Raw genomic sequence first — 72,089 nt, forward strand, 5'->3', positions numbered from 1 at the left:
GTGGATCACACATTCCCTGACTTGCCCAGCAGCATATCAGATGCTTTAGGGAAAGATAATTTGCCCGCTGGCATAAGGTGTTTCCCATTGTGTTAATGGCTCAATCAGTTATCCAACAAAATGTTATATCTTTGAAAGAGAAGGGGATTTGTTACCATGATAAACCCAGGAACTGAGTAATATTGGGACAACATCGGGCATTAGAAGGATGGCAGTCTTTGAAAAAACTAATAAAAGTCTGAATATATTTAATCCGTAGTAAAAACTATTACACAAAGCAGGGGTAGAACAGAGGGAAATAATGCCTGGTCCCAGACTCAATCAGAAGGGATGATCTACAAAGTAAATTGAGGTTTCAGTCAAGATAGGGGTCTTTTATTTGCAGTATTATCCAAGGTAAACCTTGACACATGATATAAGGACATCTTATTTAAAATGGCTGATAATCTTAAATTCCCACATTCTCCCTAAAGTAGGTTAGACTAAAGCAATAGGCCAAAACTGCAGATCACTGAACTGAAATTTCCTGATGGACACTTGTGTGTCCTTTACCTCAGAAGAGACCCAATGCAAACTCACAATTCTGCCTCTATGTCTAGTCAACAATTACAACTAGTGCTAAAGTTGCAGCATAACCAGCTGGAGAGATGCTTATGCTGTTCTTCGTATAGAAAGAATGAGAATATTTCCCAAATAACCATGGATTTAAGGCACCTGCAAAGCCAGTGACCATGGGGAGCCAAGGGCTTCATTAGAGGGGAGTTAAACATAAAATAAGAGAAGGGAGAGCTTATAGTTCTTCCAGCACTTTCCTTGGATGGAAATTGATGTTCCACTCAAATTGATCTGGAAATGGTAAAAATAATAATAATAACAGAATACAGTAAACAAAAGAATTTCAAGAACAGACCAAATGACAAGTTCTGGGAAATACACTATATGACATCAGAAAAGCCATCTAAAAACTATATTTCAGAGGAACCCCTAAAGGATACATCATCTACCAAAGCAATATGAAGCACATCCATGAGTTCCTCTTTTGTTTAGATTGTGGAAAACTGGCCTTCTTCCTAACAATCAGGAAAAGTTGAATAATTCACAAAATCATAATATTTTCTGAGCCCATTATAAGATAGACTAGAAGTGAATTTAATTTGAATTTCAAAAGTTGGCAATTCCCCCAAAGAAGACATGGTGCATGTATACTCATTAATCTTCAGCAAAGAATAAAAAGAGAAAGTTAGAGTCATAATAACAAGAAGATAGAAACACAATAGATGATAGATAGATAGATAGATAGATAGATAGATAGATAGATAGAGAAATAAACCAAAGACTTGCTCCTCACAAAGTATTTTCCTTTTATTTTTCAAGATGCTCACAAAAAAATTGGAAATGTGGTCCAAAGACAACATCCCACCATGTAGAAGTGTGCTGGAGGTAAATGAGTGCTGCCCCTGGAATGCGGACAGGAAGATATTTTGATCCTGAAATAAAAAAAAAAAAAAGCACGGATTTTTTTTTTCATCAAGTCATTGACAAAGAAAAATTGCTTAGTTGTGAGGAGAACAAAGAATATTATTATTAGTAGTAGTAGTGTTAGCATTGTTGTTATTTTTCTTCTGACTGAGATGCAGCAAAGTCAGCTGAGCTGAGAATAAAGCTTCTGGAGAACTGAGGTCTGTCTGTTGTAATGGTCAGGAGATGCTCTCAAGATCAAGATGAACCTCAAGAACAATGGCAATGGGTTTTTGATCCTACTGTACCTATTGGTTTCGTAGGAGCCTAGGCAGTTTCGTGGATGCTCACCTTACTAGACCTGGATGGAGGTGGGTGGCCCTTGGACTTCCCACAGGGCAGGGAACCCTGACTGCTCTTTGGGCTGACGAGGGAGGGAGACTTGATTGGGGGAGGGAAAGGGAAAGAGGAGGAGGAGAAGAGACAGAAATCTCTAATAAATAAATAAATAAATAAAAATTAAAAAAAAATAAAAAAAGAAATAATCATCAACATAACAACTTGAAAAAAAAAAGATCAAGATGAACACAGATATAAGACACAAGAGAGTTCGAAAGGCATTAGAAGGAGGACAGAGACATTAGAGAACCCCATCCATAAGACACAGGAGCATTGGACTGGCCGAAGACTGACTCTGAAATGGGAAAACAGAGAATATTGCCAACGGAAGCATGGCACTAGCTGGGCAATTGTGCAGGACCAGCGTGAAAGAGAGAGGGTGTTAAGTGCTGCACATATAGAAACAGAGCTGATAGATGAAACGGAAACAATTTGGTTTCATGGGATTCCCTGCCAGAATAAAGGGAATATAGTCTTTCACCACTGTCATGCATGGATGGTTATGATGGTTATAAAATTATAACTCCCTGTTATGTTAACCCAACTCCACCTACTACATAAAACTATAAATGGACCATTTCCATGCGTAAATATATTTTACCTCAGACACTAGTATTCTTTTACATACCATGCAAATCATTTCATATTAATAACTATAGATAGATAGATAGATAGATAGATAGATAGATAGATAGATAGATAGATAGATAGATATTACAAAAGGAAAAGGAATAAAACTAGAAAATAGACTGTCAAAAGAGAAAGGAGGTCTGTGGTTTTATCTTAGCTGAAACAGTACCTGCCTAAAGTGATTGAAGGCTAAGATTTGATGCTTCAGTGCATCATAAGCAGGATGTATTGGCATAAGTTTATAATCCCAGCATGCCAGAACTGGAGGACAGGAGATCAGAAATTGATGGTCATCATTTACCTAGGAAACTCTAGACAAGTTCATAGCAAGTTCTTGGCAGTCTAGAGACCTGTCATAAAAATAAAAAAAAAGAACAAATGAGAAAGCGAGAAAAATAATGCGCACGTGCGCACAAACACATGCACACACACACACACACACACACACACACACACGGGAGTATGGGAATGGCACCTACACACATAAATGTAAATATCACACACACACAAGCAAAATGAGTTATGCATTTCACTCCTTGAAGAGGTATCAACATGTATTAAAGGTACAATATCTCAGGAATTAGAAATTATAAAAATGAAAATGAAAATCCAAAGATTCTTTCATTATTGAGAAGACTGGATGTGTTTGGTGAAAGGATCCATTGGATTTGAAAATATATCAGTAAAAGTTCCCCAAACTAAAGCACAAGTGAATACAAATGAAAAGAATACTCAAAGCAGTGATATGGTATCAAATAGGCTAAGATATGCATGAATAAAGTTACAAAAATACTTATACAAAAGATATTTTAAGAAATAATGACCAGGAATGGAGAGATGGCTCAGTGGTCAAGAGCACTGGTTCCTCTTCCAGAGGACCTGAGTTTAATTTCCAGAACCGTGTGGTGACTCAGCACCCTCTGTAACTCCATTCTCAGGAGATTTGATGCCTCTTCTGGTTTCCACAGGTGGCACACACATGTGACAAGCAGACAAAGTACTCCTGACACTTACAAACATAAATATATTTTGAAAAGACCAACAGATTTTTTCAAAATTTAATAAAGAAGATTCTATAAAACCAATAATTTCAAAAGTTCACAAGAAAAAACACACACCTATATGCATGCACAGGCACACACACACACACACACACACACACACACACCACACACCACAATACTCTAATAAATGAAGACAAGAAATAGAAAAACAAATCACTAAATCAGTCCAAGAAATATACATAGAAATAGCAAAAGGTGTCAAGTTTTTACAATACATAGGCTCATGTCTTAAAAGTGGTAATCTTTTCAAACAAACAAGCAAACACTATGAACCCAGAATTTCTATGTGTGTATACATTTAATGACAAATAGAGCCCCAACACACACAAAAGTAAACCCAACATAATAGTTCAAGGGAGTTGAAATTCACAATTATGCCTGGAGGTTTGAATACCCTTTTCAGTAATTAGAGGATAATTAACAGAAAATCAAGAGAAATGTTGAAAACTCAAGTAACACTTTCAACTAGACAATGTTCAAAATATAAACAAACCTCACAAAAATTGTAGAATTTGTATTTTATGACTACATAGATAATAGTCAACAATAATAAACATATTCTGAATCAACTGACAAGTCCTGGTCATTAAAAAATAAAAACATATTTGCAATATATAATGTACATAATTATAACAATTATACTAGAAATTGATTAAAAGAAAGATGTGGGAAATCTCTAAATAGTGGGAAAATAAGATAGAACAAAAAACAATACAGTTTTAAGTAAAGTATGTGTTAAATGTCTTACGTGCTATTAGAAATCATCTGAAATGCAATGAAAATAAATCCATAACATAAGTTCCAGAAGATTCATCTCTGAAAGCAATTTCAGAAAACGTTACAGTGGCTAATGCTTAAATTACCATGTAAGAATATTTCACAACAGTAATATACACATCTATAAGAACCTGGAATATAAAAGAAAATGTGAATAAAAAATAGAAGAAAACATAGCCAGAGCAGAAAGTAATGAAATAAGAAAAAGACAGAGATGCAGAAAGGCAAAGACAAGAAAGAGACTCAAATTAACCCAAAGGCCATTCAACCTGATTAGGGAAGAAGAAGGAAGACATGAATTATTAATATCAAGAATGATAGGAAGACATCATTGAAAACTCTGCAAATCAAATGATAATAATGGAATATAATTGAAAGTTTTATGCTCATAAATTTAACAATTTAGATGAAATGAAAAGAGTTCTCAAAAGACACAGATAACTTCAATTTATTCAAGAAAGTGACATATCCTAAATCACCTTATACCTATTAAGGAAAATTAATGTATGCTATAAAGTAGTTTTCCTGGAACATTTCACTAGTGAATTCTCCTAAACATTTAAATAATAAATAATATCAACACTGTACAAGCTCTAGAAGGCAGCAGAAAAGCCCTCTGACACTGCGTAAAATCAGCATTCTATATTTCTGGAATCAGACAAACCCGTCAGAAGCAGTAACAATCCATGTTTCCCTAACAAGAGTAACCCCACAAAATGAAAGTGAAGAAAATTTTATAATAGAAAAGCCATAACCCAAGCATGGTATCATCCCAGTATTAAAAATATTTTCACATTTGAAAACACAAAACACAGGACTAAAAGTCCAAAAAGAAAAATAACAGACTATGTAGATACATGTAGGGAAGTCTGATAAGCATGTACACACATCACGAGGAAAGGTTTTTCTCTGCCTCCTACTTCATCATTATATTATATGTACATGCCCAGCATAGAGTAAAATGCTTCTCTGAGAGAACCATGGCTAATGTGGGCCCCTCCCTCTGAACTTCTATTTATTCTGTGAAGTTGGTCTTCGTGATCAAGCATAACACTCAAGTTTTATCTCCTCAGCACAGTGGCACTGTTCCAAGGTTCTGCATTCTGCTGTTGGTGGTTTGCTCCTTTGTATAGTTGCATTAGTTGAGGTTTGAGGTTCTCAAGAGAAAAACAGAACTGGTAGAATTAATCTCTCTCTCTCTCTTTCTCTCTCTCTCTCTCTCTCTCTCTCTCTATATANACAAACACAAATATGCACCATACACACCACACAAACATACACCACACACATACATAAATATAATCATATATTCCATACATACTATACATATGTCATAAACACCACACAATACACATATACTACACATACACTCTATACACACACACACATATATATATATAGAGCCATGTCAATCACATCTTGCATCATCACTACTAGCTCCCATATGACAATATTTGCTGAGCATCTTAAGTTTCTTTGAGGTAAAAACTAAAGATTGGTTCCTCCTAAAACAGCTGCCATGTGTCTATTCCACACAACTAGACCACTGTTGCTATAAAAAGTTAAGATTTAAATTTTCATGTCTTAATCCAGAAAAACAGCATAAGCTGTTTTTACCAACCTATTTAAGAGTTAGTTACAATTATACGTTCCCAGAAAAAAATTTTTTTCTACTACAAAAGTCATTTTTGAGCAAGGAGACTTCCTAGCTTTCTAGACTCAGAGGCACTGAGCTTTATTTCTAGATTGGCTCTAGTGGGGCTCTTGGAGGATTTAGCCCAATACGAAGGTCAAGCAAACTACTCGATGTCCTGAATCTGGTCCTGGGCCTTCTGTGCAGTGGTGAAAACCTGATATCAAATTCACTCATATTGGGCATTGCTAGGATTTGCATCTGAATCATCCCACAACAGGTTCATATTATGAACACATGTTCTAAAATCGGTGGTGTAATTTATAATGCTTTGGAATCTTTAGCATATTGGACAGAGCTGACAGAAATAGGTAATGGACTGTGAGCCTGTGAAGTTCGTCTAGGCATTTGGCTCACATCCCACTTTCTGAGTTCTGGTCCACCATGCGGCCCCATCATACTCTTTCTGCCATGAACTGGGTTCTAGCATGTTGTCCTTCTTACCATGATGGACTAGAACCCTCTGGAACTCTGAATCAGAATTCTTTTATGATTGTTTCTGATACACTTTCATACAAAAAATTAAAAATAATATGGATATAATATGAATTTTGATTTTTTGCTTTATCTACTAGTTTCATATTTTGTATTTTCTGTATTTCTATATCTGCCATATATTTTTAAAAATAGTTCAAAATAATTTATATTCTGTTGAGTTGTTTTAAGGGGAAATATAATAAGAATCTACATTTCTTGACTCTAAGAAACAAATGCAATGATCACTAAGCATGTTCCCTTCTGTTACTTCTCTGATTATTATGACTACCAGAGAGACAGATTGTATTACCACAATATGACATATATAAGGATATGTCATCTTTGCCTTAAGTCCACTAGCAAAAGAACAGAGCTTTGCCTCAAGTTGAATTATCTGACTTTACCTCCATTATTCAATTTCTCACACCTCACTGTTTATTCATGTGTCTGGAATAAAAACTTTGGTCTCCAAATATTACAACACTTGGTAAAGTAACAACAAAATCTACTCTGGGTCCCCCATAGCTGTCACATTGCTCTTGAATAATCAGAGAAAGCCAGTTTGAGGACAAGGCAGTGCTTGTGTGTGCTCAAACCTTGGTACCAGAAGATATGCTCATAAAAGAAGAGCTGAAAGGCAGTGCCCAGCAACAGAGCATCAGGCATGGCAGCCTCACAGAGAAAATTTGTTTCAGGACTGAAGGTACACAGATCATCTGCAGACCCTAGAAATACTGGTTTTACTACAAAATGCAGATATCACAGCTACACTGTTTATATAGTTTAATTAACAAATTTTAATCTGTGTAATACCAGGCCACAAGCAATCTCTACTGTTAAAGTCATCCCTGTTAGCAATAATAATAATAGTTAATAATATTAAGCTTGTCATTAAAACCCAAGGGAAAATATTATACTTTAAATGAAAAAAAATCTGGTGATAATTAGTAAAATATACTGTTTATACTGAAGAAACTTTTCTATGTGTTTATTTCTCCTTGGTACTGGAGATTGAACCCAGGGTGTCCCACACTCAGCATACAGTCCATCTGCAAGTTTTCTGCCCATCCTTTTTGAGATGTTAGAGAGTGCAGTTCCTAGGTAAATTATGTAAAATTTGAGCTAACCATTTTTCCTTTGCTCGTTGGGATTTATCTCTGAAAATAGGGTCATCCCTTTGAGAAAACTCACATCCACATTTGCCTACACAGAAACATATTGCTAGCCTAGACATTTTTTTAGTTTAGAAGTTCTTCAAATTACTTGTTGAGCTGTTTTTCTGGATTCTGTTGCTAAATATCACTTGCTAAATAAGTCGCGCGTGTACACACACACACACACACAAACACACACAATGTCAGCATGTAAAGCTACCTTATTTGTGTTTTCAAGATACTGAGATTTCATACAGGATCTGAACACAAGGAATTTTACACCCAAGAAGCACGTGAGTGAATGAATGCATTATTAGTATTAGCATTATTGATGTGGAATTTTATCAAATCCATGCAAGACTTGACATTCCATAACAGTTGTGTAGATAGTACTATGTAGGCTCTGTGTCTCTAAAATGAGGGTAGGAACACAGTAAGAATCTTTATCTATCTCCACCATTGCCATTCTCCCTACCTGCCTAGTGCACAGAGCTGTGCACAGGAGACATCATTGCTGTTGCCCTTTTTCTAAATCGTAATTTTAATAGGCACAAGCATAGCATATTGGTACAAGCCAAGCCTCCCACTGCACAGCTCTAGAGGAACTAATGTGTCCTTCATTGCAGCAGGGTGTGAGCTTGAAAATACCATGTGCACTGAGTGTAACTGTGTCTTATTTTCATAGTAGAATTGAGGAGGAAATGGTTCTGGAAAAAGCCTCCAGTCCCTAACCTCAAATGTCTTCCCATCTCCTTGCTGAGGGCTGTGGTTCTGTAGTGGAGTCCAGCACTTCATTATTTCATTGACTCATCATTAAACAAAACTTGCTGCAGGTCTGGTTCACATATTTCAGCCTATTTCCAAGTTTTGTAAATGATGTACTGTAATAAAAACTGTATAGATTTTGAATGGCTGGACTCCAGTCTCAGGTGTATGGATTTTAGGAATGTAACTTCAAATAAGCTACTAAACCCCTCTGAGAGCTAATTTCATTTGATTTTTTTTAATTACACAAAGGGAGGTTGATATGATGATCTAATAAAATAACGTATATTACAATGATTTGAACATAATCAATACTCAACAGTATTAGTTTTCCTTGTCCCTCAGAACCCTAGGCACAATATTGATTATGTATTCAAAAGTCAATTAAAATTAATTTATAATAGGTGTGGGCAAGAGAAGATGGTAAAAACCACAGAGACTCACAATAAGTAAAATTGTCATCACTCCTAGACCTGATGGGATAGAAGGACTCCCGTGCCCACACAGGTACAAATGCATAGGAGCCTTCTGGGTAGGCTCCACAACTTCAACAAACAGAACAGCAGCAGAAATATTTCTCCCTGCTCAGGGAGGGGGGTGTAGGCAGAAATCATAGTATGTTTCTTGGTATCTTGTTGGAGTCTTTTGCTGAATGGTTCTAAATGAAACCAGGAGGTCAAGTAAGCCCAAACAATAGCCACCTCACTGTCACTACCCTAGGCCCCAGAGTAGAAGTGAAAGGTAAGGATGCATCTTAGTGTATCCTTAAAGGATCCATCTAATGGCAAATGAGGACCCCTCAGCACCTTTCTTCTTTCTAAGTCCATTTCTATGGCTTTCAGATTTTTTTTTTGTTTGCATTGATCATGTTTCACTATACCAGCTGTCAATAGTGTGGGAATCTTTGAAATCAAGGAAAACACTTATCCATGTCACCTAAAGTGACATAAATTTTCCTAAAGTATGCACCACTAAACAAACTTCAAAGAAAATACAACATACCATATAACACCCATGGGAATGCACCATAGAAGATATATGTGCCTATACAGTCTCCTAATCGTTTTGTAGAAAATAAATAATGAGAAAACCACATTTTTCACCCCAGTTATTTTTCTGGGAATATACTAAATACACAATGCTAGTTCAGGAAATCCAGATTGGTAACTTGCTGCCTTTCTCTTGACCGGTACACCCAATACCCAGCACTGAGTACATATGAATTGAATCTCTGTAGCTGGCTCCTGAGTGGCTCTTGCTGAGACCTTTACTTTTGTCCTCCATAACTTTCAATTTTGTCTCCTAACTACAGACTGACCAGCATTAAAATCTTCTGCCACGTTGGTCCAAGTCATTTGATTTCAGTGGAGTGTGCTGTGAGCTTCATAGTCATTAGAAGCTCCATCTTGTCTTGATTGTCTCATAAATATAATACTTTATCTTCTTATGTTTGGGAATACTTTATCATTCTTTACAAGACTCCTGGAGACAACTAGTTCTGAATTTTAAAGAAAAAACCTTCCAGCTACCCACTTGGCTATATATATATATATATATATATATATATATATATATATATATATTTCCAAATTTCTACTTGACTGTGTTGCTCTGACCCATTGGAGAAAAACATTACTATTAAACTATGCATATACATGACCAGCCTGTGACTTGAAGGAGCTGTAGTTCAGAAGGACCTGCAAGAATTCCTGGCTCTTGTTACCCATCAAGTGAGAGGCCACCCTAGGGACAGCATGTGAGCATTAGTAGTGTCTACCACACCATACCCTTCAGATAATAACAATCACTACTTCCTCCCAGATGTTACACAAAGTTCTCCAGGGCTCAATTTTACTTCAGAGGAAATCTAGGAAAACACAATTCAAATTTAGAGATGCTTACATAGAATGGAACCACTGTAACCACATTTAAAACTCGAAAAAATTAGTTGAGATGGGCATTTGAATAGTGTGTGAATATAAAGTCTCTGGTGGTAGTGCTCAGAGAGGGTGTGTAAACAGGGAACCACATGGGAACTGATACCAAAAACCGGGTATCCCCTTACTCTCATTTTATGACAAGGTGTGGAAAATATCCACTTCCTGAATGAAATCCAGTTCTTCACTATCAGCAGTCTCCCCTAGGATCAGCTGCCATTTTTTTTCAATCTATACCTTAAATGACTTCCATTCAGTGATGCCAAAATCTTCCCCCACACTGAACATCCAATAATATTGGCTTGTTTCTTACCTACATTTTGTGAGAACTGAGAGATTTGTAATAAGAAAGTAGATGAACATTAAACCCCCAATTTCTGACAGTTGATGATGAATCTGTTAACACAGATTATCAGTCTGGAGGCGAGTGCTTTCCTGCATGTGAAGTAAGGAAATATGTGGATTTTTACCTAATTCATGGCCTGTGAACTTGTATTATGAATAATCAATGAAAATCATCATCAGAACAATGTCAGCTATGAAAACTACAGCACATAAAAAATTAAATCTTAATTGCTTAGCTCTTCATGAAATGCAAAAGGCACCATTTAATAATGTTAGAGTAGTAGCTCAAATTGACAAGGCCACACAGCAGCACAGTTGTGGTGACCATAAACTACTTTTGATGCGTTGATGCCATAGGGCAATCGTGCGTGAAAGATATGTACCTCAGCTTTACGACTCTCTACCAAGAACAGTAGGCACCTCTTCAAATCCTGCTTGCTACATTTTCATAGGAAAGTCTTCAACAGGGGTGACAATTCAGTTTACAACATTAGATCTAATGTGAAAAATACACCATATGGGACACACACATGTGTGTGTATGTGTTTATGTATATATGTGTGCATGTTTACTAATACTTCATCTTAGAATTAAATTTGAGGTTAAACATTTACAAAAATCACAGTTATAACTTGAAGGTATAGTGTACATCCATATACATGCACACACACACACACAAGCACAGTGTTTTATGTGTGCACATGGACAAATACATATTTCCTCTGTAGATTAGTGCTTTAAGGCTAACTGTTGAAAAACCAGCCTTCCATTTTATTGTTCAAATCATGGCAAGTGAAATCAAGAAGAAACACATCTTGTTGAAGGCAATACAAACATTAATAGCAACTGAAGGAAATTCTGGAGAAAACTCACGTGACACATTTTGTGTTGATCATCCATCCCTCAAGCCATTCAATTGCATCTTAAGAGCTGCTGGTGAAGGACAGCTGGAGACAGTGAGCTCAGTCCCTCCATCCCACTAAGCGCATGATGGTTCTCAGGGTATGTTGTAGCTCAGCAGGCTGTTCTTAAATCACTGTAAGACTTGGGATGGGGCGTTAACTTCCATTCTCTACAGCACTGAATGCCTCAGCATCTGAAAGCAGCAGCACATTCTTGCCTTCATTTCACTACTTCCGCTTTAAATCCAGGAGATACACCCTACTAAAATACATACTTACTGATATCCTTATTAATTTTTGAATGTTTTATGTAGAGAGTATCAGACAGTTTGGAAAAACACTGAGAAAACAGCCAGCGACCCTAATCCTCTGACCTATTTGATTCAAAGAATAAATTAAGTGTGTGAATCTAACAACTGCAGAGGAGCCCCTGGTAGTGAAACCACAGCCCTTTCCCTGGAATCTTTTCATCCCTAAAGCATCTTGTGCCTTAGAATTACCAGAGCCCTCTCTTACTTTGTGTATCTTAAATAAACTTTATTATTTGTTTAGTAGCCCTTCTGTAAGTCCCAGGAAATTACTTTTTCACCTTTCAGAATTTCTTGTGCACTTTTCTTTACTCAGAAAAAAAAAAAACAAAAACAAAAACAAATTTCTTCTGTTAAGCTTAAAAATCTTTCTACACATACATATTTATATTTCATTTTTGTTTTATATTTATCCAAACAAAGGTTTCATTTCAGTACCTCTATTTCAGAAACTTGACTTGCTAATTCAGTCAACATCTCTTAAGAGTGCTTAGGATTTCATGGTCATGCACTAAGACAACACTCTCTGTTTTATATTTTTAAAGGAAGATGATAAAATCCTATTTAAGTATCCTTAAACTGAAGACTTATAGAGAAAATGTTCCATGTAAAAATGTTTTTTATGTAAAATCCCACATATTTGAATGTTTTCACACACACACAAAAAAAAAAAAAAACAGAAAGCTTTTCATAGTCAACACTGTTACCTTCAAGCACACTGGCATAATAAACTCAACATTCACACCTTCCTTCCTGTCCACAGAAAGGTTCAGGGTCATCTTGGGAAACCACTGTGGGTTTGGCTGAGCTCGCTCTGACGTCCCTTGTCCTTAGTTGTGTCCTTGTACTTTAGTCTATCCTATCCCTGTGAAGACTCATTTTGTCATGTGTTCAACATGTTCTGTTTTGGCTTTCTAGGACTTCACTTTAGCCATAAATAAAGCTTTCCATTTTCATGGCACAGAGTAGGCCCTTACTGGCATCTACAGCTAGATTAGATTCCTAGGACCTACCCTATAAAACTGGACATGATAGTACAGATGACCTCACACAGCTAAAGGGGAATTTCTAGTCTGTCTTTCTCCTTCCTTCTTTCTCTCTTTCTGTCCTTTCTGATTTCTTGTTCACTTTCATATAGATGTACAGCCAACAAATAAACTGATACATACATGTATCCATATACCCATATTTTAGCCTATATTCTGTACCCTACATCTGTCAGGAAGAAACATGAGATAAAAGCCACCATCCTTAGCATTAAGGAAGCAAAAGAGTTAAAAGTTGCTCTAAGAAGCAGCAATATCTCAAGGACATCCAATTTAGAGCTCCAAATCTTTCATTTCCTGACTAACATCAACACTTAAGGTAGAGAAAGCTTCTTACATACTTTCCTACTGGGAACAATATGAGTAATTTATATTTAATGGCTGCTTTTACCCAAGGAACATGAAAAGAGATTCTAAGCTAAATCAATAATTTGGAACATTGAGATTTTTAAGAGTGATTGAAGAAGTACAAAAACAGAATTAAAACAACTTAAAATATCTATTCTGGTATCTAAGGATCAGTTTATTAAAACTAGTCTGCTGTAGGAATTCCTACAGCCAGTAGCGTTTAAGTTACAGAGCCCTTTTAGATGTAAAAAAAAAAAAATCCATTTTTGTTCTTCTGCCTGAAAGAATAGAAATTCTTGCCTATATTTTTCTGCAAGCACTGGCATGCTGAGGATGTAAAGTAGGCATGATAGAAAAGGCCCAGCATTTCACTCAGACCATGAGTGAGACACACTGACTTCAGCCACAGATGCTAATTCTTTCTCATTTACTTTTCACAGTTGGCAAATTGTCTCTATATAATTAATTTCAATTAACTTCCTTGAGCCAATCAACAGACCATAAACCAACTTGCAGCTATGAACAAAGATTTGTGATAAGAATTTGTTCCCCATTAATTGATAGTTCATTAGATGTCTGGGCCAAGAGAGTTATAGTAGTGATTTTTTTTTTGTTTCTCATTTATGGCTACATTAATGTATTTAAAATAAAACCTTCAATCAGTGTGCTCAGAATATTAAATGTTTTAAATCAACTCTACCAGAATTCTTAAAATGGCTCTAACAATATAATAAATGCATCCAGGAAGATTCTGAAATTTAAATAACGATTGAATAAACCCAGGCCTCCAGAGGCAAAGACTTTGTTCTTTTGTGTCCCTTGACCAAAATGAGAAAGACTAGATCCATACTTGTGCATTTATCTAGTTGCATTCCACTAAAACAATAATCTCAAAAAATATGATTATTTTGATACTGATCTATTTCTGGTAGATGCCAACTGGAAGAAAATGAAATTACAATAGAATAGAAAAAAAAATGAGTTCTTTCCAAGCTGAGGAAGGAGTTTAACACAGCGTGGAGAGCTGATAAAATAAGAGAGGAAAATCGAAGTGTACTAATGATGCAATTCTACTGATTGGTTAAAATCAAATGTTTCGTGAAGGCAGTATGTGAGGCTTGAACATACTTAGATGCCTAGGAAAGAAAGACCTTATAAGGCTCATATAAAGACAAAGAAGCACAGATAACAAGACGCTGAGATTTCAGAGGTAGACAGGATACAAGAAAGACAAGAAACCTACAAAAGGTAGCTATGGAGGACCCTGGTTTCCCTGGAACTAAGAGATGGCGTTCCCATTCCTTGGAAGACTGGGTGATTAAACCTCTGTAGGTGAGAGATTTAAACACTAGAGTAAGTGTTAGGCTTCTGTGTTACAACAGAGAAGAAAGGGAGAAAACAATACAGTCATCTGAAGGCTTTTGATTTTCACTTTGTGGTGCTTTGAATGAAAATGGCCCCCATAGACTCATAGGAAGTGGCATTGTTAGGGGATGTGGCCTTGTTGGGATTAGTGTGTTCTTGTTTGAGGAAGTGTGTCACTGGGGGTGCAGGTGCTCGTTGAGGTTCAAATACTCAAACCAGGCCCAGTTTCACTCTCTTATTGCTGCATCCTGATCTAGAAGTAGAACTCTCAGCTACCTCCCCAGTGCTATGTCTGCCTACATGCCACCATGCTTCTCCCCATGACGATAACAGACTACACCTCTGAATGTAAGTCATCCCCATTAAATATTTTCCTGTATGAGAGTTGCCATGATCATGGTGTCTCTTCATAGAAACGGCAACAGAAACTCTGCTAAGACACACCTGCACAGCTTGCTTCAGGCAGGAAATATAAGTTCAGCATCAATAGAGGAGAAATCGAGACCCCTATGGGTCTCTCGGCAGTTATTTGTAGAAATGGTGAAAATGGGTTATGGGAAACTGTTCTGAGGTATTTTAAAAGTTATTAAATGTCTGATGTTTTTGTTCTAACACTAGGATATTTATGCAAAAGTTGGTAAGGAAGTACAGTTTAAACCATGCTGGAAGCTCCAGGAATAGTGTCTTCTATGTGGTGGAACAGAAATGCAAGCTGGAAGGAGTTCTACTACCCTATAACCATACCTTAGCACTCACAATCCCTATCCCATGACCTCACCATTTAGTGCTTATAATCTTCTTAATTGATGAGGCTGGGAGGTAAATGGTGACAATTTCACACTAACAAACGATAGTTCAGCCAGGCAAAGACACACCTCATTTTACCTTTACACATCTATGGCTAAAATTTTTCTTGGGACTCCATCTCATAGGTCAGAGTGACATAGTCAGCAATCTCTGTGACAAGAAGTTAAAGATCAAATGCTCCTGAATACAATAACTGTTGCCCTGTTATATTGCAAAGTTAAAATGCTGCAAATGTTAAGTGGACATAGAAATATTTTAGTCTTTCATTTTGTAAGCAGGAAAATGAGACAGAGAAAGTAGAGCATATCCTGCACATCTATGCATTTGGCCAGAGCATCATGATTGCTACTTCTTGGCTTGCCTTTCTTTCTCTTTCAATTAGCTGGATGATCCTGCTTAATATAATGTTCAGTTTAGGAGTCTAGTTTCTTGGATTATATCATAATGGTCAGAATTTTCTCATATATTATATCCAAACCACTGTTTCCCCTCCCTCCTCTCCTCCCAGATCCTCACCCCCACACCTTCCCTCTATTCCAGATCCACACCTCCTCTTTTTTCTTCAGAAAAGGGCAGGATTCCCAGGGATATCAAGCAAACATACCATATCAAGTTATAATAAGACTAGGCACATACCCTCATACTAAGGTGACTGAGGCAATCGAGTAGAAAGAAAAGAGTCACAAAAGCAGGGGAAAAATTCAAAGACAAACTCTTATCCTACTGTTAGTCATCGATAAGGACATCAAGCTACACAGTTGTCACATATATGCAAAGGACCCAGGTCAGATCCGGACAGTCTCCTGACTGTCAGTTCAATCTTTATGAGCCCCTATGATCCCCTATGAGCCTTGGTAATTTGACCCTGTGGGCCATTTTCTTAGTGTCTTGACCCCTCTGTATAATCCTTCCTTGGCCTCTTCTGCAGTATTTGTTGAGCTCAGCCTAATGTTTGGTCATAGATCTCTGCATCTGCTCCTGTCAGTTGCTAGACGAAACTTCTTTTATGATGATGAGAGGGAACCCACACTTAATACTTTCTTTCTGCAGGGCTGGGAACCAAAATCTGTATACCTCAGAGGCATAGGATATAATCAAACATGACTGAGAAAAAAAAAAAGGTCAATTAAATGAGTTATAATGATACTGTACTATATTCATGAATTAGAGGCCTACCCTATACTGTTTTTAACTTCCAGGCTTAGCTCATATTCAGTTCCGTATTCAGTGTGCCAGTTCAATCTGGTGAATCCACTGGACCTAATTGTACCTAGTCCATATCCAGCCTTCAGATATGCATATTTGTATTCCCTGAGTCATTGGAATCTCACCTGACTACACCATCCCATCCCAAACTCTCAGGCCTAACCAGATGGCACAGCCTGTATGCTGACCCAAATCTGATGAGTGCTGAAGACCACAGCTTATCAACATCATTGTCACATTGCAAAGCATAGCTTAGGTGGCACAGCTTGCATACCAGTTCAAGGACATCGAGTCATTTGTCCCATTTGTATGCTTTCATCTTTGCCACTGAATTGGAATCACCCTCATTCCTCCAAGTGTTAATTCTGACTACCTGAAGGACTGATCTACCAACTTCTCATGTCTGATATGTGTAATCAATCAAATTTTAACAACAAAGACAAATTCAAATTTCTACTCAACATAGGTAGCCTAGAATCACATCAGACACGCAACCAAGGGCAGAGGTCTACATACCCACAAACAGTATGAAAAGCCAAGAAAATAATTTCATACCTCTTCTCAAATTCACCAGTCTGAAAAATTGTTTCCCAATAAGAATTATCCAGATAAACTATAGGATACAAAACTCAAAATAATTACTATAGAGTCATCAAAGACCTCAAGGAATTCAAATAAGACATACACAAGCAGTTCAATGAACTTAAAGAGAATAACAACTGCCTGGTTGACCTATGGGCAAGTCTGGGATGCATTTTCTTGATTGATGATTGATGTGAAAGCACCCAGTTGTGGTTGTAACGTTTTTATGGCCTGATAAGCCTCTTTGCAAAGGCAATAATTCAAATCAGACCAAATCAAACCAAATTAGAAAAAGTCCAGGTTTAATGGATGCCAGGGCTCCCGAATGGCCCTCAGGGAAAACACAGTGAAGGGAAAGGAGAACTAGGAAAACCTTGTGTTTGTTCTCTGGATGGGGAGGGTGGTTTAAATAGCCTGTGGAAGTGGTCTTGACCCTCTCTTGGGAGGAGTCACCTTTTGGTGGGGGTTCTCAAAAGCAGAATCTGGACTGAGGTAACTCCCAGGAGAGGGGGCTTAAAATGAAACTTTCCACCCACACATTCCAATATGGAAGCTAGGGGCTGGTGTGAAGCCCCCCAGTCCAAACATTCCAGATTCTTTGGATACAAAGGTGATAGTGGCTGGGGTGACACTTCAAACCAAACAGTGATCAGTACCAACCCTGAGACAGCAGCCCTGAGTAATGTAAGAAAGATGGTTGAATGAGCTGTATTAAACAGGCCAGTAAACAGCACCCCTCTATATCCTCTGCATCAGTTCCTGCCTTTGATTTCTGCCTGGATGATAGACTACAAACCGTAAGATGAAATAATAAGTAAGTTTTATATTCCTACAGCCACACAATGGTGTTATTCAATATTGCAGTATTTGGTTTCAGTTTTTTTTTTCAGTTAGCATGATACTTTTGAAAATCATCCCAGATGGTAGATATTCTGAAAGTCTACTCCTTCTAACCGCTAGGGGTATCTCAATGATAAACATAGCAAAATTTGATTATCTAGTATTAAACTAAAGGTGTGCCATAAAACATGAGCCATGTACATAAATTAATTGCCTGAGATGCACCACCTCCAAACTCCTTCACTTGTACTCCTTATGCAACCTGTGCCTTTTGTACAGCCCTGAGAGAGTCTTCTTCAAGGGCACATGGTGACTCACCATCTTTATATACTTACCATATTTATATACTAGGGGCATGCTTACACAGAATTTCTGGAGAATATGATGAAAGAGTATAGAGATATTCTCCCTTATCTTCTGTTGTGGGATAATATTTTGTAGACTGTGAAGATTTCTCACTCATATTAGTTTAATAAAACAATGATTGGCCAGCAGCCAGGGCATCCAGATGGGGCAACCAGACTAGGGGAATTCTGGGAAGAGGAAAGGCGGGGACGCAGTTGTCATCCAGAATCAGAGGAAGTAAGATGAGAATGCCATATTAAGAAAAAGTACCAAGGGGCTGGAGAGATGGCTCAGTGGTTAAGAGCACCGACTGCTCTTCCAGAGGACCCAGGTTCAACTCCCAGCACCCACATGGCAGCTCACAACTGTCTATAACTCCAGTTGCTCGGGACCTGACACCCATGGGAAAAACACCAATGTATATAAAATGAAAATAAGTAAATTTAAAAAAAAGAAAAAGTACAAAGCCACATGGCTAGACAGATAAGAACGATGGGTTAATTTAAGTAGTAAGAGCTAGTTAATGATAAGCCTGAACAATAGGCCAAACAGTTTATAATTAATATAAGCCTCTGTGTGTTTATTTGGGACTGAATAGTTGCAGGATTGGCTAGGACAAAAACTTCCATCTATAACCTTCTCTACTTTCTTTCAAAATCTGTATGAATAAGCTCCAATTCTCCCTTATTCCTCTCCTTTCTCAGAAGTACTCAGAGCACAGTTGGCTGGAAGATTTGGTGATACTTCATAGATGATAGTCAAAGGTGGCAAATACAGCAAAGTGAGACCATGGTAGACACTAAAACCTTGGTAGTTCTGCTATGCATTCATTGTGAATGGGTATGGGAAGAATAAATAACCAGAAAGGCAGTAAAAGCACCAATCTATGATCGCAGACCTGCATCATCTTCGCATTATTCACCTCTGCATTTTTTTCAGCTAGCACAATCCCTGGCAATTGGAATTTCAAACATTTATATCACGTGGTTGAAAATGAGAGAACCTATGAGTTAAATAAAGTACAACTTGTGATAATATATAACCTGTGATATTTCTATTTTTTATTTATCCTTCTGCATTTGCCTATCATTTATAATATCACCTATAAAATGATAAATATAAAAGATTCTTCATAAATCTAAATTTTAACTAAAAGGAAAGATAAATGACTTACCCCAAATATATATTTCAAAGGGAGAGAAGTGAAAAAAATGCAAGTTTTACTCATCTAATTATCTCTCTTTCTGGTGGAGTAATTCTTCACACAGGGCCATCGAGGGTCCCTTTATAGATAATGAGTTTTCCTATGTTTTTCGTCTTCTGTGACCTCACCCCACCTTCTGTATAGCACAGCACAACTATCACCACTTTCAAATGCAGCAATTCCCTTCATGGGTTTTAGGACACTCTGGTATGATATTGTATATAAAGTTTTATTGATGTAATATCGGTGCTGTCTATCAACTGTAAATTCCACAATAGCAATATATCTTTTTTAATCTCTGGTCTCCTTCATTCTAAAACTCACATGGGTGCTTGTCAAGCATTATGTTCTCAGTAAATAATTTTTGTGAAATTAAAACAATAAACATGGGCAAGGAGTCGAGCTCAGTTGTGGAGCTCTTTCTTAGCACACGGGAGATACTAGGTCAAATCCCCATCACCTTCCCTCAAAAAGGAAAAAAAAAGAAAAAAAATGTAAATACAAATAATTAACCCTTTGTCAAGAAGCTATCTATACACGAGTGAAATAGATTCTCTAAAATATACAAAAGTAGAAACTAACATTATAATAAGTCAATAAGCCTTCCTTTATTCTAGGATAAAAGATGGGAATGGCACAGAATTAATATGTGTAAGTTATAAAGAGGCCTGAGGATCAGTCCACAAGAAACATCATGCATAAACTTTAGAGGAAAGCCTGCTCCAGCAAGGAAGAACAGCATAGTGAGCAGCCTTGGCCAGGAGCCCTAACACTGCTCCTGGTAGACACTGCAAAGCTTGGGAATTGGATGGTGACTTCCATGTGTCTTGCTCGGATGTAGCAGTGGAAACCCTATGGTGAGTGAGCACTTAAGAGGGCATGAGTAAAAGGAATCATCCTTCATCTTGTCTGAGTCTTGGCTTCGCCCCACTGTTGCTATGTATGATTGAACCATAGTATTGTAGGCTCCTCCCCCTGTGAATGGAGATGATAAAGCACATCCCAATTGTCTCATAGGGTTATTAGAAGGACCGAAGGAGCACAATAGGCTGGCATCCTAAAATATCAAAATATAGCCTGGAGAATGTTCTTGTCAATAATCTTCAAATTTAAACATTAAGAAGAGCAAATGGAAAGTGCATGGGTGTAAATTTAGGACTCAACTTTCCCTATAATGTAGGCTTACCTGTACACTAAGTTTATCAAAAGGCTGTTAGCTTTTTCTTCCTGTCTTCACTACTCACTAGCTCTTGGCATAGTAGTATAGATGTAACACATACATTAGACAAGTCCTACAGGATATTTGATACCCAACCTAAAAACATTGGATGACAAAGCTTAAACCAAAGGAGCATTTTAAATCACCAAACCTCCACATTCAAGTCCTCTCAGGTTAAATCTCCAGCGGAGACTCTCTGCTATTCAGTGCAAACCTAAGGCCCACAATCTTCAGCACCTCTTCCTAAGCTGTGGATGAGCATATAAAAACACAGGTTTTCCTTAGTGAATCTGAAAAACACAGCAAATCACAGCAATATGGAGGAAATGATGGGTTTCGTCACTGTGTGCTTCAGCTTTGCAAAGGTCTGCAGCAAGGACGGAGAGAGAAAACAGAAGCCAGCGCTCTGGGAATGACTTTCTGGAGTCTGCTGGTTCTAACCTATGCAACTTCTGGATGGTGATGGGATTCTGTGAAAAGGCTCATAAATGGTATTCTACATTTTTATTTCTTCTGATGTCTGAGTAAACACATGATCAGGCAGAAAATTTTTCTCTGATCCTCATTTTCTCATCATAAGACGAGATCCATGGTATTAACTAAGAAAATCCATACGCAGTGACTAACTGGTCACTTTCAAGTCTTCTCCTCCCATATAAATGGAGACAGTGAAGCATGCCTCTTTCACCTCACTGTTCTCTGTTCTTCTCTTTGTTCTTCCACTGTCTACTATTATCCCCAGACATATACATTGAAGTAACAGTGATATCATACAGACTCAGCAGGTTGTGTTATAGATTTAGGAATGTACGTGTGTGTGTGTGTGTGTGTATGATAATATTTTTTCAGTGAAGCTATGAGTTTGGAAGAGATTGAGTCAGGATACGTGGGAGAAGTTATAGGGAGGAAAGGAAAGGGATGAGCAATGTAATTACTTATATAATTAATTAGTTTATTACAGAATTAATATTATATTGTAATTTTAATTTTTTATAAATTATAATAAAAATTACCTACTACAAATAAGTCCTTAATTGAAATAAGGTGCTGTCCTAGTTAGATTCTTCATTACCATAATTAACACAATGGAAAAAACGACTCAAGAGAGGTTTATGACACAGTACATCTTAGAATCCCTCACCAAAAGAAGTATGGGAAAGAGCTGAGGGAAGAAACCTGGAGGCAGCATCTGAAGCAGAGAACATGTAGGAGCACTATTGGCTGGATTTCTTACAGGCTCATGTTCAGTTACCCTTCTTATACCTCTCAGGACCACTTGTCCTGGGATGGCATCACTCAATGTTAGCTGGACCCTCCCCCATCAATCAACATTCAAGAAACTGCCACAAAGATAAACTTATAGGACAACCAATGGAGGCTTTCCCCAATTGAGTTTCCTTCCTCCTGGGTGACTCTAATTTGTGTCCAATTGAAAAACTAACAAACATAATCATATTTCTTATATAAATGTCACCTCACCTGAACAAAGGTTATACAAGGGTTTCTCCAATGAAAGACCAGGGTTAGAATGCATATACTATCACTTTACTGGATAAGAAAAGAGGTAGAATAAGTACTATCATCCATGAAGCTCCATGGAGTGTGTGTGTGTGTGTGTGTGTGTGTGTGTGTGTGTGTTGAGCATGCTTCTCCATAAGTTATAAGACACAATTCATCCTTCCTGGTATACAGAACTACAGTGTATTCTGTAGAAGGAACGAAGCCTGAGTCACGGATATAAATGCATTTGTTACTGAGGGAGGCCACAGCAGAGTGGTTCTTGTGGAACTTCATCTTAGTATCTCATGTTATGCACACACACAGCTTGAACAGATACAGGGATAATTCAGATGATAAAAGTTGATTGTAACGGGCATGTTGAGAATAATATAGAAAACCAGCATCTGAGGTTTTCCTAAACCACATGCAAATTCATCCTTTTTTTCTCCGAAGTATTCCCTCAGCCCTCTCTTAAGGCTGCTGCTGAGAAATAGGAAGATGCATGAATAGACATAATTATAGAGTATTCTATTTCATCCTCAAGCAGAGAAAAATGGTTTTCTATAACCAACCTTGGTAGTGTATAGAATTCAAAAGCATCCAAATATCTGAGGACATTTACTTTACTTCTGACCATAAGACATACTCGCATACACCAAAATAAGTCAGAAATTAGTTTATTAGTATTTTCATATTTTAACCCCCTTTCTCTTTTTTCTCATCTTCCCTCTCCTACTATTTCACACTAAACAAACAATGTAGCGAGCTGCGTGGAATCACACCTGATGGAGATGTATAATCAATTCCTGAGATGGCTAAGGCCTGACCTATGCTATGATCACACAATGATTATCAGCTGGCTGCATATGTGTGAACCTATGGGCAGGGCCCACATGGCAGTTCGGGGTTGGCAGCCCATGCCTACTTAAGAGAGGGAGAGAGAGAGAGGGAGAGGAAGAGAAGAGAGAGGGGAAAGAGAGGAGAGAGGGAGAGAGGAGAGAGAGAGAGAGAGAGAGAGAGAGAGAGAGAGAGAGAGAGAGAGAGAGGAAAAAGGGAGAGAAAAAGAGGGAGAGAGAAAGAGAAGGAGAAGGAGATAAATTGCTGTGAATAAAGTCCTGAAAACTGCTGCAAGAAGAGCTCCGGGTGTTGCATTTTTCCTTCCTGGTCGAGGCTGGTAAGTGACAAAACAATACTGCAGGGATCTCTGCAAACACCAGGGCCAACAGAACAATAATCTGCATGAAACTAAAAGGAAATATGGTTCCACAGAGCTCAGTAGCCAGTTTTGTTTTAAACCTTGAGAGTCTGACACCAGGTAGTTTTTTTTAGTTGTATTTATGTGCAATTTAGGAAAAAAAATGTTTCCAGGTATAACACAATGCCCTGTGCATAATGAGGCACAATTAAATCAAAACCCTCCTTAAAGTACATGTGACTTTTTCCATGAATATTCGTTTCATAGATAGGCTAAATGTGTTATCTTAAGGGCCTAGTGGAGAATCTGGTGTGGTCTCAATCATACTGATAGCTCAGAGATCACCGTTTCTAGTAGCCATTTCCAGTTCTGTATGAGAAAGATATGGAAGCCCCTGACTGTACAGATAATGCAGTGGTTATCTAGACTATTATCCTCCTTTGGTCCTGTTTGGGGGAACTTGGGAGAGACAGGTATGGTGTGGTCCTACAGACAGCATAGAGATCACCTCAATCCCCAACCTTTCGAAGGGAAAAAGGCCATACATCCCATCCTTTGAAGAATTCTGCATATTTAACATTCGTGGTTTCATTAGCACTTACCTGTAAGTGCAAGAACTTTTGTGCTCCCAACACAATAGGAATTTGAGAACAGACAAACCTAGACATACTTTGAAAGTAAACACTGCCACAGCTGTGTGGCCATGGAACCAAAAGAAAGTTCCAGAGTAAACCAAAGATGGTAGAGAAGGTCTTCATACATGAGCTTCTAGACTTGCCTTCACTGTGTACTTGCGCAACTCGCAAAGTATGAGAAGTGAATCAAAAGATAGATCCATGCTGGCCACAGGACCAAATGAAGAGGACACTGAAACCATACAGCACAGAAGGCACCGGTCTGTTCAGAGCTTGTGACCTGCACTGTAGAAAACCTGTTATAGAGAAAATTGTGGTGTATCAAAATCCCATAACACCACACTCAAATGTCAAAATGTAATAAATGTTTGACTAAGAATTTCTCCAACTTGGTAGAACATAACAGTCAAATAACTGAATAAATCTTCACAGCTAAAATCCAAGAATACTCTTGCCTTCACACTGTAATCAAACCTCTAGGGGTTCAGATGGAGGCATAGGAAAGCAGAGCCAGATCAGTTGAGAGCTGACATTAACACTAAAAGAAAAACAGTGATGTGACCGATGATTTCAATTCTGAAATCATGCAGCCATCTTTAAATTGCTGAGATTACAGCTTAGATCCATGTGTGTACTGAAACCCAGAGCCATTACAGTGAAGGATAATTTCACTGAACATTACTTTCAAAAGAAAATAAATGTATGAATAAAGGCAATGAACTTATCAAGGTTGGGTAGAGTGCTTTGCTTTGTTCTTCAAACGTTGCCTATTCTAGCTCTTTATTTTTAAAATCAACATCCTCTGAAAGAAGATCCAAAGTTGTGATCCATCCATCTTTTGGTTGTCATGTGGCGACACCATATAAATGTCTAAAACACAAGCGAATATACATGGACCAGGCGTCTGAAAAATGAATTTATAGTGATTTAATCAAAGTCGATTTTCATGAGAGTCATTTTCCTCATTTTCAACATCACATAGCTCCATGAATTAGATAGATTATAGATAAATGGGAAGGAATGAATGTTTATTTCCAATGACCAGTTTCTCAAAAGTACATTCAATATTAAATTGATTCTTTCGCTATTTGTTATAATATTATTTTCTGATTCGTCCCTTTAATTATCATTTCTTTCTGATTTTCCAGACACAAAATTATTCAGTCTCTTTTTTCCATATGAACATACAGAAGTTTTGCACAGACACCATCTCCCACATTCTCTCAAGATAGACTAAACATTGAAGATAGTCAGTGTTTGCCTTATTTTACACTATAAAAAGAATTATCAAAAAAGACACATACATATTACTATGGTAATTCTCTTTTTCCATTTTTTAAAACATTCTATATTGGAAACTGCCTTGACTAATTTGTATTTTTCTATACATGGAGCATAAGTTAAAATATGAATTTCTCGTGATATATATTGCTTCTCTTAATAATAATTTCTCCCATTTTCTATTTTTTGTTGATTTTTAAAAATTTTTGACAGTTCCACACGGTGAACTGTGATCATGTGCATCCCGTTGCCATCTCTTATTCAACCTGTAACTCTCTCCATCTAGCCAAATATCTATGTCCCTCCTGATTTCATGGTGTGTGTGTGTGTGTGTGTGTGTGTGTTTTATGTAGAAGGTCTCATTCTGTGTGTTCATTCTTGGAAGGTAACATCATATCCAGAAGGTGTTGTTTTATAGTTTCTTTCCTCACCCTCTAGTTCTTGCAGTAAGTAGGCCTTTCTTTTGCAATGTTCCCTGTGTCTTTAAGTAGTTAATATGGAAGCCTCACTTAAGTATGGGCATTCAAGGTCACTTACTCTCAACACTTTGGACATTTATGAGTCTTTGCTTTAACCATTGCCTTCTACAACAAGACGCTTTTCTGACCAAGGCTGAGAGGAGCAATAGTATAGACATTATATGTGTCTGTATAGACATTAGAGGTCTACATATAGACATTAGAAAGCAGTCTACTGCCATGACTGTTTAACAAAATAACAAGAATAGATTTCTTCCTAAGGCCTGTTACCACCTCAGTCATAAGTCTGGTCATTGTTGTCATTTGAAATAGGGTCTCACTATGTAGCCCTGGCTAGCCTGGAATTTACTATATGGAGAGGAGGCTGACCTTGAAACCACAGTAGTCTCTGCCTCTACAGTGCCAAGATTAAGGGTTTATGCCACCATGTTCAGCTAGCCTTAGTCTTTTGGCCATTGCCGGGCACCGAGCCCCCGAGTCTGTGCTCTGTGCGCTGGCACCCAGTTACCGAGCTTCGGGCAAGGGGCTGGAGATTAAAATACACACACACACACACACACACACACACACACACACACACACACACACAGGGAGAGAGAGAGACAGAGAGAGAGACAGAGAGAGAGAGAGAGAGAGACAGAGAGAGAGAGAGACAGAGAGACAGAGAGACAGAGAGACAGAGAGACAGAGAGACAGAGAGACAGAGAGAGAGACGGGTCATTCTTGAATTCCCCAAGAATGCCCCTTTATTGTGTTCAGGGGCAGATTATATAGAGATAGCCACGCCCCAGCCAAACCCACCAGAAACCACTCTCCTGCCATCAGGAACTGCTGAAGGTTTCATGCTCAGAGGAGCTGTATGCACTCAGATCAGGGGATTACAAGAAATTCAGGATCTGGGGTCTCACTGCTTCCAACAGGCCATTTTCTTTTTTTCATTTGATGAAGTCACATCCCAATTCTTCAGATCTACTCAGTTTTACCTAGTAGATCTGTAGGCCCATGGAGCCTTAGGCATTCTGAGTCTCTTAACATACTCTCATTCCAAAGGGTTTTTTTTTTCCTCTACCTCCAGTTAGATCCACCAGCTAGATTAAGTGTTTCCAAGTGTTCCCGTTTTGTGAGGCCCTCTGTCTCCCATTAATTTTTCATTTGGTATTCTAACAGAAAATATCTTAACTATAGATTCATTACATACGTCCTAACACTTTAGCAACAGTAGCAACTCAAGTGGTAACCAATGTCACACTGAGAGCCTTAGTGACTAAGATATTCCATGACATTGTTGTGATTTTCCATGGCACCTTGGCACAGTCTGAGAACTGTAGTCCAGCTCCTTCCTTCCTCTAAAACTCCTTTATTTGGATGGCATAAATAAATAGCCTTGCAGTTTCTGTAACAGTATATTTCAGGTTTGATTAATTTCTTAAGACCCTGATACTTTAAAAAGGCTTCTTATGACTCTAACGCTTGCCTGATGTTTCCTCGGCTGTATATTCGGGGAAATCTGCTAGACAGAGTGCATTGCAGAGCTTCATCTGTGTTATTTCCATATACCTAGAAGGCAAACAGTGAGGAGACAATAAATAAAAGGACCCTGGAAGGACGTAGATCAAGTTAATCAATGACAAACATAATTAGGTCTGTCTTTTTTTAATGACTGAAATATATGATTGATTTTCAAAAGAATGAAATCCAATTATCTGAGTCTACAATCGAAAAAAGCTGGAAATTATTATATTTTACCAAATAGAAGTAAAAATTGGAAGAAGTTTTACTGCCTTATTATAACATTGTCATCCATCTTTAATACTAATGAAATATTACTTCTACTTTTAATGATATTGTTGGTAATGTCATAGCTTGAGCTCAATAGGTATGCAAGTTTATCATTCCTTGAAAACCACCCTTTAATATATTGTTTAATCTATGAGACAATAATACTGAGGCTGGGATAATGTATCAATCCATAATGAGAGTTGCTTTAATTTAGCCGTTTTTTATAAAGTAAAGGATAGTTCAATATTCATCTTCTAAGAAGGCCATTTTGATAATGGCATGTTCGCCTTTTCTCTATAACAAAGTCTGTTCCTCAGGCAAACACACTTTGCTCTAATCCCAGTATAGAAATCCCCTTTTCTCAGTACTAATAGAGTTCTGCGCTTTGAGTCCTTTGAAAAGTTCATAAACAGAGAGTCTGCCCTGTTATTATATCACTGGATGGGGAGTGAGGCTTCCTGGTACAGTGCCTGTCTATGATCGAGAAAATTCTATGTTGAATCTCTAGCACCACACATGAACAAGTTTACATAGCTATAATTAGAGGAAGAAGGTATGTCCCTCAAAACTGTCCAGGTTGGTTGGAAAGGAAGGATAAAAGCATAGATGATGAGAACTTTCATCTTCCGGTGTTTATGTGCTCCTGTTTGCTTATTTTTAATTTAGGTTTTCATCCCTTTGTGTGGTGAAAGCTATGCTGTAAACTAAACCAGTCTGTCATAATCTGCATATTAGCAGCTCAGAAATTGATATGAAGCTTTTTGCTTTTAAGGAAATGGTTCTTAGTGAACATTGTTTATGGTTAGTATTGCTGAATAGTCATTGTACACATTAGAGAGTTTTATAATGACCTTTCTATCCAAAGTCTTCATAATTTTTGACCGCATTCACCCAAGCCCTCCCTCCTCTTCCCTCATTTGTCCTTTTCCCTCCCCCAGTCAGTTATTTTTCTTTCATGTCACACACACTCACACACACACACACACACACATACACGCATACACACACATAAGAATTTATATATATAACTAAATCCAGAATCAACAAATAAGAGAAAGCAATTATCTGTCTTTAATTATCTGTCTTATTTCCTTTAATATAATGTGATGATCTCCGGTTACATCTTTTTCCTTCAGATGATAGAATTTGTTTCTTTAGGGCTAAGTGAAATTCCATTCAGTGTATATGCCATGTCTTCATTATCTTTTCATCTGTTGATGGATGCATAGACTGACTGCATGCCTTCACATCATGAATAGTGTAGCAAACATTGACAAGCAAGCCTCTATGCAATATGTTTGAAACTATACCCAGAAGTGGTACAGTTGACCCATATGGTTATAGTTTCACATGTTAAGGAACTACTATACTAATTTCTACAATAGCCAAAATAATTTACATTCTAACAAGCAGTGGCATTGTGTAAGTTTACCCTTTTCCTGGCACCTTCCCCAACATTTATTATTATTTGTTTTCTTGATGAAAATCATTCTGATTAGGTTAGATGGAGTCTCAATTAACTTTGATTTGTATTTTTCTGATATCTAAAGATACTGACTATTTTAACATTGATTGGCAATAGATACCTAGCCTTTGAGAACTGTCTGTTTAGTTCACTGGAGCCTAATTATTGATTTGATTGTTTGGGATTTTGATATATAGTTCATTACATATTCTAGATATCAATCCTCTTTGCTTTGGTATCACCATAGCTGTATGGCTATTTAAAAATAAAGTCAAAGCACAGTGAAATGGTGTCCAAAACTGAGGAATAACCATAGATATATTTAACACAAGCACATATATATGTATGTATACTAAGACATAGATGCATTTCTCCATCCATCCCCAATCCCCAATTCTATATTATTGAGTATAGGCCTCAAAAGAGAGAAAAATGGTGGTGAGCAGTCTTTCTGTGAGATAGAATCACAGGAGTAGGATGCACACATAGTAGTATGGGTGATATCTTATAGTCTAGAAAATCAGGATCAGAAGAGTTTTGAACCAGATATCACCTGTCTTTCTCTTGGGGCTTGGCACTATGTCACATGCCAACCACCTCTCTTCAGCTAAACATGTACTCTACCAGAATATGTGTGTCTTTAGTGGCAATTTTATGTCTATGAATCAATCCAGTTATTGCCTCTAAAAAGAAAATCTGTATGTCCCTGAACTTTATGACAATGGGGAGCTCTTTTGTTTACTGACAAACAGATAATTAGTTCACTGTTGAAAGAATTATCACAAGCAGATATGGAGTGGTGAATAGTCATCAAGAAGCAGAGCAAAGGCATTAAGAGATCAATATATAAGAAATAGAAAGCTTTCTATTCTGTATGCTTCTAGAAGCTCTATAGCAGTGGTTCTCAAACTTCCTAATATTTCAACCCTTTAATATATAGTGGTAATCTAACCATAAAATTATTTTTATTATTTCATAACTGTAATGAATAATATTGATATCTGATATGCAGGAGATCTGATATGTTAATCCTGTGAAAATGTTGTTTGACCCCCAAAGGGGTGGCAACCCACAGGTTGAGATCCTCTGCTCTAGATAAACTGAAAAGGGCAAGTCTGAGCTCATTGAAAAAAATCAAGTAGCTTCCTCCAAATACACAGATACAGTCTAAAGACGTCTAAGCGTGCTCCACCCAAAGACAGTCTTCTCATTAGCAGCCATAGAGATCCAGTTGTGGAAAATCAAATCCAATCCCCAAATTGGCTGACCTACAGCAAAAATTCATGTTCCATCCTTGGAGAGTGTTCAAGATTAAATAAGATCGGTAAGGAGTGGGATACTGTAACTTGGAATAAATATGTATGATAAGATGCTAATAAGGCTGAGGAATGTGAATCCTAAGATTCTGGTGGGTTTGTCTAACCCGAATAAGTAGTCTCTCCATTGTTATCAAATACATATCCACTCCACGCAGTATTGGCTTCTCCACACTTGTGTGAGGAAATTAAAACTACAATGTCTGCCAAACAGTGACCTTTCCTGATAGAGATGGCAGACCAGGAAAAACTGAATCCTTAAGTACCCAACAGTGCCTCTAGATCTATCAGCAAACTCAAGGATCAGCAGGCTCTTCCAGGTGAGAAAGAAAACATAGTCCTGGTGGTGTCACTAAAGAGTTTACCGTCTTTGCTAATTAATTCAAGCCAAAGTCTGAGGAATATGAATGGAAATAAATTTTAAGGATGTGGGATAATGATGGAAGAAATATATAAGATGAAGTTGGGGGGGGAAGGAAAGGGGTAAATGATGTAATTATATTGTTTTTTAATTTATTTATTAAAGATATAACTTTTAAAAACTTTACCAGGCTGTGTTTATCAATATAGGCACTCTACGTTGAGACTCTAAGTTTAATATGGCTGCTCACATAGTTAAAAAAAAAAGGTGTCAGTGTTTGTTTGATTGATTGGCTGAAGCATCTGTTGGAAGATGGCCTCCTGAAAAGGAGCTGGAGATGCCTGAAAGTCCTGGGCTTAGTGCTGATAAAGGGATTTTAAAGCTCAAGGAAATTTCAACACTAGAGCTGTGGAAAACCTTGTTTACATCAATGAGAGGACCCAGAGGACATGCCCTTCAGGGATGCCATATGGCAAAGAAGGTGAGAGAGACACCAGTACATCTGAACTGCATGTGCTGCATGCAGATCTCCTTGTGTCTGACCTTAGGTTGGAAGATGCTGCTGCACCACTGGCTTAATTAAACGTGAGGGGTTGAATTGGACCCTGGAGTAGCAGTGACCAGGTGGCAGTACTGAATCATCAAAGACAGGGGGAGTATGGTTACCATAATGGGCAGCACAGGAAAAGTGATTTCTCTAATGCCCTGACTTAAAATGGGCAGCACAGGCAAAATGATATGTATGATGGCGTAACTCACGTGAACCATTGGTGTTGGCTAATTAATCATGGTAATTCTAGAAATGAAATAGATGAGAAGTCTACTATATTTTGGTTTGATCTGTGTAAGCAGAAACTATTTTAGAACAAATGAAGAAAGGGCTGCATTGTCTCACAGCAAAAGGGAATCGTGACCATCTGCCAATTTCCAGCCTTTTAACCCAGTTTTCAGATCCAGAATCCTCAGAAAAAAAAAAGACAAGGCCAGTTTCCACTGAGAAAGTACCTTGCTAAAATACCTAAGAATTTACTATTGGCCTTTCCCCTACCTTTCTCCTAGAGAGACCTATGGACTCTTTATTAGGGTAAGTGAACACTAGAGAAAAAAAGGGAAAAAAAACATACTTTATGGAGCCTATTAGATAATGGGTCTGAATTGATACTGACTCCAGGAGATCCCCCAGAGGATTGTGGTATCAAGGTAAAGTAGAAGCTTATAGAGTTCAGGTAATCCTGGGTCACGTGGTTCTCATATCTCATCCTGTGCTTATTTTCCCAGTTCCAGAATACATACCATTAGAATAGGTATACTTAGAAATTGGTAGAATTTCCAGATTAGTTCCCTGACCTATGGAGTGAACAAAGTCAGGTAGACGTTACTGGAGTTGCCTCTAACAGAGAAAAGAAGAACCCCAAACAATATCCCATCCTTAGGGGGATTACAGAAATTAGGACCACCATCAATGACTTGAAATACACAGGAGTAGTGGTGTTCATGATGTCTCCCTTTTGCACAGGAGAAGTAGTTCTCACATCTGCCCCAATTCTCCTATCTGGCTATGCAGAAGACACATGGATCATGGAGAATGAAAACAGGTTGTTGCAAACTTAATCAAATAGCAACTCTAATTGTGGTCTTCTTAATTGAGCAGATTAACACATCTCTTGATTCATGGTATGCAACTATTCATCTAACAAAAGCTTCATTTTTTGATAACTATACATAAGGACCACAGAAGCAACTTCTTTTCAGCTGGCAAGGCCAGCAGTGTATGGTTTTACCCAAGAGTATATCAACCCTCCAGTCCTGTGTCATAACTTAGATTAAAGGAATTTTGATCATCTGTCTCTTCCACAAAATATCACACTGCTCCAGTAGATTGATGATATGCTGACAGCACCAAGTGAGCAGGAGGCAGAAATCACTTCAGACTTATTGGTAACACATACCTCCATCCTAGAATGGAAAATAAATCCAATGAAAATTTAAGAAAAAGTATTTTGGTAAAATTTCCTGGAGTCCCAGGGTTTGGGGGCATATGGAGATGTTCTTTATAAGGTGAAGGTTATTGCACCTGGCTCCTCCCACTACCAAGACAGAAGCACAACTATTTGATTTTTGGAGGGGAATACAGGTCTCGGTTGGGTGATTTACTTTAGCACATTTATCAAGTAACTCAGAAAACTGCTAGCTCTGAGTAGGAACTGGGACAGAAGGCTCTTTCACACATTCAGGTTTCTGTACAGGTTGCTCTGACACTTGGGTCATGTGATTCAGCAGACCTGATTATGCTTCAGGTATCAGTGACAGATAGAGGTGCTGTCTGGAGTCCTCGGTAGCCTTGGATAGGTGAATCACAGAGGAGACCCTTGGAATTTTGGAGCTAGGCTCTACCATCATCTACCTCCTTCTGCAGACAACTAGTCTCTCTTCGAACAACAGCTCTTGACCTGTTGTTGAAACTTAGTGGAAACTGAACACTTGAAAATGGGCCACCAATTTACCCTGTGACCTGAGCTGCCCATTATGAGCTGGGTATTATCTGACCCACCAGCGCATTAATTTAGATGTGCTCAGGAGCAACCCATTTGTCAAATGCAAGTGTGAAGTACATGATCAGGCCCAAGAAAGTAACATGAAGAAGCTGCCCCAATCCCTATGGCCTTTTTTCATGTTGCAGTGCCTTCTGTTCCCAAGCACGCATGTAAAGTCTCATGTGATATGCCAGATAATCTTCTGGCTGAAGAAGAGAAGTCTGGGATCTGATTTGCTGATACTCCTGCATGGTGTGCTGAAATCACATAGAAGTAGACTGCTGCATTGTTACAATCCCTTTCTTTTTTAATTTTTATTTATTTTTTTTCTTAAATTTCATTTTGCATCCCTACCACATTTCTCCCTCCCGACCCTCTTCCTATCCCTATTAACTCATGCTCACAGCCCTGCTTTCAAACTTTTCCATGCCACGTTGCCTGTAACTTATGGAAACTTTCTTTACGGGCACATTTTTAACAGTTATTTATACTGCATGTGTTGTTTGTATTTTGATGAGGCTGAGGAAGTAGACAGAAGAAATTGAGCCAGGTTAGATCTATCACCCATCAGAATGACTGACACCCCTTCCTCATAACATCTAGTGCTGGATGAACAGTCTTTATTTGTTACCTGAGAATGCTTATCACTGTGGACAGCATAATGTTGTGTGTTTTCTCATGTCACATTGCCTGAGTGGGTAAGATAAAAAAAATGTCCCCCAGGCACATGAATCTGATGTGGAGGTATCTGCATTTAGCTTATGTATCTGTGACTCACTGGATAATCTAGTTATTTCAAAGAAATGGCCAACTAATTTTATCTCTGGTCTATAATGTGGGTACCATTTACCATTGCTAGAGAAGTTTCATGATAAGAAAAGCGTCAGCCATGCTGATGTAATAAAGTTCTAGACACAATAAGAGTTTAGTTTAAGGGAATTGTGACTTTGGCCAGATGTCACCTTCTTTCCAGGGTAAGAGTGAGACCCACCCTTCTATCGCATGTTCTCCATTCAGCCTCCCACCTTGCAGTGCAGCACATAGGATAATAGCCTAACAGCCAGGTTTATCATGTTTATATATCTGGACTGGAGAAAGCATTCATCTTATTGTTTTCCAAGTTATTAGAGACCTATTAAACTCTGGAGCAGGATTTATTACCATGATCTGTGGCCTATCCTCCTTTTCCTACAGAGATTGATACAACTAATTTGTAAACTATCATCTGTAAGCCCATAATTTTCACCAGATTTTAGGCTGAAATAGTATCATTAGAGTTCAACTTCATTACTCAAATGGCTGAAATAGAATAAATTAAGATATTGTAGGATTGTGGGTAATTAGTCAAGAGTTCATCAAAATTATGAAGTTGTTGCTCAGCAAAATTTCCTGTTGTTTTATGGTAATATAGGCTTAGGATTTCCTGGTGCTCCTATTATAAAATAAAAAAGACAAATGAGAAATGTGGAGTTTTATATGAAATAAAAGTATTTTTCTCTACAGACTCTCTTTTTATAATAATTCTAATTCTTAGATCATTAGTTTATAACCTTTATTAACATTGTGATGGTAATTAAGTCACTGAGCACCTAAAGGAGGAAAACAAAGAAGAAAAATATAGGTCAGGGTATGTTTCCAGCCTTCTGTGTCTTAAAGGATTGCTCCACGAAGTGAGCCGTGATTCCCTGTGAGTTGCCCTCATCCCAAGCCTAATCAGCATTACTAACACTGTAAACCTGTCTGTCCCTATGAGGAACAGCTTTATATCTGCTTGGAAGACTGAGCACACTTCATTGCTGCCAAGATTCCCCTAAGATATTTCAAAGGTATCATTTCCTACCTTCTTGTTGCTTTTACAGGATTTTTATGCTACCATAAACATGAACTTGGGACAAAAGAACTTGTTTAGATAAAGTTCAGCCCTCTGGAGCTAAATCTGGAGTGTTATAGCAAAACACAATAAATAATGTCATTTCCATCCTTGAGCTGCAGGAAGGGGGTGTGGTGGTAGGCGTGCTTGAGTGGCAGCTCAATCTCTTCTCATCAGTGTATCGGTTTCCTGTGGGTTATCCCAGGGGCAAAGCAGAAACGTGGTTTTGGAGAAGAAATCCTTCTCAAATCTAAGTAGAAGTTTTGAAGTACATAGAATTTACTCAATCAACAATATATTTTTTAACTTTCAATTATGTTAAATAGAAAGAGAATCCAAGATAGAAATAGAAACAATAGAACAAAGAATAACAAGCTGTCTTAAAGAAAACACATATTGGAAAAGTGAGCAAATAAAAAGAAAATAGGAATTTAAGGATCATTACCTTGAGGCAGGAGGTGTTATGAATTCAAGGATCATTACCTTAAGGAGGGAAAAGAATGAAGCAAAGACATGATTGGTTACACTGGGACAATGACAAACTGTTCAACAGAAAATAAACCCCTCCCACCTACCAGATATTAATAACATTCATTACAGATATATGGAGAGTCTCAGATTAGGTAAGGGTTTATGTTGAAATTAATTTTCCTCTATCCCTGAGCTATGAGTAGATCAATCTTAGCCAACTGAAGTTACAATATAGGCTCAAACTATCAACAAGAATTTCTTGTGGCTTTATAGACTCCAAGAACAAAATGTCATTTAAGGTTTAAAAAATAAACAGCAAATATCAGAAACCTAAAAATGTTGTTTGTATTCAATGAGTTGATGTGCAAGCTAATATGATAATTGTTCCTAGAATGTAAAGTCTAGCTTAAGGTATAGGTTACATTTGTCTATATCTGCATAGGCAAAGGTGGATATGTGCTATTCTTTTCCCCATAATACAGAAGAGAATAATGATCTAAAAGTTACTTGATGAAGAAGGAAATGATCATCTACAGAGCAATGGAACAATGAGTCCTCTTCTTTATCAGCAACAAATGCCACAGGACATTATAGGCTACAGTGAGGCATATGACTAATCCCAGTGATATTTGGGAATGGTATAGCATAGAAAAGAGAAATATAGCATCAGAGATTGTGAAGTTTCAAAATTGGTTTCTTCTTCTCAAGATTCCATTGGATTTTTTAAGGGGTAGGAGAATTCTGTTTTGTTCCCATCTTCTAGTGGATTTGTGTTTTTATCTACTTCTGTGAACAATGCCAATAATCAAAATACTTCAGTATTGGTATGAAGATCAGTACAGCATAAAAGAGAACTAAGAAAGAAACTCATGCTAATATGTAAAATTAACTTCAACAAGGGATGCTAACACATATAATAAAAAGGAAAATCTCTCCAATAAGTAATGTGGGGAAAACTCTATAAGCATATGCAAAAGAATAAACTTAAATGATTGTTTTATACCACATAAAAAGTTTGCTCAAAATATTTTAGTAGGAACAATAGATTGGGGTAGAAGATCTTAAACTGTAGTAGCCATGAAAGAAAACAGAAGGCATAGAACTAAGACCAACTCAATGTAAAGTCAGAATCACCTGCTTGGACCCTTGACATGTTTCTACAAAACCTGTAGATCAGAGAATAAGACCTATAACTGTTTTCACCTACTCATCTCCAGAATACTACTGGATCATGGTAGCTATAACCAGCACTTTGTGAGATTAAAGTCCCATAACCCACAACCCTGTCATGAGCCTAATCACACTCAAACCCCATCTCACTCAACCCAGGTATAACATTAAGGTTCAACCAATGAACTTACTTCAAATGCCTGTCTCATTTTAAAAACCCAAACAACAAGGAAAAAAAAAAACAAGTCAATATGATTTCTTCCCAAGTTACCAATCTAAGAATAAGGATCTGTAATGAGAAACATTTAGGTGAAATTCAAGATAAATAATTAAAAGAAAATTATTATCATGCTTTCATGATTAAAGACAGTAATAAGCACCTGAATGAATTTACAGAAGACAGGAGTAAACTCCTGAATGAATCTCAAGAAAGCATGATAAAAAACTGAATAACATGAAGTTAATTCAGAATGCATAAATGAGATTAATAAAAAAGAGAAATATTAAAGGAAACTGGAAGCAAATGAAAAATTTAGCAAGTCAACAAAAATTTCAGTTAAAGGCTCTATTAAATGAATGGATTTCAGGGAGTTTGAAAACAAGGTAGAGGAATTGAATAATTTAATAAAAATGATCATTTTTCATTTGTTTTTAATAAGTGAATGGAATGTGCAAGGTTTTGAAGTAGACAAAATAGATAAAATAGACAAAACTCTTTGAACTTTGAGCATAAAAAGGGCTAAGAATCCCATATCAGAGATATGGGTATATCTTCAATAAGATTATAGAGGAAAATTATCAGAGAAGCTTGTCCATGTATGAGGTACACACAACATCAAAGTGGCATAATCAGAAAAGAAATTCTGCAAGACATGTGATAGTCAAAACACTTAGTATATAAAACGGTAACAAAAACACACTAATTTGTATAAGAGGAAAGGCTAGAATTACATACAAATGCAGGCTCATCAGACTTAGAGTTGGTTTTTCAATGGAAAGCTTAAAATTCAGAAGGAGTTAAAACATATTTTCAGCTCTGAAAGACCATCACTGCCAATGCACATTACTGTAATCCTCAACAAATATCTGTTGTAATTGAAGGAAAAAGAAGGTTTTTTTTTTGGATTAAAACAAACAGGCACAAAACACATATTCACAAAACAAAAACAGGCTAAAGGAATTTATGACTGATATGCCAGCTCTACAGAAAATATTAGAAGGAATACTACAGACTGAAGGATTCTATAAACACATCCATAGAGCCTATAGGAAAAATCTATAGAGTATTAACAGCTGATTCAAAAACAAATAAAATAAAAAAACACAAAGAAAACACCTTTCATTAAAATATTAAAGTATCTGGAATTAATACATATCACATATTGTTCAATAACAACTCTTAATACTCATGATCTCAAGCTCCCAATCAAAATAAACAGGACCTTTCTTCTTGTTGTTTCTGAGATACACATTGTACCATCAAATATAAATACTAATAGAGTAATAGGCAAAGGTATTCCAAGCAAATGGAACTAGGAAGCAAGCATATGTTACTACCCTAATCCTATCCTAAGACAAAATAGTCTTCAAACTAAAACTTATTGAAAATGACAAAGAAAGCCTCTTCATACTGATTAAAGGCATAATCCCTCAAGAGGACATTACAATTCTAAACACTTATGTAGCAAATACAGGTGCTCCTAATTTTTAAAAATAAGAAGTACAAGATATAATCACAAATTAGTAACAGCACAATACTAGTGAGTGATTTCAATATTCTAAGCTTCACCAATAGAGAGATCATCTAAACTAAAATTAGAGGAAAATACAAGTTAAATGATAGACACCATAGAACAAATTGCCATACATCTACAGAAGTTTATATTCAAACATGACATAATACACATTAGAAGCCCATATGACTCATTTTAAAGTAGGTCACATACTGGTTGACAAGGCAGCAAACACAAGAAAAAATTAAGTAACATCTTGAATTCTATCAGATCAGAGTGAAATGAAACTAGAAATGGCAGTAGCACATGAAATGAAAAGACAAAAAAAAAAAAAAGAAATTAAACAACACACTATGGAATGATGAGTGGGTCCCTGAAGAAATCAAAAAGGAAACCAAAAAGTCTCTATAATTGACTGAAAATGAAACTGTCATAATGAATCCTTCTGAATATTATGAAGGCAGCCCTATGAGGGAAGTTTATAATGGTAAATGTCTGCATTACAGAATTGAAGCTATCTTACATAAATAAGTTAATAATGGGCCTCAAGCCCTTAGACAAACAATATCCAACCAAAAGCATAACAGACAAAAAGAAATCACAAAAATAAGTCATCAACTGAAACAACAAAAAGAACCAGTAAAATTACATTTTGGCCATTTGAAAAGATAAATGAAATTTTAAAATACTTATTCAAGTTAGTCAAAAGAATCAAATAAAATTAGTAAGATTAGAGGCAAAAAAAGGAAATATTACAACAGATACAAATGAAATCCAGAAAATGTGAAAGATATACCTTAAAAGCCTGTATCCTATCATAATGGATAATCTGAAGGAAATTAATGAATTTCTTTATGCATACCACATACCAAAGGCAAATCAAAATTAAACAAACAATTTACACTGACCTATAACACGAAGACTGCAGCAATAATTTAAAACATTCTTGCAGGAGAATTGCCGGTATTCTGTCAATCATATTTTAAATAAATGCTGATTGGCTGATAGCCAGGCAGGCAGTATAGGCGGGAAAACCAGACAGTAATTAGATGTGGGGAAAAGAGAACAGGAGTATTCTGGGAAGAAGGAAGCTCTTTCCACAGTTCTGTCCAGATCAACGAAGAAGCAAGATGTGATCTGCCCTGCTGAGAAAGGTAACAAGCCATGTAGCTAACACAGATAAGAATAACGGGTTAATATAAGCTACAAGAGCTAATAAGAAGCCTGAGCTAATGGGCCAATCAATTTATAACCTAACGTAGACTCTGTGATTTTCTTTGGGGACTAAATGGCTGGGGCACCTGGTGGGAGGACAGAAACCCCAACAAGCTTGGCCCTCATGTTACACATTCTGACTTAAAAAAACACCTAAGGTCTCGATGGATTCACTGTAGAATTGTACCAGTTTTTTTTTTAAAGAACAAAGGAAACAAATAATTTTCAAATTATTCCATCAAAATGAAAAGGAAGAGGATTGGAGTGGAGCAATTAAGAGCACTTGATAATCTTTAGAGGACGTGGACTCAGTTTCTAGCATTCACCTGGGAGCTCACATCTAGTTGTGCCTGTACTTACAGAGATTCTAATGTTTTCTTCTGGACTCTGTAGGTACTGAGTGTATATAGAGTCACAGATACACATGCAGGCAAAAACATATGCATTTAAAATAATTTTTAGAAAATAGATGAGAAGGGAAAGCTTCAGTTTCTTTCTACCATGTCAGCATTATAATGATGCCATACACAAAGATACAGAGAAGTGAAAAGCAAACAGACCAACTTCAATGATAAACATAGATGCCAAAATTCTCGGGAAAAATTTAGCAAACAAAATTCAAGAACACATCATCCAGCAAGATTAATTTGGCCTCATTCTAGAGATGTAGGGATAGTTTATCACAATAAATCATTGAAGGGTATTCAACACTAAAAGCCTTTGAGGCCAATTATCACACATCTCAATAAACTCACAAAGGCCTTTGAAAAAACCAGCATCTTTTTATGATAAAATATCTAGAGACACCGGGGATAAAGGAGATACAGATCAATATAGTAAAGTGTATATTTGGTAAACCCATAACCAACATTGTCTAAATGGAAAGAAATGTGAAGTTTTTCCTTTAAAATCAGAAAGATATGACATCTATTTCCTCTACTATTATTCAGTATGATACCTTGAGTTCGCTATTGCAAAAAGAAAAGTGATGCTAATAAATGGATATAAATAGGAAAAGAAAAAGTCAAAAGCTTTATTTGCATACAATATGATCATGCATAAGTGACTCTCCAGTCTCTACTATGAAAAAATTTATCCATGAGATGTGGTTTGGAAAGGAGCCAGCAAAGCATCTATGGTATTAAATCACAGAAGATGTGGGAAACTGGAAGTGGTTAACATGAGGACGGAGTGGAAGGATCAGGAAAGGTAGATGTTGGGGGAGGACTACCAGAATCTAAGAATTTGTGAGAAAATTTATGTTAACCTAGCTGTATATGCTTACTAAAATTTTTATTTAAATCAAAATTTCAGTGTCAGGTGTGGGGTGCCTCCCTAGGAGTTGTTGGCCAGGGATCCTTCAGAGGACCTCCAAATAACACAAGGTATTACTGTGCTCACTCACCAGAACTGGATAGTAGGATCTTCTGGCTGAAGATACCATAGACATTGGATAGAGGGCATGCAGGAGTGGACTTGCAGATTCTCTTCCTATTGGTTATCAGTATTAGTGCTCTGAAAACTATTAGGGAAAAAAAAGTTATCAATGGGCTCTTCCAGATAAGGTCCTGTGTGCTGTAATTCTGCTGTGCCGGGCCAAATGAATCCATTAATACAAGAGTGTCACGACTGTTATAAGAATAATCAACCACTTTCTGCTTAGTGCGAGGGTCTGCCACCCATAAAAATGAACGCATAAAATATCAGTACTTTTTACTTGATTGAGAAGGGTATGGGCACTAGGGAATAATGTACTATTATTGTTTTTTTCCAAATGAATATGTCCAAATTGCATCCTTACTATTGATCTATTTATTTACCCATAGTTTGGTGCTGCTCTCAGTCTGGGACAGAGAAGCTTCTTTTTATAGAGAGTGATGGTTAAAAGAAGATTCACAACTGGTCAAAGTACTAAAAACAAGTGACTTTTTCTCTTTCAATGAGACATATATATTATACTCTCCAAGGCCTAGAGATGTCACAAAAGAGTTGGTGGAAAGACTGAAGAGCTGAAGGTTAATGAGAAGTTTAATGGAACGCTATCTTCTGGGTATGGCATGGCAATTAATACTACACTGATGTGGTTACCTGCATAACACATGCATACAGACACACCACACACACACACACACACACGACAAATGCTACCCAAACACAAAACAAAATCAAATAATCCTCTGAACAATGCATGGAACTCTCTACAAAACTGATCTCATACTATTAGGACACAAGACAAGCTTCAACAAAAATGGGAATATTAAAATAATTTCCTGTATTCTATCAGACTACTATGCAATAAAGCTAGATCTCAAGTATATTTCCCTTTATTTTAAAGAACACATACTTGGAAAGGATTGTGGGTTCCTGTGGGAACTGAATATATGTAGAATTAGTTATCGACCTTCAAAATTTTGGTTCTGAGGAGGTAGAGCTCATACACTTTTCGTGTTTCTCTCTCTTCTTTTTTAAAGTAGGATCACAGGGAGAAAATTCAAACTTACTTAAGCAAAGCAAAACAAACTATATCCCTGAGCAATACTCTTATTCCAAGAAACATGAAAACTTCAGAGTCATAAAGTATTAATTTCCTTTTGTTTATGTATGTATTATGTTTAATTGACATGCTACTGTGCATAACTATAGTTTTCTGTGTGGTAATTTAATACACATACAATAAACCTACATACATATTCATATATGTACATGAGCATATCAGGTGAAGGAAATGAGCATATGTCATTTATCATATATCATATATACAATATATTATGAACATATATCATTTCCATTTGGAGTCTTTGAACTCCTCTCTTCCTTCTAGTTCTTCCAAGTTATGCAGCAGTCTCTTAGAAACTTTAGACACTTGACTCTCCTAAGAACATTGGAAGGTACTTCCCCCATAAGTGGGCTTTGGTAATCGTTATTCAACCTCTCCCCTCTGCACCCTTCCCTCTTCTCTATCCTTCCTAAAAATCGCTTCCACAGATGAACCAAAATACACAGGACTTCTCTCTCAGTGCTTACCTTATTTCACGTAAGCTTTCAGTCTCATCCATTTGGCTGCAAATAAAAAGATTATTTCCTGCATTCTTGAAATTCTTACATGTGAATATGTGCTTACTTTAGTGTAATAGAAGTCCCGCAGATGTCTAGACAGAAGATTTTATCCCATGTGTAGCACCCAATTGGCCCCTCCAGAAGATCCCACAAGTCACAGCTAATTCCTAGTTCTAAGCTAGGAAACACTAACAACACTCTACTAGAAATCTGCAGCCAATACAACTTTGAAAGTTTTTTTTTTAAATAATTGCCATGTTAAAGGATTTAGTAAACTGTCTCCGCTGTGATCTTAGAACATATTATGGAGTTTTAAATGATATTTTGTGATGCCTTTCATTTTTATAACCCTTAACATTTACATACTATTAGTGTAGAAATCTAGGAACCCAAACCAGTACATTGTTAACTGAAAGTTCTGGGTCCTAGAAGGAGCAGGAAATATAAATGATATTATGATAGATCATATATATATATATATACATATATACATATATATAGCTAAAGTATTTTTCTCTATTTCATTTTAAATATTAATATCTGGATTGGTGTAATTTTTATTATAAGTTAACATACCTATATAATGTTGTCTTGGGTAAGTGTGCATACAGATTTCGCCACTCTCAAATAAAACACCTATAGTCTTCTTTTGTCCCACAGTGGAGTCACAGTTATAATAAACAAAAAGAAAAAAAACAGCCAAAAAGAAGTAAAAGGTCAAGAAGGAGGCAACTTGTTTAGACTGAGCATGGTCTCCTGGAAATTCTAATGGCATCTTAAACTGAAGAAAATACCAGTACAGAAACTAATCTTCCTAGCAAAAAGTCTTTGACTCAGTTGCTCAAGGTAAGCTGTCTTTGGACTTGTGTTGCAGGAACAGAGAAGTCAGGGCCATTGGACTCTCTCCTACTCCACATTTCTTTGAAAATTAGCTGTATCAGACACTGCCCTGGCATTAATTCACAACCCTTTTGCTTCACATGAGCCCATTCATAAGCATGTTTCCCAAGAGTCTCTATGACACTAGATTGTAGAATGACATAATTGGAAAACTTCATTAGAATTGATAATTGATATTGATAATTATCAATTGATAATTCACTCACATATGATTTAAGGTGGTTGACCTGATTTGAGTCATCTCTGACTCAGTCTTCACACCTACCCACAATATGCCTCTTCACACCTTTTTTGTTGTTGTTGTTGTTTTCTTTTGTTTTGTTTTTCGAGATAGCATTTCTCTGTAGCTATGGAGCCATTCCTGGAACTTGCACTGTAGACCAGACTGGCCTCGGACTCACAAAGATCTGCCTGCCTCTGCCTCCCGAGTGCTGGGATTAAAGGCATGTTTCATCATTGCCTGGCTTTCACACATCTTTTTAAAGAATGATAATCATATTCACAGACCACAAATACTACAAAGAATATTTTTTGTAAATAAGAGGAGAAAATGCCTTTCTATATATATTTCTATGTGAACATGAATATACTGCCATCTCTCCAAATATAACTCATTTTGAAGAGAAAATATATAAGGCTCTGGGGATTTAGAGATTGGAGAATTCCCAAAACAGTCTGACAAGAGACTGAGGATTTATACTGACTTATGTGATAGTCTTGGCCTACCCTCCCTTTCTCTTGTGGTCCAGAATTCTCTTTGATGTCTCCTGGGCAGTGGCCAGCACTGACAGGAATATCAGTAGGACCCTTAAGCAAATCATTTACCGTTTTGTTTCACACCATTTATTTCCCAGTGCTGTGGATTACTCAACCTCACACTTTTAATGAGCTACTGCCTAGCCCCTGTGAATTCAGGCATATGAGAGTGTCTTCAAAGTCCCCATGGCATCCTACACTGCTTGACAGCATGGCTCCTTCCTAGACCCTCTCCCATTCATCTCCACTGGTAGCTAAAGGAAACGCAGACTAATGAACACAGATGGCTGAGACAAGTAGATACACTCTGTGTTTGGATCACAGATCCACAGATTGTTGGGTTTGTTTTCTGGGATTTATTTCCTCTTCTGTGTTTCAGCCCTTATGATCAGTAAATCATTTGACTTTGAACATTACTGAACACTAATTGGGAAATATGAGTGAAACACTTGTCAAAAGGACAAAGTTTAAGTGCCCCTTCCCCCAAAATAATACCTCTAATTCATTGACCAACACAAGTAATGTTTTGGTCATGATGGCACATTGCTGAATGTTTTCTAGTCACTCTTTTCTTAACAGTTATTTTTTTCCATTTTTAATTTCATATTCTTTTCCTCCTCTAAGTCCTTCCATATCATCTCCCCTTCCCTACCCATCCTACACTAAGTTCTTCCTCAAAAAACAAACAGAAACCCAGTATAACAATAACCCCCCATCAAAACAACAAAATAAAACCTGCCACAAAAGAAAAGCAGACACCAAACTGTAAGAAAATAACACACACACAGTGGAGTCTGTTATAGGTTGGCCAGCTACTCCTGAATATGAGGCCTTTGTGGAGTCATCGGTATACTCAATGTCACTCTATAGAGGAAGCTGATTTCTTGTCTCCCAGAAGGTAGAAGTGAAGTTCAGTTGTTAGCCTTATCTTAGCGGCTAGGTTTTCATTCATCCATTTTCCTTAATATAAAAAACATTTTATAAAATAAAACAAAATCTATCAATCACCTCAGATTTGCATCAGGCAAACTAGCAGAAGGAAAAGAGTCCAAGAGAAGGGATAATAATTAGAGACCGACTTAATAATACAGTAATGAGTCCCATAAAAACACTAAACAGGAAGTCATAATGTATATACAAAAGACTCGGTGCAGACCTGTGGAGGCCCTGTGCTTGCTGCTCCAGCCTCTGTGAATTCACATTAGTTTTGCTCATGCTGATTTTGAGAGTCTTGTTTTCTTAGTCATTATATTAAACACTCTACTAAGTTACAGACAATGACAGCCAGAGATACTGTCATGCCAGGACAGGTACTAAGAATACTGCATCCTGCATTGACAAGGGTATATCAGCAGGCATCATAGGACTCTAGAACATGGAGCTGTTTGGAAGATAACACCCACCTTACCTCCCTCCACAAGACAGACTGCCTTTCCCCCTCTTTCCTTCAAGGAAAATTAAATGAAGACAGCTAACGAGCAGTTTTATTTTCTTTCAGCAAAGGTCAGCAATCCCACAGCAGCAAATTAATCCCAATTAGTAATGATACTTTGTCTTGATAAATGATGACACATTTGATTCACTGTGTTTCTGGGATGCAGGCAGCAAATGTTAATGATTTGGTTTTGCTGGGAATTTATACTCTTGCTCATTTCCCATTTGCTGATCAGATGCGGCTCCTGAAGACTTGGCTGCCTCAACTAATGAACTGAGTGTCTCTCAGGAATAATGGTGTGTTCTCCGGGCTTCATTTTTTTCCTTGCCATCTGTAGAAATTCAGGTTCCTCTCGGAGAATATTTCTGGCAGCCAGGAAAGAGTGATTATGATCATATCAATGTCGTTTGTAATTTGTATTTCACTTGTTTAGTGGCATCCCAAATAAATGGAGCTTTCTCTACAGAAGACAATTAATTATAGAAAGCTAAGCATTATGTGTGCTTGTGTCTGTGTGTGTGTGTGTGTGTGTGTGTGTGTGTGTGTAGTGAGCAGACATGAACACACAGGAGAGATTTTATGAATGGAAACATACCTAGCCTTGCCTCATTTCTTTAAAATATTCTGATGTGCTTCCCATAATGATTTCTCTGCCCAGCTGGTGTACTTTAAATTAGAACAATGAGGTTATTTTCATGTTTTTATGAAGTCTTCCTAAGTGGGCATGCCATCTTTTCTTGTGCAATAAATATAGGCATCAGTCAAGTGGTCTCTTTCTTCCACCCTGGGTTCCCACCTGCTGATCATATGCCCGTGGAGGGTTGCTAGAGGCACATCTGGCTTTTCATAAAGGTTGTCACAGCAGTCCTCGGAGGCTGAGCTGGCTACGGATGACTCTGGTACCAGGACTTGGCTTCCAAAGCACTGTCAAAGCTTCAAGCCAACAGGAAGCCCGAGGGGAAATCAACTCTCCCACTTTCGAAAGACTGGTGTGCCTGCTACACATTGATACAATCTTTTCTGCAGAAAACAGTGAAGCATTCTTCAACTCCAGAAGGCAGGTCTCATTGCCTACATGACAGTGAGAATAAAACATAGAGATCATTATCCATGCTCATCTCAGAGCCCGGAACATTAGAGGCCTCATTTTGAGTCTCCTTCAGGGAGCAGGATGTTTTCGTCTCAATCTTAATCATTGTTCTTACCATCTACTAATATAAAATCAATAAACTTCACTCTTCTTGCCTAAGGGGGCATTTATTCTTACAGCAAATTGCTGGATCCACATGATGTAGCCTCCATTCTCTTCTCCCTTCCTGAGGCATCCGCTCTGCCAGTCTCTTTGATCCAGTGACTTTTCTACTCTGAGATGAACTTGGTAGAGTCTGTTGTTTGTGGGAAGCAAATGCCGTTTACTCCATCAGAGGTTGCTGGCTTGGGCAGGTATAGAGAGAGACATAAGGGAGCTGTTCTTTGCCAGACAGCTGTCTACTTTGCTTCCCAGGGATATTATCTTTCCCTCATATTCTTCCCACTGTACCAAATAGAGCTATATCACTTTATATTAATCCAGTCATCAAAATTTGAGAAAAAAATCTGAGTTAGCCATGGGAGGCAAGAGTTCTTAAGTTCTTCCAGTGCCAGTGTTTCATGTATCCCATGAAGGATGTAAGATAAAATTGACCATGTACTAAGGTTGCAAGTTTCCTGGGTAAGGCATTATATCATTGTGATACTTTTTACATCCGAGATCAACAGGAAGTGTGGACTCTCTGATATCCGGCTCATTCTGCCTTTGACATCCAACCATAATCTCACATATCTTGCTGGATTTTCCTTAGAAAACCCAATTTTCACAGTATTTCTTACTTAACACCTCCCTGTATTTCCATCAGTTCTCTGTATTAAAGGATCCATGAGATGGTGAGCATTATTTCCCTAATTCAAATTGATTCTTCACCCTCTTCTGAGCAGTGTGGTTAGAGGAGGTAAGCTGAGCAGACGTCGCTTCTCTTGGCTTGCTGTGTCATCTTCTCCATGACCAGAAAAGACCTCTGGATTCATATTTCACAGAGTCTGCCTAATGATACTGTAAGGTTTCTCTGACTGCAAACATCCGTGAAATTTTGGCTTAATCTGTGTCATTTATAATGATTTCTATATGATTGATTTGCACCTCAGACTGAATGATGGATAGAGGATTTGTTTTGCAGAGGGGCATCAGAGACCCTTGAGCCCCTGACATCACCAGAAGGTAGAATCTGGAAAAGAAAGTGTGCATCTTTACTGTAAACAAACAATAGAGCAAATACAGTCAGCCAAATGACAACTCTATCATTCCCCTTTCTCTAACTGTGATCCTGAGAGCCTAAGAGGATTCAGAATCATTAAGAACTGCATGAATAGACATTTGACTGGGAACATGGTGGCAGTCCTGAGTTCACATTGCACACTGTAGACTTTGCAGAGGTCAGGACTATATTCAATTTTACCTTCTGTGCTTTGGACTCTCTTTCCCATAATGTATACTCTTATATCTTACATAAATTAAAATTCTGATACCACTTATATAATTCTTAAAATAACTTTTAAAAATTGCAGAGGGACTCCCTTTCTACTTTCAGGTATAAAGTAATTATCAGTCTGTGCCTCATGTACCTGATGCCTCAGGTAGATGGCATTGATCATGTGTCCACTAGGGTAGTGGAATCATGACTCCTTGTTCAAGATTAAGTCAAACATTGCTTATAAAATGAGGATTTCGCAGGATAAGGCACATATATAGAAGTCATACTTTTACACAGTATGTAGCAACTTAGAAGAAGGTAGAGCCTGATCTCGGTACCACGACAGATGTATTTACACACAGATGAGTACATATGTAAAAGTTTCAAAAAATTAAAAATATGAATATATATATACATATATATGAATGTGTTCACCTATTATTCTAAACCAAATCAATATCTGCAATTATATTTTAGTGTATAAGTCATACACTACTGTTCCCTGCCTTTTATTTCTCCTCAATTCAGCTTCCTACCAGAATGAGAAATATATTCTGCCAGACGATGTGTATATTCCCTTATGTAGATAATAATACTAACAGCTAACATTTAGTAAATGCTTAGTAAAAACACAGAGTTGCTTAAGGAAGTGGATGTGTATATTTCATTTAATTCTTATAAAATTTTTAGGGCTGGAGAGATGGCTCAGAGGTTAAGAGCATTTCTTGCTCTTCTAAAGGTCCTGAGTTCAATTCCCAGCAACCACATGGTGGCTCACAACCATCTGTAATGTTGTCTGGTGCCCTCTTCTGGCCTGCAGGCATACACACAGACAGAATATTGTATACATAATAAATAAATAAATATTAAAAAAAATTTAAGAGGTCAGAAGATCATTATATCCACCTTTCTTGTAGAGATAAAAATGTGTTGACTTTACAAGGGTTGGTATCGGAGCAAAGCTGAGAGCACACAGGGCTTGGTTCTATGGCCTGTGTGCAACAAGTGAGCCATACTTTACTCTTGTTCCTCTTGTGGTTAATGTCAGTTGTCAGCATGGCAGGATCTGGGAACACCTAGAATGTGAGAGACTATCTGAATTAGAATAACACATGAGAATTCTTGAGATGTATTTTTCTTAGTTTCACTGAAGAGGACAGCATCATTTCTCAGCTGAGTGCCAAACCAAGCTATAAGAAGAGCGAGCAGCAGTTACGCACAAAGAAAGGATGTATCTCTCTCTACGTCTTGACTCATGATGCCATATGACCTGATAACTTGCTCCTCCATTGAGACCCCCCACAATGAGGGTCTGTAACCCAAAACTCTGAGCATAAAATATTTCTTTGGCCATAGCAACAGGACAAGAAACTAAGACAGTGGCAAACAAAATTCTCAAATGCATCTTCAGTGAGAACAAACTAAGTTCCAGAGCAGGGGCTAAGTGGAGACAACCTGACTGGCACGTTCACTGTCAACTTGTGTAATGATTCTATAGCAATGGTATTTTCCCAGAGAAAATGTTGTGATATTTCATTGAGCATGTGTATCCATAACTGACACTTGAGGAACCTTAACTATAAAGTTTTAAAAGACAGGAGACCGTCTCAGGCCCTGGAAACGTATGAAGGGTCTCATGTGTGTTTAAATGTCTTCCTGTAATAACGACCCTGATATGCTCATATCCCCCAATTCCTCATCACAGATTTTGTAACTCATCAAAGAAATTCTTTTTTCTACACTTGTTGAAAAGAGACAAGTAGATTTATAAATGTTCTTGGAAACTATCCTCAGTTATGGGTTTGTGTGTGTGTGTGTGTGTGTGTGTGTGTGTGTGTGTGTGTGATGAAAATGTGAGTTAGGGCAAATTGGGTTTTGTTTATTTGTTTTGTAGAAACATCACTTTTTTCTTTTCCTTTCCTATTTTCTATACACACTTTTAGAATTACATTTCATCCAACTGTGCATAAAATAATATAAACACATCAGTGTACTGTATCATTAGGTCAGTACAGTGGACATATACACATCACAAACAATTCTGCAGATCTGCACAGGCAGAGACTCACTCTACATGATGGCACCTGTGTTTGGTCCATTACCCATGGATTTTATGGACATCAGAGGGAGGCTGTTTTTGCCCCTGAGGCTTCTGGATAACAATAGCTGACTTATACTCCTAGTCAGCCATATAAAGCAAGAATAAAAGACAAACTCATTTAAAGTGGAATTTTAAGGTTGTTACGTGATTTCTAGTTATGAAGAAGGCAAAATAAATACTAACTTAAAAATACTCCACTACTTTTTAAAATATTGAAGAATTTTTTCTATGTCTTTCATGCAGATGAGGGAAAGAAACAGGGAAGGCAAACTGCCAAGAAAATGGGGACAGCTGTGTAAAAACTGAAGCTCAGGAACACGTGCACAAGAAATGTAGCTAGATAAGCAGAGGTGGCCTGACAATTCTGCTTCCAAATATAGCTGTCATCCTTCTGACAGGGAAACGATATGACAGAGAAAGTGATGAAATCAAAGCATGGCAATTTATGTCACCAAGAAACCTGAGCTATAATGATTTCTGAAACAGATGTGATGAAGAAAAAAAAAAGTAGATAACGTCTTGAACTACACTGTTATATTTAAGAAAAATGAAAATTATAAAATAAGCCAATGGCGGTTTGCAAAATACTAAGTGCAAAGAGGCTGGCAAAGATATTCTATTCTATGATAGTGTTGGACTTTGGGAAAGGAAAGGATAGTTGAATAAAGGTGCAGAGTGCTCAAATCCATCATGACCTATTGTTAGAAGAATATTCTGGGATTTGTGAGCATGACACCAGGTAACCATCGCTACAGGAGGATCAAGAATATCGGGAAGCTGTTATTCCAAGTAAATATTTATTATAATGATCAGCAAGCAGATAATGAGAGAAGATCAGTAGTAGTTGTTACTCTCCGGGCAAGAAGAGAGATCCTATTTTAGGTACCAGAGCATTGGTGAAGGTGAGGCTGAAGATGGAGCATAAAAATACAAAGGAATTCCCTACAAATAATTGGCCACACTAAACAGTAAGATGAAGTTAAGATGCCACAAGTCCAAATTGCATTGATTAACACTGTCAATATGATAGGATCTAAAATTCACCTAAGGAACAAACCTCTGAGCATGCCTATGGATTCACAACAATGTACACTATTTTCATTGTTCTCCATTTCTGGAGAAATTGAGAGTTAAAAACTACTAATGAAGACACTGGTCACAGGATTTGGACAACTAGGCTGGTTGTGAGCCAGAAACCTCCTCCTTAAGGATTAGCTCTTACACCTTCAGAAGGTGCTATGAAACATGTCAATGAGCAAAAAGTATCGACAGTCCTACCCAGATGCAATTCCCGTGAGCTTACAGGAACGACAGGCCTGAGGAGAATCCAGTGGTAAAATAGTGGGCCCTTAGCTTGATAATCAGTAACTTCCTGAGTAGACGTAAGGTATACTTTACAGAAGGCAACTCACACCTGGTACTGTGACCCGAGCTAAGGATCTACAACTGTAATAGTCATAGACACTAGAGGAGAACCTACTACTACCATTTTGCTAAATTAACATAGGTTTCAAAAATCTCCTAAATACATATGCTAATACTCATAGGTATAAATCTCTCACCTCATCAAAAGAAGTTTCTTCTTGCAGTAGACAGAGGTTACTAAAGGGAAACTGCAACTGACCAGATGTGGAGAATAAGTGACTTTGGAGTGCCTAACTCTAAATTGGAAATCTATGACATAATCTTTACATCCAAGGCTCAGGGGACATCAGGGAAGAGGGGGGAAAGATTTTAAAGTCAAGAAAACCTGAGAGAATGCTGTAAGATAGTTCTTCTGGACCTGGACAGGATCTTTAACAATACAGTTGCCCACACAAGGACACACAAGTGGCATGCCAACATAACTGAAGTAAGGTTTAAATTTAATGCCCATCCTGCATTTGAAGAGCTAAGAGTAGTTAATAACTACTGAAGGTGTGAGAGACAGTTTTCTTTAGGGGCAAACCAATGATAGGCTGTCTAAACCTAGGTGGGCATCTCTAAATCCACACACATATAAGTAGAGCCAGATGGACAAAATTGTATATATAAATATATGTACATTCATATATTCAAATACACATATGTGTGCACATTCAGACAGAGAAGGGGGTGGGTGAGAGAGAATTTCAAGAAAGAAAGAAAATGATGAATTAGAAATGATATAAGTATTCATTATGAAGTTCTCAAAAGTTCAAATCATAGTTTAAGTGCTATGGAGAAGGAGCGCATTGGAGACCTTAGAAAAGAAAGGGAAAGTACCCATTTGGTGCAAAGTGTCGAAAAGCGGCTCTACCAGAACACATGACAGCTTTCCTTAGAAGTCAAGGAGCTGAATGACAACAGCAAATGCCGAAAACACAAACTCTAGCATTCACGAAGAACATCTAAAAGAAGCAAGATAGAAAGGAAGAAATGAATATCAATTCAGAAAAAAACACAAGTAATTTTCGACATTGCTTAGTTAAACAATTGCTTACTGCAATCATTCTTCAGTATCACTGATTATTTGTGGGAATAAGGCCGAAATAATTATTCAAATCATAATGGTACTTTGTAAAACGTTAACACGGGTTCATTGCACAGAAAGAATTCTCAGAAATAGGTCTATATGAAGACATGAAGGCCAGTAGAAGTGGTTAAACTAAAAATAAATACATAGACATTTGTTTCAAGGTTACCTCCCTTCTAGACAGAAGTAGTAGCTAAGTCATATAAGTTTATAGCATTAGTAAAGATAAAATTAATGACAACAATGACACAAAAGATAGAAAATAACAATTGGAGACATAGTTGTAGGTACATGTGAATCAGTGTAATGTTACCAGAAGCTAGATTGTGATTTAATGAAGTAATTACTCTAAATTCTTTTTAGTTGACTCTTAAAATTAAAACATTTCGTAAGTCATTTCATGATAAAAAATGGGCAAAGAGGATATTGTGTTATGATAAGGAACTTAACTCAGCCACAGGTTATAGCATTGCAAATATATCTGAAGCCAACATCAGTCTATGCGAAAATAAAAAAGCTCATACTAACAGGTCTGAAAATAGAGATGTTAGTAATAAATTAGTGTTCAAGATTTTAATCTCTCACTCTCAACAATGAGCAGATTTCATGAGAAATAAACACAAATGATGCTGTAAACCAAGCCATCAATCTATAATTGCAGAAGTCATAGACCCTGAGTTGCTGGTATAGTTTAACTTTACATGTAAACATAGTATCATAGTATGTTTAATATATTGCTTAAATAGGTTCAAGAGCAGAATTCACATGATCCCAGTGTAATTCAGACTTTAAAAAACTTCCACCATCTCTTCATGACAAAAGCTCACCTGAGACTGAGAAGAAAAGAAACCTATAGTAACATAATACAAGCTATATATGACAAAGCTGAGGCCAACATCATGGTAAATGGGACAAAGCTCAAACTACTTCCACCAAACTCAAAAGTAAGTCTGTGGTGTCCATCACCCACTCTTGTACAATATAATTATTGAAGCAATAATGGGAATAAGATAAGTAAGCAAAAGGAAACAAATGGGAAAGGAAGCTATCAAAACATCATTTAAATGATGAGAACTTCAACAAGGCGGCAGGCATAAAACCGATATATAAAAATCAGGAATCTCTCTTCTGACAATTAAAAAACATGCTGAGAAATGGAAATGAAGCCTCCACAGTTGCTGCAAATGCAGGAAGAGTTTTGAAGAATTCTAACCAAGCACAAGCAGCCACTCTACAATGAAAACTTTAAAACACGGTGCAGAGAGAAGAACTTCTATGACCACAGAATAGGAAAGATGGGTAATATAAATAAACGCATCTTAATAAAGTCAAGATTCTTAGTCCCTCCCATTTTTGACATAGAAATTTTTTAATTGTAAGACAGCCCAGTAAGCTTGGATATCCAAAGCAAACAGAATAATGCTGGAGGTATCTCCATATCTGATTTCAAATTATACTATGCCACAATATGCAGCACGATATTGTCACAAAAATAAACATATGTAAATGAGGAGTAGAATAGAGGGTCCACAGATGGACAGATAAACTCATGCATTTGTACATACCTGGCTTTTTACAAAAATGCCAAAAACTACGCAGTTAAAAAAAACTAGTCTCTTCACAAAATGGTAATGGAAAAATCTGGAAATCATCATATGGGAGAATAAATATAACTACCTAATTATCACCTTGTATTGATATCAGTTCCAACCAGGTCAGAGACCTCAGTATAAGAACTGAATCTTTTAAAGTAGTAGGTACAATATAAAATACAGACATATGCAGAGAGTTTCTTTTCGAACAACATTTTCTTCAGTGTGAGTTTCATATACTTATTAACACTCCTTTTCCACCTCCTCAAATATCCATCCTCACCACCTCTCTCTTGCTCCAGACTTGACCCAAGTTAGAGTTTTCTTGTTTTCCCACATTGGGTCTGATTAGAGTTGCTAAGCAACTTTTTGGAGTGGGCTTTCTCACAAGTGTGGCTTACCCTATCAGGGATCATGTCATCAAAGAAAGCTGCTAAGAAAATAAAGCCAAAAGTTGAAAAATGCGACAAATTAAAAAACTCTTCTCCAGCAATGGCAACATAATTACATAAGGACACAGTCTACAAAGGGGAATTGACATCCAATATATATTAAGAACATAAAAAAAAACAAGAAATCAAACAATCCAATCAAAATATATGGGCTAATGAAATGAATAAAAACGTTTTTAAAGATAAAATATAAATATCAATTAAACATTTGGAAAAACCTTACTTGTCATTAGAGAAAAACAAATAAAAACTTAGCTGATATTCCATATTCCCTTAGTCATAAATAAATGTAAAAATTAAGTAAAATGGTATATATGCAATAGAATTAAAGCCATGAATTTGATCGAAGTTCTGCTGTTTGCACAAAAGTAGATATAACTTTAGATGATCATATTGAGGTTTTATCAAATAAGTTTCACAAAGATAAAGCTCAATCATGTAGTTTCTCTCATTTATGTACCTAGATTTTTTTTATAGTTAAGGCCATTCACAAACATAAAACAACTAAACACAAACAGAGGCAACTAGAGGAGTATTGGGAGAAACAGAGGTTAGAAACATGATGTGTTAAATAAATGGATTGTTAAAAAAATTAAATGAATGAGAAAAAATAAGGATATGTATAAAATTGGAGCCAAGAAGGTGTAGGGATGGATAAATGAAGTCAGTGAAATTTTGGAGATCTTTGCATCATAGCTAACTACATCAAGAAGTAACCACCACAAAAGACTCTTGCACACACTGAACTCACACAATTAACTCACACCTTTTATCAGAGATGCATTCTCATCCTGCTTCCTCTGCATCTGTCTGGTGACTGCACACTGAGCCTTTCCTCTTCCCCGAATTTCCCTGTTTTGATCACCCTGCCTATACTTCTGCCTCGCTACTGGACAATCGGTGCTTTATTAAACCAGTACAAGTGACAAATCTTTGCAGAGTACAAGACCACAGTATCTAAGACTGATCTAGCTACTGCCTAATGTGGCATGCTGTGGACTGACAGTAGCCAAGCCAAACCTGTATCACCATTATAGAAAAACTTGTGATGAGATACATCTAAGCTATCTAGTGACAAGTTGACTAGACTGAAGAGCTTCTGCTCCAGAGGGAACAAGAAAATTGAACATATGTGGGGCAATATTTGTCTGCTCTCAAGACCCAATCAGCACAGCTTCCAAAGGCTTGCAGAATATTGTGTACATACACTTTAAAGAAGCTAGGCCTCAAAGAGTTATACATCATAAAATAGGAGGTATTAAGGTGATAAATTGTTCATGAGATATACAGTGACATTCTTGTATAGTGTAACTGAATACAGTTAGCCTACTAGGATGTCATATAAGAAGCCTCTCAAGGATGCTACTCATGCATCAGCTGAGATGATATCCTGAAAGTATATGATACTATCTTCAGGACATAACAATCACCATAAATTGAGTGCTCTGTGTTTGGTAGGCTAAAGGAAAGAAAGTTTGGGTATCAACATAGTACTCCTAGAATTGATCCAAGATGACATTCTCTACCATTAGGGATAATTGTTCCTGGTCTTCAGAAGTTAATAAGAATGAGATTAAATCTAGGTGATACACTAGAACTTCTTATTTTCAGGCTTAGATTTAATGGTATAAAAATAGTCACACCAACTATAGCCTGTGAAGGGTGTGCTATCCTAAGTCCCATATCCATCAGTGAAAAGATCTGAGTGGACACACCCAGAAAGCTATGTGAACTAGCAGAGATGCTGGCACAGAATAAGTGGAATCTAAAAAGAATGGTGGAAGAAATACATTGAAATATATTTTGAGAATCAGGAGTGTGTGTGTGTGTGTGTGTGTGTGTGTGTGTGTGTGTGTGTGTTTGATGGCATTTTTGTTAGCCCACGAAAAAGTGAGAAACTTGAGGTATAGTTTTCAAATGGAACACACTACCTCAGGAAATCAGCTCCCTTTCTCAGTTTCTGTGAATAAAAGTCTCTTCAGTTTGTGGAGATTGCTCCCAACTTTAAGGAGTTGCCTTTGAAGAGGTTGTATTCTTCCTGGGAGTGGTCAGAGCAACTGATTGATTGGGGAGCAGTACAAAAGACTAAATCTCTTTTCCTTCAATGTAAGATGCTCTGCAGCATAAATCCAGATTTACTTCTCCAACCTGTAGCCCGTGTTGTGGTAAGAATATATCATCACATTGCTGCTTCTCTGTTGCAAAGTCAATACATAAAAACATAAATGCATTATAAAACAGCAGGTCTTATTATAGTTACATGATTAATATTTAACCTCGGTAAAAACTTGTTTCTGATGTTTCAGGGATGAAGTTCATAGGAAGTTATAAAGGTGCGAAAGATAACTGACAGACTATCACAAACAGGCACTGGCAACTCTTCTCTTATCAAACGGTCCCACCTGGCACCGACAATCTGAAACATGTTGGTAACCAATGCATCAGAGTAAACAACCTGACAAACTTCATCGTGGATTTTTTTGTGTCATTTTTCTTTATATTTCTAGGCACAATTTTGAAAATAAAAAATATATAACATTGTGGAAACTGCTTTGTTTTTAAAAATTAGTGTCAAAATCTGTCTCCCCGCATTTCAAAATCAGACCTAGTAATTGATAAAGAATGAATGAATGAATGGAAGATGATCGGTAATTCTAAATAAACATAAGATGCCATCTAGTCAATCTGCATCAGATGGCATACACTTGAAATGAAATAAAATTTGAAGTAATTTCCTTGGTTCTGACCTTCAATATGAAATTGGGTATGGATAAAACTCTGGAAAGAAATTAGAAACACACAAAGAAGTAGAGTTTTGTCTCAAAAGCAGAAGCCATATTTCTATGGCATTTGTTACAGATCTGTGGATATTAAAAGAGTTTCTTAGTGATATTTCTTAAAGTGAAGTATGGGTTTTATTTTTAGCACCTGATGTAGGAGGTGATTTTTCATAAGTTTAATATAAGAAAACTCTGATTGGAAAATTAAAGGCCACTTGGTGCATGTCCCGTCAAAGGACATAAAAAATACAATAATATTCCATAAGGATTCCCTGAGACCTTGTTGGGTTCATGGCAGATAGAAGGTTTAACACTCACTCCAGTATTTAAAATGGAAAGGCACAAAGATTTATTTGTTCAATGGAGACAGAACCTGGAGCGAGGCTTCTTGGGTTTATGTCTATTGGCATGAGGCTTGTTTGCCCCAATGCATGAAGCTAAAACCACAACTGCTTCGTTAGTTTTATGATACTGGACAAGACCAGGGATTCAGAAAGTCCCCCAAGTCAGCTTTCCAGTGCCCAAAGATCTGAAAGTGACACCTAGGGAGCAAGACTGAAGCAAAGATTAGAATGGAATGCAACAGCTGTGAGCAATTCACAGGCAGATTTTAGCATCAACATTTTTACATGTAAGGTTTATTGCTGGAAAATAATGTGGGAGCCATGCTTTAATTTTATCTATACTAAAGTGACTAGGCTTTTGAGGAGGGAAGAAAGATAAGGTAATGATGGTTTGAAGCAAGCAATTCCAAAGTTAAGTCAACAATTGACTGTTGTCAAAGCCATTTATAGCTGTTTTAAGCTTTTTTATTGCAATTTCCTTGGATTTCCATTGTTTTTGTATATTTTTGTCAGAACACATGAAATGTTAGCCTTGGCTTGCATTTTCCTTTGTGTCTCATTGGCTAGGGTTATACTGCTTAAACGTGTCTAGAAGCAAACCTGGAAAAGTGAGTGAAATGATCTTTTAAACCATAGATATTATAAAGGGGGTTGGAAGTCTAGAATCAAGTGGGACCACATTAAACTGGATGCTATCAACAATGAAGTATTTCGTATTTTTAAAGAATTATTAAATCAGGAAATAAAAGATTGCCAGTCTTAAAATTAGATGTTTTTTTAGGCTGAATTCTCTCCCCTTTAAAATTTATATGTTAAACTTTAACCCTGTATTTGAAAATGCAAAGCAGAGACAAACAGACAATGAATGTGCAGAAAATGATAGGCCCTGAAATACTCCGTCCTAAAATGGATATGTCTATAAAAATCCCTATTCTCAAGGCTCAGAGAACCCTGCAGAAGAGGAAAGGGAAAGATTGTAAGAGACAGCAAGTGGAAGGAGTATGCCAAGAAAACAAGGTCTTCTAAACACAGCAGGACCCGAGCACATAAGAACTTAGACCATGACAACATCTACAGAGCCAACATGTATCTGCACTAGATGGGGTCCTAGCGCTGAAAGGAAAAGTTAGGCATGTGTCCCACAACCATAATCCAGAAACTATCTCCAACTAGTAACAGTTCACAAAAGAAAAAATTAGTTTTCTCAACAGAATCTCATTGGGGATACAAACCACTCGTGCCCACCAATAGAGGGCCAACACACGTTAAACACAGTGGCGTCTTTGGAGGTTCTTTGTCTCATAATTTGTTAGTTTTCTTAACATTAAATATCCGTTACATATATGCTATATACTGTGACTGCTAGTTTTATGTTTAAATGGGAACACCGTGTGTGCAAACGTGTGTCTTTGTGTCTATATAACTTTTTTGTGCTTTTTCTTTTGCTCTTTTTCTTCTGTTTATTTGTTTTGTCCTAGCCTACTAATCTGTCTTTTAATCTTATTTTGTTTTATTACTATTCCCTAAATGCTTGTTCATTTTCTAAGAAGAAACAGAAAGGTTATAGATTTGGATGGGAGGGGAGGTGGTGAGGATCTCAGAGGAGTTGTGGGAGAGAAACAGTTATCAAAACATATGCATGAAAATAAGTCCATTTTCAATAAAAATGCAACTGTATTTTGAAGGGAAATAAAGGTCACTGGAAGTCATTAGTGTAGGCACCCATCCAATATGACTAGAAGTTAGGAAAAAGATGCAGATGTACACAGAGATGACTGCATCCACATGGGGATGAGGGCAGAAATCATCAAACCATGATGAAACCTAATTTCTCCAAAGGAACATTTATTCCCACATTGACCTTGGGTGGCTAGCCTCCACCTGTTAGGAATTTATTTTCATGTGTTATTCCTCTGTTCCTTGCATATGGCAAGTCTAACAAATTGATAGAGTTGGTGTCTGCTTAAAATCCAACAGTCCCTGAGCTTGCCTTGACCGCGTGGAAACTAACTGTGGCCAAAAACACTCAGTAAAGAGCAGTCCGTCTTCCTTGTTTTCCTTGTTTTTCATATGAAATGGTAAATAACATTCTCTTCCAATTAGTCTCAGAGCAAGAACTTTCAAAGTAATTTTATTAAAAATATTGTAATGAGTTGTCCTAACTTTAAATAGCTTAAATTCTAACTTGGTGCTAAGCCAGCCTTTGTTCCTTTCATGCATAGCAGAGCAGAATGCAGGATTATGTGTACCTGTAAAGCACAGAGTAGGAACTCACTATTTCAGCATTTGAGCTGAGCTGCCATTGCTCACAACAATGGGTTTTGATTTTGTTAGGATTCTAGTTTCCTTCTAATGTTCATTTTCATAGACGTGTAATCAGAGTGTGTCATATACACAGGGGTATGTATGAGTCATACATGCAGAGATCGATTAATTTCCTCTACTGAACACATCCGGATAGGACTGTTCACACATACCATGAAATTCCCAGATAATAATCCCAACGAAAATAGCCATTCCTTAACCCACATCCACCTGTAATATCTCTCTAGCCCCAAAGATATAGTTTTGTAAACCATGGGGCTTTATGTTTGTCTGTGTGGATGTACGTGAATGTATAAGAACATGCATGCAGGTCAAAGTTATGATATACCACTGGAGATGAAGGTATAAACCTCCAAACATGGGTACTGAAAGCTGGCCAGGTCCTCTGTAAAGCAATGCGTGCTCTTAACCACTGAGCTATCTCTGAGCCCTTTTAGCTAATTTATAATAGTTGTCTACCTTTCATTGTCTTGAAGATATTTTGGCATACTGTGTTGGAGAATTCTCACTAGTCACATTAAATTTTCTTATATTTACTTCTATTATCCCTCTTTTAGTGGTGTCTTTTGAGAGAGAAAAGCTATTTTAACTGATTTTAATTCACTTTAATATGCTCCAACTATTTTCATTTTTATTAGATATTTCATTTTTACCTACTTCAAAATCCTAAAGGTGTTCCATTTTGCCTATATTGCTTTTGCATTTATTCCTGAAATTACATCTTTGTATCCCATGGATAAATGATATATTGTTCATATATGACTATAAAAAATCAAAATCACTATTGTATAGTTTCTATTCCTAACAACCCTAGTTTTAACAATAGTAATAAGCAAGAATGTAAGAATGTGTGCTTTTACTCATTCTCCATAGTCTAAGCATGTTCAGTCTTTTTAGAAAAATATATTACCTATATTTTCTAATATATGTATATGTATGCATTATATATGCATACACATATATATCTATGCTATATATACAAGATAATATACATCACATATGTAATATATTGTCATCATACTTTCCCTACTACATCTCTTGTTCTCTTCCTGCTCTGGCTGATTCATTTCCTTTTTCCACCTATTTCCTCTTCTACTGTCATCTTCATTTATTTTGATGATCTAATGGTTTCATTAGGACTACTTAGAGGGTTCTGAGAAAAATTTATTTACAACAGCGTAGGCACCACATCAGTGGCTGCACCACTGGTGCAAATAAATATTTCTCCTTCTAGCAGAGACTATTAACTGATTGCAAATCCTCAGGGAGGGGTGGTACTTGGGCCCTTCTTCAGTAACTGTCATTATCTGCAGGTAGGCATTTTGGGAGGCTAATACCTCCCTCCCATGATGTATTTATAAACGAAATCTTTTACATGTCTTGTACTGTAATCCCCATGTTCTATGAAATCAAAACCATGAAATACCCTGTTCATGGACAGTATTCTACATCTTTCCACTCTCTCTTTCAGGTTGTATAATCTTTCTAGTCATTCTTTTGTGATATTTCCTGAGCCTAGAAAGGAGGTTATCACAGATCAGGAGGTACCTACAGATACCCAAAACTTGTCAAAGAATTTGACAGTTAACCAGTTATGAGTGTCTGTAGTTACCACTGACTTGTGCAAAAAAGAACTTCTCCAATCAAAGCTGATGGTAGCATTGAACTATTAGTATGAATGCAATTAATTAAAGGATAAGTTGATGGGACCATCATGTTCATTTAGCAAAACAAATAAAACAAACAAACAAACAAAAATCAGAGAAGAAGTAGGAGTAGCTTCTTCATTAGGAACTCTGGCCTCCCCATTCATGAGATTTTGGTTAGGTTTGTCATATCACATGTGGATTCCCTCCTGTGTCTGTGAAGTAATTCTCAAATCCTCTGCAAGACCAGTTGGTTGTTCCCATTACTGATGTACCACTATTAAACTGATGGACACATTTTGCCTTGCCAAACATAGTGTAGCCTTTAGAATCGCAGATGAATAAGACTTTTGGTGACCCTTAACCCCTAAGAAATCAGCATAGTAACGAGAACTAACCAGTAGGGAAGAAGCTTCCATTCCAGTTGCAGATTGCTTTCTCTGTGTCTGAAATGAAAGTATGTGATGTCTTCAGCAATAGTGAGGTACCCTTTGGACAACCAGTATTCATGGCAAATTCCTGCACTATTTAGGAGTCTCAAAGGTTTCCTGAACTGATCATGTTATAAACAAGTAGCCCACCCATCATGCCAAGATTTTAATTTCACAACTTATGGTTTCTGGGAACAGATTTATCTATCCATGTAGGGTACTTCTCATTAAGCCAGTTTGTAATTTTTCTTACCTTAGTTTGATTAATATACCCATTATTGGGACATTTTGGCTTTTTATACAGCTGTAGTTTAAGTTAGTACTATCCTCTCCTCATTTTCAACTTCCCCTAACCCATCCCTACTTGGACATACATACAAGGATTTCCCCTTACATTTTTGTATAACAAGTTTTACTACAGTTCCATTAAAGACTACTTTTCTACCCTAACTTGAGGCTTTCTCTGTTTTTTTTTTTTATTTTACACTGACACCCACTTAAATGCACATCCATAAACTTTAGCAGCTAGGATCTGTTTATGAGAAAAGACATGTGGTTTTGCTTTTCTTTTAAAAAGTGGGTTACTTCACTAAATTTTCAAGCTCCAGAATTCTCTTGAAGACTATATAGTTTCACTTCTCCTCTCAGCTCTTGGAAGTCTTTGCCAGTAATAATACATCTGGCAGTGGATTATGGTTTAGAACATATGAAGAACTCAAAAAAAAAAAAAGAAAAAAAACTAAGTAAGAGAATCAAGAAGCAGAATTCAAAATGAGACTAGGACCTGAGAAGCCTTAGACCCTGGGAGAGTACTACTACTATTATTTTGGTAAATGAACATAGTATCAAATGGCCTGATTAATAAGTCTTTTAACCCAGTCTTAGTGCATCTCAGTCATTAAAGAAGTTTCTTGTTTACAATGGATAGAGGTTAAACAGAGTCCTAGTGCTGCTTGAAGTGCAGAAAATAAGTGTCTTTGAAGTGATGAGCTATAAATTGGACCACATCATCCCCGCTAGGCTCAGGAAACATTATGCACAAATTGTAAGAGCTAGATATCAGGGAGGATTTCTGTTAAATTGTGTCTCTTGGACACGACAGGACTAGAGCACCCATGATCACCCCACAGCTATAGACACCTCTACAAGACCTGGACAAATCTAACTTGTCAACAAGCCAATGTGAATGAGGGAAAATCACATAAGGTTCTAGCCATAGCCAAGTCATTCTTGGCAGTTGTGGCTGCTAGAGGAGGGACAGTCATTTTTCTTTGGTGGGGGGTGTCTTCTGGTAGATTTTTCATGCTCTAGGGGAGCTGTTCTCAATCTGTGGGTCAACCAACCCTTTCAAGAAGGATCACCTAAGACCAACTACATATCAGATACTTACATTCCAACTCATAACAGTAACAAAATTACAGTTATGAAGTAGCAATGGAAATACTTTTAAGGCTGAGATCCACCATATCATAAGGAACTATATTAAGAGGTCACAGTATTAGGAAAGTTAAGAACCACTGCTCTAGGCAGTGGCCTTACACCGACATGCACAGGTCAGTTTTTACTAGACTCAGTGGATATTTAAAAATAAAAGGAAGAAGACAAGGAGTTGGGATGATGCGAAGGTTGAAGAGAGAAATGGGGGATAAATATAAAAAAAATATTTTGTATACATGTATGAAATTCTCAATAAAATTAAAAACATTTTAAAATCTAGATGTAGTCAAGTAGAAATTAACTTTAAATGCATGGGAAATTTTTATCTTAAGATAACTTGACAATTTTTTAAGTCACATTCACCTGCTTTGGAAAGCTGGTGAAATATCAGACGAGGTAATTGCTTCCACCTTTTAGCTATCTTGGGATAATAAGTAGAGGGTTGTTCCGTAGTTATCTGAGAACTAGGGGCTGATCTATGTGCTGACACCCCATGCCAGTGACTGCTTTTGTTTCTCCACATTCACAGTGGTTAATTTAAACAGCACTTCCATTACTTAATCACGGATTTGTTTTCTCTGTTCCTTTATTCCTTTGATTAGTTACCTTCTTTTTCAATCCTGAATTCTCCTGTATTTCTTGTCTTAGTCAGAAACTTTTAGGTTTTAATGTCCAAATGAATCTTCAGGGTTTGTTGTTGCTGTTGTTGGTTTTGTTTTGTGATGTTTTGGTGGGGCTTGAATGTGTTTCTACTGGTTTCAGATATTTATTGCCACATTTTCATGTAAATTGAAGTTTATAGTGTTTGATCTTTCCTTGGTATGTAATAGACATGAGCAATAGATTTTATTTTCTCTCCTTAGTTGTGTGATTAGAGGATTGTGGAGTGATTAAAACATACGTGTCTGATTATTTATGCATTTATTTTGTACTACTTAAACATAGAATTACAAATAAGGAATGCTGAAATATTCAAAAGTGAATGGGAACTAGAAACCAGAAACCATTATCTTCCAGCGATATTATCCAGGGGAGAAGAAAAGGATTTCTGATTGATGGCAATGTTGGCAAGAATATCTACATCCTGTTTAGTCTTTGTATTCAATCAGTGTAATAAAGTAGTTACAGATGCATGGCGTGTTTTCATTGTTGAGCAAGAAAATCTTGGAAATGAGAGGCATAGAACATGAATCTTACTTGAGGAAAATTGAGATAAAAATGAAATAAGATGTTCATACAAATTAAGCACTAATATGAGTTAATTACATAAATTTTTAAGAGGCAATATGACTGTTAGTCAAATAGGAAACTTACACACTTATAAAGAACCTGTGAACTGACTCACATGAGAAAAACGGTGAGAAGTGGGATGTTTTCTAGGATCATGGTGCTAGCAGGGTCTCTGTCATTTCTTCGAGTTTTCAATACCATAGACCAAGTCATTTGCTAATTGCTTGCTTTGTTGTATCAGTTCATGACATTGCATGGATTCCCCTGGGTGAATTAATCCCTCTGTGCCCAGTGCCTGCTCCAAGTTTTTTTTTTCCTATGTTTTTAAATTTATTAGGTCTTTAAAAACAAACCAATTGAAGTTCCCATTCCCTCCCCTCCTCCTATTCCCTCCACACACCCTCCCACCCCACCCCCACCTAATCCTCAGAGAGGGTAAGGCACATTGCTTTGTGGGAGGTACAAGGTCCTCCCTACTGTATCTAGGCTGAGCAAGGTATTATCCAAAGAGAATAGGATCCCAAAAAGCCAGTAATACAAGTTTTAGCAGCGCTCCCTAGAAAATAGCCATTATATCTCTTCTCCACAACTCTGTAACTCTATTGTCTCCTTACGCAGGTATTCCTCGATCTACAGGCACAGAAAATAGCACGTCACTCTTCTAGATGTTAGTGTGTAAGTTCAAAGCCACATGTCATTACTGAACACTCATACTGCTGTCCTTAGAAAGAGATTCTTTTTTCCCAAATAACTTTAGGTATCTACCTGATTCGAGTGTTCTCTTTTCCTCACAGGCATGCATTCCATTTTACTTTGGCCATCAATAGATGAGAGAGGGAACAGATAAGTACTACATATCACCAACTTATTACAGCTCAAGCTGGCCAATCAAGATGGCATTTGCTAGGAGTTATTTTAAGACTATTTATTTGCTTCTTGTTCTTCTAGCCCTTGCTTACCAAAAGGTTATTGAATGGAGAGTAATGGTGCCAGCAAAGGAGGTGAGGAGCAAGGAGCAGCTGATTTTGAGCTCCCATCCTCTTTTGAGCTGTATTGAAAACTCCGTTTGTTTCCTAAGTAACTGCGGCCCACTAGGTTTCATATCTGTTTTTTTGTCAAGTGCAGTTTCCTTTTCACTTGCCTATTCTCTGGCCTCTCCCTTAATCTGAAATTGAATCTCCAGTCTTTCAGGTTGTGGAGGTCACCATGCATTCTTAGACCACAGATCTGAGTGCCCAAAATGAAGGTTCACACAGTTGGCATATTTATAAAGAAGACTAGAGACGATAGACCCACTGTGAACCCACCCTCTCCCTTTGGAATGAGAGTCTCTCTTCTACTTTCAGCTAAGTAGCCATATTTCTTATAGGGATGCTCAGGGTATGAAAGAAAACGTGTCCAGAGGTTCATGAAAAGCTTTAAGGCTTATTATGATACGCTCTGAATTCCAGGCAATCACCTCTGTTTTGCTCCTACTGGTATTAGATATCTAAAGCCAGTGCACTCAAGGAAAGATGGTTAGATTCTGTTTCTTGGTCAAAAAATAGCAAAGAATTCTCAGCAATCAGTTATTTTATCTTAAGAAAGTTTTGGAAGGGTGAAATTGACATATGCATAAAAGAAGGGTGGAAAAACCACAAAAGGCTTCCAGATAAAGCTGAAGGCGCCTAGTTGTGGGCAGAGGAAGAAAAACGGTGAAGTTGCAGGGATCATTACTGTTGAGGAGGTGTAGACTTACAAGGGACAAGCGGCAGGGCTGGGTGGGGGTGTTAAACTCTGGAAGTCATGTTCCTTAGGATTTTATTTTTGTTTGTGGTATATGTGTGTTGTTTACACACATGAGTGTGTTTACACATGTATGTACGGTTTGCTCTCACCTCTGCTTGTGGAAGCCAAAGTTCAACCTCCACCATCTTCCTCTATCACTCTCCACCTACTTTTTAGAACAGAAACGCTCTCTACACCTGGGGTTCACTGTTTCAGTTGCCCTTACTGTCAGTTTCACCCTGATATCTGGCTGAGGCTAATTCCAAACAATGGGGTTAGGTGTACTTTTTTTGCCCAGCTTTTACATGGATATTGGGCGTCTGAAATCATGTCTTGGGGTTTACACAAAAAGCACTTTGCCCACTGAACCATCATGTCATCTGTCTCTCTTATTCTTTAGGAATTTTAAAGGTAACTCTTTTCACTAACACTAATGATATCATTCAGAGCCCAAGTCTATCCCATTTTGTCCAACAGGGATCAGGAGGCCTCTGTCCATACCCCACAAACCCCACTGGCTCTAGGAATCCTAACACTGTTCATGAAGTGCATGGAAGCATCTCAACAAAGAACTTACTTTCCAACTTTTAATTTTTCCTCCTGAGAAACTCTGATAAATCACCCACTCTCTCTCCCTCCTTTGGCTTATCTCAGGCTGTTTATTCTCTCCATGTAGATTCCCTTAATAAATTTAAAAGACACAAAAATAGATTACATAAAATATTTTACTTGCTGGGTTTACATTGTCTTTTCTCATTGCTGCTAAATATACTGTCCATATAAAATACCTGCCTACCAGCTAGAAAATATCATTTTGAGTGAGGTACCCCAGACCCAGAAAGACAATTATCACATGTACTCACTCATAAGTGGTTTTTAAACTTAAAGCAAAGGAAATCAGCCCACAAATCACAATCCCAGAGAACCTAGATAACAATGAGGACCCTAAGAGAGTCTTATATAGATCTAATCTACACGGGAAGTAGAAAAAGACAAGATCTCCTGAGTAAATTGGGAGCATGGGGACCTTGAGAGAGGGTTGAAGGGGATGGAAGAGGTAGGGAGGGAAGCAGAGAAAAATGTAGAGCTCAATAAAAATCAATAAAGAAATCATAAAAGAATACCTGTTCACCACCTGAGAAACTGACAGTGACTCCCATGCCTTCCCTTAAGCCAGTCTGTGAGGATGCCAAGTGTTTACGAGACTGTTATTGACACAAACATCTAAGGCCATTGGATAACAACTTAAAAATAAGCATAAAAAAATCTCCTCAGACTGAAAACACTGTCCCAAACTTCATTGATATTATTGTTTGATCTAATATGTAAAAAAAACTAATTTAATAACTTTGACGGAAGGATTCCAAGGCCCATTCCTTCATTAGATTTTAAAATATTCTCTATAACAATAGGGTTTATTCTGCCGGAGGAATCAAACACTAATTACTCTTTTCCCAATAGTATATAAATAAATTTTTTAAATCAATGCTCAAAATATTTTAAAAGTAATTATATTGATCTTTCTATAATGTTTTCACTGCAAATATTTTCTTTTAATTTCCATTATTCCTTTAAGGCATTGGCTTTAATAGATCTTGCTTTAATGGTTTCTCATGTGATGCATGTCACTGGCTTATATTAACATTCTGTCATCAGCCAAGTAAATAACCTCTTCGTACTGTAGTTCAGTTTTCTATTGCGAAAATAACACTTATAAATGCATTATTTAGAGTTTAAAATTAGGTACTTTTCAATACTCCCAAAGAAAAGCAAATAGAAATTTGCAAAACATCAAAAATCCATAACTTCACACAAAAATTCATCATAAAAGAAATCATTGTGCCCTAGGTTGGCTGTGTGTCCTTTTGCTAACCTGAACACATTACAGAAACTGTGCTCACCACAGACCCTCATGCCTTTTATTTTCAATGGATAAAATGTTGTCATTGGGAAGAAGTGTTGGCTTCCTATTCTGACAGTGAAGAAGATACTAAATTGGGACAATGACAAATCAAGGATTGAAAAACGATGCTTTGCAGTGAAAATATCACTCAAAATTTCTTTTTAAAAAGTTGAGAGTTCCATGAGGCTGAAGAGATAGCCCAGTGCCTAACAGCACTATCTGGTCTTAGAGAGGATATGCACTTAGTTCCCAGCACCTACATGATGGTTCAAACTGATTGAAACTCCAGTCCCAGGGGATCCTATGTCCTCTTCTAGTCTATGTAAACACCAGACATAAATATGCTTCACAGGCATACATATAAGAAAATATTCATCCACATAAAATAAAGTTTCCAAAAATAAAAAAGATGAAACATAAGAACTCTAATATTTCTGTAACATACCCACTCCAGTTCTAAGTAGTGGTGTCTTCTCTATCTCTGCTCCCCAATGGAGTAAGTAAACAAACATCTCTACTCCAGTCCCAGCCAACACTATCTCTCTACCCCTTCACCCTGATGGAGCAAACAGTGTGCTGATTCAGGTGCACAAGGTAGCATACGGGAGAATATTCACAAATTTCAGTTCATATGACTCGAAGGAAGAATTATCTTCTGTTTCAACTTCCTCACTTACACACTGGATAATTGATTCAATTCTATAATGTGTGAAAACAGCGTATAATTTTGAAAACATTTCCTATATAATCCATGTCTTAGAATCGACATAAGGTCCTGTCTATGCCTAGCCAATGAGGAGCGACCAAGCGGTGTTTCTTGAGTGCCTAGCAAGAGGCCCTGTCAGAGGTGCTGATTGTGCCTAGCCAACAGGAGACAAGCATGAAATGGCGACTGCCAGTGTATCAGAATGTCTGGGTGCTGGGAGGGTATATGGTTCCATGTTGTTTAATAAATGAGTCTGCTGTAAGCCTTCTCCCTAACTCCCAGCATCTGTGGTTGTCCTTTTCACCCCCTTCCATGAGGAAGACATTAGGACCTAGCAATAGGCATTCATACGGTTTTCAGCACACAGCTTCCTCATATACACCTCTTTGGTTCACAGCTTCTGTTGCCAAAGAATTGTTTATGGTCAAACTGCGCATTTTAAGTTAGATGCTCACATCCCTCAAGAATAAGCCTAAATGTAGTTTCTTTTCTCACATTCCCACCCAAGGATCCTTCTGTACGTTAATGTCGTAGCCAAGGAGATCACAGTGCAACCAGAGAAAGCTTTTCTGGACGTCTCTGTGAATTCTCAGTGGACATCCTGAGTCTCCCCCTCCACTGTCACTCTATCCACTAGACTTCATCTTTGAACAGAACACTGTTATTTTTTAAATCCTAGGGATGAAAGTCAAAGTCTCCTGCCAATCTTACAGCCAATCACACAGATATTTCATCACTTCTAAATACCCTTTTAATTCATTTGCATAGTGGGATCTATAGTGAATATATATATCATATGGTGTGGCTCTGAAGGCATTTCCAGAGATGATTCAGTGACAAAGACCTCACCCTGAATGTGGGTGGTATCATCCATTGACTGAGAGCCCAGATAGAATAAAAAAGGAAAACAAAACAGGCAAACAAAAATACCATACGGTACTAGTTTTCCCTTTCCTTGTCCATCACATTGTGAACTGAATGTGAATCTCCTCACCATGATGGAAGGAACCTTCTGCAACCATGAGACCAAATACACCCTTTCTGTTAATGTGCTTTTGGAAAGTGTTTTAGTCCCAGTGACAGAAAGTTAAGCATTACACACACTTGTATCCTGAGAATACCTATACCTTTCCTAGTAAAATACCATTTTCATCACTGACAAAAGAGCTCTGGTGATAGAGTGCACGTGAATAAGAGGAAATTGTCATCCAATGCATCGTAAAAAAAAATTAATCTCATGACTGGTCAGTTAAATAATTGAAAACGATCCATCTGTACAAGGCAAAAACTTGTACAGTTTTCCTCTTCACTTTTACTACGATACCAGTAAAATATTATCTGGCTACTGAGAAATAATAATTTACAACTTTTGTTCAAAATGGCAGACCAGAAGAGACATAAAGAGAAGTGTAAAGTGGAAATATGTTTCAACAACTCACCTGGCTAATTATAATTTATGGCCCTCCCCGACCCATGCTGTAGTTGTCACTGATTAATCATCCCCAGTAAAGTATTTCTAGAAGAAGGGTGATTAATTACAACTCATGATGACAGACTCCATGGTGGCCATCTTTCTGCAAGACATTTCTGAGTTGGCTTATGTCAAGGTTTCATCCTGATAGCTGTCAGCCATTCCGGTCCTTTAGGTGATAGAAAACAGTTTCTACATAAAATGCACAGTCTTTAAAACTGCTAAAAATAATAAAAACAAAAATGATTTGACCATGGCACTAGAAGTGTTTGGTCGAAGCTTGTGAGTTCACTTCTCTGAATTTTTCCATAAAATAATTATGGCAGTATTCTATAAAAATCAGTAAAACTCTCAATTATGAAGATTCTAATAATAGTTGAGTAGACTTTTTTTTTCAAGACAGGGTTTCTCTGTGGTTTTGGAGCCTGTCCTGGAACCAGGCTGGTCTCAAACTCACAGAGATCTGCCTGCCTCTGCATCCCAAGTGGTGGGATTAAAGGCGTGCGCCACCACGGCCCGGCTTGAGTAGACTTTTTAAAGTAGAAACTGAAGAAAATTCCCTTGAAAACATTTGGTGTATTATAAATTCACGTTACCAAAAATGGACTTCGCACTTTGACAATCTATATATGTATCTATATTTGTAAACATAGCGCTACACAAACACAGATACACAGATGCATAGGCTTCTTAAAATTATAAATAACATCAATATTCAGAACTATTTTTTCAAAGTAAATTTTGCGACTCTTGGTTCAATAATCCTTAAAGGCTCCAGGTAGTGGCAGCTGACCATTAAGCCAAGACCAGTGAGTGAATGATTGATTGGTGAGGCTGCACACACTGATACAGAGCTCTATGCTACATGCGAAGAGTAGGC

The sequence above is a fragment of the Alexandromys fortis genome, unplaced genomic scaffold (assembly GCF_014885135.2).
Source record: "Alexandromys fortis isolate MF-2015 unplaced genomic scaffold, M_Fortis_MF-2015_v1.1 scaffold_6, whole genome shotgun sequence".
In the NCBI taxonomy this organism is placed as follows: Eukaryota; Metazoa; Chordata; class Mammalia; order Rodentia; family Cricetidae; genus Alexandromys; species Alexandromys fortis.